Genomic DNA, 53,336 nt, shown 5'->3' with positions numbered 1-53,336 from the left:
AATTGCTCCAGAGATCTGGAAATGCAAAAGAAAACAAGAGCAGACACCGCCTTCTTCAGTTCTCCCTTCAACCGGGCAGTGAGCTACAGTCAGCTTCACTGTCTCTCCCAGGAATTGGGCTCATTTATAGCATAAGTTCCATGGATCGAAGCCTTTCAAATAGAGAGCTCTTAATGGAGACTAACAGTGCTGCATCAAGAAGCAAAAGTTTATGAATCAACAGAATAAGGTGTCATTATCACATGAAAGTCTAGGTTGATGATATATCATTTCTGGTTAATCCTACGTTAATCCTCTGCATGATGCAGCCAAGGTAGGATATCTTCATCAAGAAGAAGAAGAATGGATTTCAGAAGCCATGATCCCAGTAAATCAAGCTTTCCTGAAGATGAACGGCGTGTATTAGGAAACAAAAATTTCCACGTTCCACAGATCTTTGCTGGCCCATACTATAGTTCTTATCCGAAGCACCACTTTGGGAGTCTCCCAATCTGCCATATTCAATGCTTCCTAATGCATTCCACAACTTCTTGGAGTTAGTTCGCTGCATCTGTAATGAACAGGGAAGTAAGCCTACTCGCATCTCAGCTATCCCGGCTGTCAAGTCACCAATTGTCCCCAAAACTTACACCAACAGCAACTTGCACATGAATCAGAGAGGCAAACAAGCTAAACCAAACGAGGTGAAAAAGACACATATGTAGAACAGAACAAGTAGATAAACCCATTAAACTGTTAAGAATAAGCCCAAAACGCAATCAGGCTACTGAATATTAACGTCGCAAGACAGTCATAAAACTAGAAGCCATGGCCTGGGGTGAGTGAATCAAGTGTGTAAAATAAACTGAAATATTGAGGTCTAGATCCTTGGTCTTGCCCCCACCTCGCAAAATTCCTTTCCTTTGCTTATTTAGTGTTCAGTTCTTATGATTATCAAGCATTAGGTGATACATATATGCACATAGAAATTGGGAAAGAGAAATTTCATTTTGCACCAACGGTATATGGCATCTAAATAACAGAACCATAGTTTGTTTTTCACTAAAGCAAGTAGAATTATGTACTTTAGGAGTGAACTCCCCATGCCTTGCAAGTAGCAAGTGAACATACAAATCAACCCCATTTTACAACAATAACAGCCCCCAAAATATGCAAAAGCTCTGATATTCACAAAGTGCAAACTACAATCTGTTTGTCTTTGTACAAGTATCAGGAGCAGAGAACACTACCGAGATGTCTTTAAGGTATTTTAGTTTAACAATCTGATCTACGAAGACGAGAAAGCTTAGTATTGCATTTGCCAATCCACACAGTCATCAAAGTCAAAACTGCTTGCGCAGTCCAACAATGCATTTTGTTGGTGCTCGTATCGACATATGTAATTTAGCCCTACCAGAAGTTCACAAATAGCAGCCTCCGTTTTGGCTCTGTCAGCGAAATAAATAGTCTGCAGCAGCAGGACATTTGTCCGCGTAACAATCTGATGTTGTTCAAAGTTGCGCTCGGTTTGCCACCGGATCATGTTATGCGCCAATGGAGAAAGCCACCTCAGTATCTCATCAAGCCTCTCTTTCCAATCATGGGCAAGAGGGGCATCATATATTGCCAAGTCTTTGACATAAGACTTGAGACTCGTCTTCAAAGACATCCTTAAACTCGTTGGTAACATTTGATATAGATCGTCCCTGGCTTCCTCGCCTACCAAATGTGGGTAGCGAAGCAATTTCTCTATGACAATTATCACATTCGCATAATGTAAGGCCAAAGCAGAGCCTCCAACCGTGGAAGGAGGCGCGAAAAAATGCTAACCGGCCCTTGGGGCTGAATTGGGAGCCATTTAGCACGCTTTGAGCCCGCGGGAGCTCTCTTTTCACCGAGCTCGCGACACTACAACATGCCGAAGCTTGGCTGCTTCGATCGTCAATAACAGTGCCCTCATCTTCATCTAATTTAGAACCTGAACTGCTCAAACTAAGGCATTCCATGAAAAGCCTCCCGGGGCCAATCCCACATACGAAATTAAAATCCTCTGCTCGAAAGATAGGGACTTCAGCCCTGTGCTGCCCTAGCTGAGGCCTAAACTGGCTAATTCCACTCCCTAATTTTGCCTTCTCAGTGGTTCCTGATTGATTAGAACCAGTACCCTTGTTCAAAACCGGCCTTGATCGATTAGAACTCATCCCAAAAAGCCGTTTCTCATCAATTTGACCCGATTTTCCCCCCAATTGAGCTATCAAAACGGCATCACCAAAGACTAAGCAAATTCTGGCATAAATTGTACAAATAGTTCTAGCCAACAACTCGACTACCTTGTCGTATGTCTGGTTCCATAGAGAAACATCTTGAAGATGCTTGACATCTTGCTTTTTCCACACCAACTTCTGCTCAAACACTCTCCGGCTTTCTTCGTGCTGGTTCTGCTGAAACTTCTTGATGCCCTGTTCCAGTTCATTCAAAACCTCCATTTCGCTGTACAAATTGGCGGTAGAATTCGCATACCTCTCCATCTTCCTCACCATCGAGTCCATGTCCTTCACCAGAAACCCGAGCCCCTTCACGTCAATGGCGCCTCTGAGAATATCGCCGTAGACGTGCTCGAACCCTTGTAACGCCGGGACGGAGCATTTCTTCCCCAGCCGGGAGACAACGCCGGCGACCCGGTTGAGGTCGTCGAGTTTCTCGGCGACGGTGAGCTGCAGCAAGTAGGACTCGTCGGAGGAGATGAGATTCTTCACGCCGTCGGAGTTCAAGATCTGGGTCTTGAGCTTGGAGATCTCGCTATGTGTCAGAGATCTGTGGAGATGGAGAGTCTTGGACATCACGTTGGCGACCTCGAAAGAGAGAATCCCAACGGTTTGCTTCTGGTCGTGCTTCGTCTTGCCGGAGGAGTGCTTGAGATTGGTGCTCACATGGCTTCCCATTCTGATAATCCAAGGCTCAGCCACCATTGTAGAATCTTGTTGGGCTTCTAGAGATCTGAGTGTAAAGACCCAATCTTTTGCAGACCTACAGAGGCGTGAATGGTAATCGAGTCTGTGCCGGGAAAAGTTGGAGCAGGGCTTGAATGCGCGTGGTGCGAAGAGGTGAGGCTTCGAAATGAGAGCATTTCAGCGGCGGTGGAAGAGAGAGATGGAGGATGGAAAAGGAGGGAATTGAGTGATTTGGAAGAGGGGGAGTGCTTCGGGGTTATTATTGACTTGTCTCTCCACCATTTTTGTAGCGATGGAATTCAAAGGGAGAGAGAGAGAGATAGACAGAGAGAGAGAGAGAGAGGACGGGGGGGGGGGGGGGGGGGGGGGGGGGGGGGGGGAAGCGTTTGAAAGATGAGGCAGGTCAGGTGTGTGTTTGAATCTATTGCCTCTGCACCACCACTAGCGGCTTCTTTGGCTCCCAAAGATCCTCTTTTGAACTGCATTCTACCAAAACCCTATTCAACATTAAAAATAATTTTAATTTTTTTATTGAAAGTGTAAGTTTAGAAGGCCAACCCAAAAAAAAAAAAACGAAACATAGTATTACCTAGTTGTTGTATACTTGTATTATACACAGCCAGAAGTCCCAAGTGATGGAATCATAGGCCACCTGATTACTTTATGGTATGGAGCCAAAACCCATCTGAACCAACTCTACCTTTAGCCCCCCCTTGAAATGAAAATCTCAATTCATGTGAGAGGTCTTTTCAATGTGAGATTTAGATTGAGGTATTCATTAACTATTGCCATGCTTTGATGTGTTTTTCGCTTTTCCTTTTAGTGGTTTTGGACCACCATGGAATGGAATGATCCATCCTCAGAGATACCGATTGTTTAACTGTCAGCAAACAGCATGGATTATTGTGATTATTCTAAAGTGACCACACTTTACCTCATGGGTATGGATTAGTTTAATATTGCTAATTATGAAAAAAAAAAAAAGAGAAGAAGAAAACAACCAAGTAGAGAAAAGTTAATCTGGAGTCTAGATTTCAAAGTTTAGCTTCGAAGGAAGAGTGGGGATGATTGGCCCTTTGGTTGGATTATATTGAAAAAGAAGACTTAGATGAGGAAATTTAGATGACAAATAATGAGGAGTTTAGTCAGAAAAGTAATCTTAGTGGGAGTTGGTAACTTTTGTCTGTACAAAAAGACGCTACTTTCTTGAGACACATGCAAAGAAGACAAGCACGGAATGACAAAAAGAAACACAAGTGTACAACTAGGACTTTGGCTGTCATCTCTTCTTTGTGGATTTGGTTCATCGACTGTTAACAGTGATCATCATCCATTGCCTGCCATCCATCTTCATACTCACAGCAGTGATTTGTAAACACCGCGGACTCAGGATTTTGATTTAGTGGGGTAAATTTAAATATAAAAAATATAATTTTAAAAATAAAATAATAATGATAATATTAAAATATATATTTTTTTATAATTATTCCTTATATCTTTTCATACTAGAAATTTCAATTATTTAAGAAAATTACATTTATTATTTGAATCCTTAAATTCGTCATAACCACGAAAGACTAGTCCTTGTCATAGAAGAAGTCGATAATAATACAGTGTTTGTTCTAATTACTTAAAGAAAACTATCTAAATATTTTGCTCTTGATTTATTAAGCCTTTACAATTATTTCGAACTTAATTGTAAGCACTATTAGTGCCTCCAACATGAACTTAAAATCTTTTTTTTTTAATTACTGAACCCTTCTTTCACAAAAAAATCACTACATGCTTCTCCATTATTTGTTTTAAAAAAATAACAGTATAAGCAAATGCGATATTTTTACTTATACTATACTCCAACAAATTACCAAATTCATTAAACCAAGTTTAAATAAATCATCTTAATTTTGAGACTAATACAAACCTCTAAATTAAAAAAAAAAAAAAAGAAGATCTAGCCCGCTGGGCATGGGGCTCCCCTTGTTTGTAAACTCAATTTTTACCCCCCCCCCCCCCCCCCCCCCCCAAAAAAAAAAAAAAAGAAAAAAAAATCACTACTTGTCAGCAAAACAAAAAATGTATGGTGGGCGCTAGCCTTGCATGGATAGATTTAGATATTCTTTTTATCAGGCATTGTAGAGATATGACTCAATTTAACTCTTCACATTCATAGCCTTTTTATTAAAATTTTGTTATGAATTTCATATAATGTCAACAAGAAGAGACTAACATGGAATAATCAACCACTGTGTGGATCTTTAGTGGTTGGACAGCTAGAAAAGGATGCCGAATGGAACAGGTACTGGATACAAGTATCAACTTGGTGCGGGTGGAATTTTAGGGTACTGCTTGGCTGCTTGCCCTACAAACAATAAAAGGTCAAGGGGGAGAGGTTAGCGAATGAGGAGGTGCCCTGGGGTTTTGGGTGATCAGAAGTCAAAAGGGCCCTTTAGGTGGAGTTAGCAGTGCGCTGCTTCCATTGACTCATATCCTGACCCGTTGTGTTTGTGTATCATCTGCCTTTACTTCTCATAAAGGCATTGTCATATTTAGGTACACCCCAAAGGACCATTGAGTGCTGCTTCAAATGATGTGACCCTACCTACCTAGCTTGGGGCTTCTTTCTTATTTCTTTCTATAAACTCTGTAAAGAGTGTGAATTTTAAGCTATACTTGAAAAGGGTATCGATATTTGTCCCCTGTTTATGATGCACCATGTTTTTCTTGATTTTGTATCTCATCCCTTCTGTATTATATCATGCTCTCTCACCTCTAAAATATCGATACTCTTTGAATACTCTATAGCTTGCCTTGCCCTTATACATCCAAATATTTCATATATATGATGCAATATGATAAATTAACATTTATATAACACGTTACAGTATTTGCTAATTTTATCGGGATCATAATTTATTCTTTAAATTTTTATTTTTGTACCAAGGAAACAAAAGTGACAATGGCTTTATTTTTCCCAAAAAAGATAAATAAATTCTTTATTTGCATGAGAAGATTAAATAAATTAGGATTATGTATATATAATATTGCGAGTTCTCATAAAAAGTGCTCTCTATATATATACCAAGTGTTTTTTGATAAACTATTAAATCGGTTTTAAAAACTTTTTTCTAGCTCATGCCCATAATATCGTAGTTCTTTCTTGAAAGTGTTAATTAAAAGACAACTAGTTATAAATTTATGAGACTACATAATATATCTAAAATTTATTAATGTGAGACTACATTGTGACACTACTAAGTCATCTGATTTTTGTGAAAGATTGCTAATATCAAATAAATGAACCGATTAAGCCCACCTTAATACAAGGCCCATACGAATATCATTAGCATTAGAAAAATATATATATATATAATAGTTTCATATATATATATATTTCAAAATGTAAAATACTTTTATTTCAAAAATGTAAAGAAAAAAAGTCTATCATAGATGTAATCATAATCACAAATGTATCAAAAATATTATTTAGATATCATTTATCATATTTTTATTAATATTTATGTATTAATATATTGTACATTTTGATCGATGGAACACAAAATATAATATATCAATTTATGTGTCATAAAAATATCATACCTAAAGGTTTAAATTACGTTTTTGCAAATATATAGATATACATGTTAATAAGAAACTTGCATATTGAGAATGGATGTTGCTCCAAAGCCTAGAAGGGCCATGGGATGAAGAGGGGGCCAAGTAGAACCCATAATTAGTCTTTTAGACTCGTTTAATAGATTTTATTTCAATCGATCACGTGACTCCATTTGAATTACTTTCACTCTAAGGTTTTTATATAAAATGCACAATTTTTAATAAATGAAACATGTTATTTATTATGTTCAAATTGTATTACTATTATATAATTATTTAGAATAATGATTGAATTGACTTGAATACTAAAAGACGTATCGAAAACGAAACATCATTCTCTTTTTGTCTCATGAGAATATTTGAGATGTGCTCGGACTCAAAGAATATCTAGACAATCTTAATTTGAAGACTATACAAGAAAAATAGGAACCTATTGCGAATTAAGTGGTGATCGAGCTTCAACACTCACCACATGTATATATACGAGAGAAGAGTAGTACCACATGTATACGAGAGGAGAGTTGGCATTTAGCAGCCAAGGCCAGGCCAGGCCAAGCCAAGAGTGAGTCGGTCAATCAGTCAGTCATTGATCATGTGGACCATTTTAACTCATCCCATGCGTCTTGAAACAACAACAAATGCGCGCATTATATTATTATTCTTTGTTGAGTGGAAGGAATTAAGATGCGTCGAAGGCAAAGAAAGAAGAACCACAAAGAACTTAATTGGTTGGCATTTCAACCAATCCCCCCGCCATTTGCATGTAAGTTTGTATTTGGAGCCACCCCATTGTGGAGAATATATATATATATATAAATCACATATGTGTGTCTATATATATATATAGAGAGAGAGAGAGAGAGAGATGCTGAGACAACGACGCCCACATGGCTTTTCCCCACTTTTAAGCCCAATTTTCTATTTGATGTTCCTTTCGTGGTGAAGTTGATTTTCTTTAATTGATTTCTTTACACTTTTTTGGAGGGGGTTGTTGTTTAGCAATAGGGTATACAATTTTTTTTGAAAAGCACCTCCTACGGTTCATCAATCTTCTATTGTCAATTGACTTTTTACACATGTATAATATTGCACGTTCTAATTAAAGTGTGTAATTAACTTAAAAATATATAGTGTAAAGATATAATCAAAATAATAATGTATTTGAATAACTATATAAAAAAAATATAAAGACAAAAATATGTATTTAACTCTTTTTTTTTTTTCTTCAAACACATCCGATTAGGATTAGATATATATATATGTACGAAGTATAGATTATATTTAACACTGGCTTTACATACTACTTTATATATAGTTACATTAATCAATCTTTCATAAAAGAAATAAGAGTATTGTTTTGCTTTGTTTTAAATATGGATGGCAAAGAGCTTTAAAAGTGAGGCTATTGGAAAGCAAATAAGGTATGGAATTATCAATTAAGGGGTTCTTTTGGGTCTTTGCTTTTTGTTGCTTTTGATGTAAAACGAAGTATATGCTGGACCAACTTATAAAGCAACACGTCTTCTTCTAAGCTTACATGTAAAAACTAATATCTAATCCCTTCTCTTGCGTGCTTAATTCTCATGTATGGCTAGAGTTGGCAAATGGGTCGATGGTCCATGGGCCCACCTCCCAGCCCATCGTAGCTTGGCCCGATGCTATAGCAAACGGGATTGATTGAGCCAATGCTTTGTGGTCCACAGCCTAGCTTGGCCTACTAAAATCTTACAATAATAAATTCTTAGATTTAATTATGCACTCCCACAGCCTAATCCGACCCGCCTTGGCCCGTTTATTAAGGACCACAGGGTCGTGTCGGGCCCCCATTTCTCATTGTTCGGTCTGACCCTGACTCAGCCCACCTCCCTTGTGGGCCAAGTTCGACCCAGCCCACGAAATAGATGGACCAAGCGAGAGGCAAGCTGGGCCAGCCCAACCCACCCATTTTTCAACTTTACGTATGGATTGAATTCGACCTAGCCCACGAAATAGATGGACCAAGCGAGAGGCGAGCTGGGCCAGCCCAACCCACCCATTTTTCAACTTTACGTATGGATTGAATTCAGGTTAATAGTGTTAGCAAAATGACTTAGGATCTCTTTGGCTAGGCTTTTTTTTTTTTTCGAGTTTTTAAGTTGAGTAGTATTTAAGTTGTTTAAAACATTTAAGTTAAATATTATTTAAATTGATAACATGTTTGAATAAATGTATTTTTAAATTATTAGTTAATAGTTATGTGTTTGATTTAAAAGAACTGATAAGTTATTAGAATGTAGTAAAAATACGAAAATAGACATGTTATTAAATAATATAAAAAAAATACATCAAATACTCATTTTTAATAAAATTAATTATAAATTGTTGTGATATATATATGTTAAAATTAATTAAAAAATATATTAATACAATATATATATACACACACATAGAGACAACAACAGTGGGGATGGGCAAACGGACGGTGACAAAGGCAATGACAAACGATAGGGACGATGGAAGAGATGAGGGTGATGGCGAACAGTGGGAGCGACAGAGGAGACGGAGGCGATGATGGATGGTGGGAGAGAACGGCGATGGCTAGAAAAGCTAGGGGCAACAGGAGCAAGTGAGAGGCAAAGAGTTGAAAAAGAAGAGTAATGGTTGAAAATTGCTCAGACAATTAAGGGTAAAATAGTCATTTACTCGATCAACACAGTTTATTTGGTAGTAACGTTTTGCAAAAGCTGGAGAGGGAAAGCTTTTGCAAAACGCTAATGTATGAGTGTTCAAACCAAACACTTATAACAAATAAGTTGGATAGCTTAAAACTACAACATCAACTTATAAGTGGTCAAACCACTTAGCCAAACAAGCCTTTAAACTTGTAAAACTTAACTTGTCTCATCTCAATTGGAGTAGAATCAAAGAGTGTTTAACTAGAGCCGAGAGAATCCTTATTCAGTTTTCAATAGGGTTGCAAGCTCGACAAACTCTAACTCAAGCTCAAGCTTAAGCCTGAAAACTTGTCTCGAGCTCGAGCTTTGTTAACATAAACTGAGCTTAAGCTTGGTGTTGTGCCATGGAAAAATAAGTCAAAAAAGAAAAATAATAATAATAATAGTAATAATAAATTGAAAAAAAGTAAAGAGGCTGGCGACAAAAATTACCGCCAGCTGGCAGCCTTGCGATTGTCTCGTAGCCGCGAGAAGCAGCAGCTGCGAGCTGCCTCGCGGACGCATGCCGCGAGGCTCGCTGCTGCATGCCACGAGGCTCGCTGCTACATGCCGCGAGGCGCAGTCTCACTGCTGCATGCCACGAGGTGGCTCGCGGCTGTTTGCCGCGAGGCCCAGTTGCCTCCCAGCGGCATCGAAACAACCTCCCCATTTTTTTGCCTTTGATCCATTCAGTAACCGCCACATGTCGACAACTACCCTTGAGAATCGTGCCCTATAAATACCCAGTTACAGGGCATTAATGGGGACTTCCATTTTTCAAAAAAATACAAATACTTTGAATGCACTTTTACTATTTTGATGAATAATCATTGGGATTCGAGATTGACTTTGGCATCGGAGGGTCTTCGCGAGGGAAGATTCCCGCGAGCCTTCTAACCCATTTTTTGAGTATCAACAAGGTCAAATCTTTGCAGTAAATCTAGCGGCGAAGCAAAAAGACTTGCGGCTAGATCTCATGGCAAAGGAAAAAGCTTGCGACGAGACCTAGCGGCGAAGGTAAAAAGCTTGCGGCGAGACCTAGCGGCGAAGGCAAGACCTAGCGACGAGAGCTTGTGGCAAGAGCTAACGGCGAGAACTTGTGGCAATAGCTAGCGGCGAGAGCTTGTGGCAATAACTAGCGGCGAGAGCTTATTGCAAGAGCTAATGGCGAGAGCTAGTGGCAAAGTCTTATGGCAAAAACTAGTGACGAATCCTTACGGCAAGCATCTTACCGGCAAACTCCCTTGAGGCAACATCTTTTACGGCAACCTAACCTCACCCGACAACAAGCTCAAGTGGATCTCACATCATAAATTTTAATTGTTGTATTTTGACAACAACACTTGGGCTCACGACCATTAAAAGAAGAGCTTGTGTGGTGATGGCTACAGAGGGAAGGGTGTGTAGTGGCAGCAAAGAGGAATGATGCAACACTTTATTAATATATTTATAAATGAGTTTGTTTTCATGAACCAATCGTGAACTTTTAATTGAACTACTTATGAACTTCTAATCGAGCTAACTTTCCGATTAAAGTTGGGGGAATAGTATTATCATCACAATCCCCTATCCAGATGCACACTTTATTCTATTAAAGATAAAAATATATATATAATCTATTCAATATACTTTTCTATATATACATATAAAAGTAAATAAATAAATATATATCTATATGAATTTATATAATTATTATATATTTTATTAATAAGTAAATAAGTTATTTTGAGAATATGAAACACTCTCAATAAGATAAATTCCAAAATGTTCTTTTCTATCTTAACTAGAAAATAAATTTATGTGAGTACGATTCAAAATGTATTTTTTTATTTATGCATGAATAACATGAGATATACTTTTAACTTCTATCCACTTCAAAACTTATCTAAATTATTTTTAACGTAATAAAAACATATATACCTAGGGATGGAGTAGGTTCGGGGTGCCTGGACCCTACCCCGTGGACGTACGAGGTGGAGTATTGGGTTTAGGGTTGCCAACACTACACGTTAGCTTTTAGTGTAGGGTTGTAAATGGGGTCCAATTAACCCATTTAATCTCATTTGCATTCTTATTTTGATAAGCTTTTAAATAGATCTTGTACTTGTATCTCTTTAAGATATTATATACTATCTCAAACCGTGAAGGGCCATAATCTGGGTGGAGGCCCATATGGGCCCAGTTTGAGCCCATTGTATTTAGTTCTCGTCTGTTGTCACTGTCGAGGCGTGTCGAGGCCAGTCGATTGACTCTAGCTAGGCTATTTCTTAAATGGGAATATATATATGGCGATTGGTTCAACACTCCCTTTTTAAGTGGATATTCATGAACTTGGAATCTTGGATGTCTGATATTAAAGTTTATGGGCATTAATGTTACCCTTGGCCCACGGGCTTTGTGAACTGGGCCAAGTTGAATGGGCTTACATTACTACAGGTAAAAGAACCTTACATTTGAGATTATCATAAATAAAGTCAACAAGAAAAATCATTGAACAAACAAGGTGTATGGTAGCCTGTCAATTGGAATATTGAATTGATTCTTTGCTTTGGCACCTTTTCAGCAACCTTTTATCAACTTTGGAAGGAAACCCAGAGATGCAGGCAACTGAGGCCCACTGTTTGTGAATTAGTCTGGACCACTTTAGAAAGGTAAAAGGAAGGGGAAAGAATAGAATATATGGTCAAACTTTGATGTCACCAACCATATATTTGATTTCTGGTTTTGGGTCTGTATAATGGCATCTTCTACACTATTGCCAGCCGGCTTTTGGATATTTGGTCTGCCTTTTAAGTTTTAATTTTCTTTGGTCGTAGGTCTACATACATAAATTTGGCTTTTTATATAGGTATATATAGATATGTTTATAAAGTCCATATATTCTTTTTTTTATTTTTTTTCTTTTGAGGACTCCGTAGGATATAACATAACATGCATGATTATCCGTAGAGAGATCATTTTCTCATAAAAGACCTTCGAGGCTAGCTCCTCGAAAACCTATTCTGCATGCATAACCCGATCAAGCAATCCTCTTGGACAAGACTTTAGGGAGCCCCGTCTCTAGCATTATTTTACCCCACATTGTTTCATACAACGTAACTCTCTTCAAGCTTTCTTCCTTCAAAAGATGATTCCTCTGAAGTAGTTTCTCACCATGGTTCTTTCAAACTTAACCACATGACAACAACATGCGACCGAGAGAATCATGCTCCAAAGAGTTGAGCCTCCCTCGTGCATATGTGCCACATATTTCGATCGACAACCAAAGGGTATAATTACCCCCTAACCCTTCGTCTTTCAATCTTTTTGGCCTTCATACTTCCTAACTCTTTAATTAACTTGAAAAACTCTTCCACACAACTCCTGGGGAGAACTCTTACACTTCACCAACATCACATTACATCTATATTTTTTTTTTTTCATAACAGTATTTGATTTAAATATTGAAGGGCTCACGCGAGAGAAATCCTTACATACCTTCTAACTTGCTTCTGCCTTATACACCATATCTTTCTTGCATCAACTCTCTTGAACAATAAAGACTCGCTTGGAACACCTCTTTTGCCTGAAACTCTTCTAGGGACTTGTATCAGGACACCCTAGCCACCTAAAGACTCTTTCAGTATGCATTTTCGGGATACCCAAGTCCTTTCGAAGACTCTTACAGCAAATCATCTTTGGGACATTTTTGCTAGGCAACTTCTCAAGACTACTCTACTTTCCCAAACAACAGGTTGAGCCCTGTCATAAGTAATCGAGTCACGAATTTCTTCGAGCACAACCTTCCGTTTCACTTAGCCCTATTGACTTCTTTTTGAGCTTTTATAACAAATAAATTTCAATTGTTATATTTAAGCCTTAGGCCCTATTGACTTCTTTTTGAGCTTCCATAACAAATAAATTTCAATTGTTATATTTAAGCCTTAGCCCTATTAACTTTTTTTGAGCTTCCATAATAAATAAATTTTAATTATTATATTTAAACAACAATAAATGAACGATTAGCAAGAAACTTGTAATTGGTGTGTAATCACTCAAATTATTTGTGCCAAATCACTTATTACTAAACTATAACTTATTTAAATTATTGTACATAGATATTTCTTAAAAATTATTTATATGCTAACGTTAATGTCACAATCATAAGCAAAATAATGAGAAGAGTGAAGACGAAACTCTACAGGACCACCATAGTACATGGATGGAAGGCCAGTCAAAAGCGAGCCATTTATAATGTATGATGATTAACTTCTTTACGAATACAATATGATAAATATATATTATTTTGTAGGTATTCCCAACAGCTGCTGAGTGCTGAGCCTTTTGTTTTCATGTGATTCTTTTCGTTTGGATTTGGTATCTTTCAAATCAAACCACATCCACACGTCGGTCCGTGTATGGGTGGTCTCTGTTCTAAAATTGGCAATTTCAGTTAGATCGGAGATGGAGTGAACCCTTATTTGATATTCAAATTCGGATTAACCGATTTGAGGTCCCAATGAACACCTGTAGATTTATGAACCGTCAAATTGGTTTACAAATTCAACATAAATTCTAATAATCGCCACACGGTAGTACACACCCCAAAGCAAAAACTAGGAGGATTGCTACAGAAAGCGAATAAATCTATTTTGAATGAATATAATGGAAGCAATTATGCGTAAAAGAGGATAGATCGTATTTGGTAAGTCAGAAAAGAAGGATTGATCCTTGGATTATGTATTGTACATCAAAGTTTTCGCAGAGGATGGTAGGAAAATTAGGATTATATCAACATATGTTTCTAAATCAAGTCTCGTCGGAAAGGGAAAAAGGTAAAAACAAAGAGAGGAGAAATACACGGTTAGATCTTAGATGTGCCTGTTGCATTATGCATATCTTATATGATATGAGTGTATAAGCACTAGGCCCTACTCCCGTCGACGGCGCCGGCAAAAACAAAAGGCATCAACGGTGCTGGCTCATAGGAGAACGGCGCCGCCGGATGCTGCCACTTCTTGAACATCACCGCCGGCTTCTCGGCCTCCGTGGCCTGATTCTGATTATTGCAAGATCTGATCTCCGCCGTAGGATCCCGCGCCGTCGGCGACGTGATCAGAGGTGATAAGAGAGGTATCGCCGCGTTCCAGTCTCTCACCGGACTGATCTGTATCGACGCCGGAGCTCGCCTTTGCAGCCGACTCGGCTGCCGCCGGCTGCCGGTCCTCGTTGCCTCCGCCATGTTTCAGATCTATGGATCGCCAGATATATACGTTTAGAGAGCGAGAGAGAGATAAGAGGAATTAATTGCAGATAGACAGAAACTGTGTGAACGAGAAATAAGGGCCAAGTTGGCGTGATATATATAGTAAACATGTGGCGAACACAATTCGGTTGACCAGTCAAAGAAATGGAAGCATGGGCTTCAAACGGCTCGGCTACTTCGGGCGCCGTATTGTTGACAGAGTCCCTCAAACCGACAATCACAAAATATCTGAAAATGTACTATTCTTTAATTTATTTATTTTTCTTTTTCTATTTGTCTAAGTCGGAAGAATTAATCTAATCCACTGGGCACATCTACCGAGCGGGCTATTAAAGAGTACGAAAAAAATAAAAAATATTTTAATCTAAATTATAAATTTACAAATCTTGTCATTATCTTGCCTGCTTATTCTTTTCTCTTTTTTTCTTTTCAGTCGATGCAATCCTTGATCATCACTGTCTTTATCTCGTCATCATCTTGTCAATCGTCGTTGCATCTATAAATAAAGAAAACATATGAACAAAATAATAATAAAATTTACACGAAAATATTTTTATATTTTTAACGTCTTTCAATAACTCCCTTAGTAGATCTTTTGGACAGAGTAGCACTCCTCAAGTTTGAATTAAATTTTCAAATACAAATACAAATATTCTCATTAAAATTATAAATATTACAAATTCAACTAACAGAATTATTTTATGTAAAACCAACCCAATAAGCTTACCCAAGCCGAGCCGCGAGCCCCGCCCACAACGCAACAGCCGTAACAGCTCGGTTAAAAAAGGCGCAGGGTTTCGTAACCGACCCAACGTTTGGCACCGCCGGATTTTGACTAGAGAGGACGGAGATGCTTCAAACGACCGTTAAGCAGAACTCTGACACCCCACGTGGAATCACGAGGCATTCGTGACGGCTGAGATTGAGGTACGTGGTCGTTTGTGGACCTCGAACGAAGCAGGGACAGGTGTCAGGCTGGCGTTGGTGGATTAGCATGTTAATAAACGAACCACAAAAGAGGGGCTTTACAGTCATTTTCATTGTAGATAAATGGAAATCGAGTCAGAGATATGCACATACACTGTTGAGTGGGCCTCGAAAGAAAGAAAGAAAGATGTTCAATTCGTCAAAAGTCGGCAATTTTTAATAAAAAATGTTTATCGGCCAGTCAAAGGCTTCCGTTGTTTGTACGATACTGAATAAATTTTCAAATTTTAATTAATTAATTAATTAATTGGGGTTTTAACGATTTTTAAAATATTTGGTTCAAAGAATTCTAGTGAGTCTTAAAATGAAAATGTTGACAAAGAGGCTAATAAAAATAGATAACCGAGTTAAAATTTAGTCTGAGGATTTGAATTTAAAGTAAGTTGGCGTTGATTCTGAACTAAATTTAAATCTCTAGTCATTGGACTACTTAACTTGGATTCACCAAATCCAATGAACTCATATAACATCTTTCAACTCCACAAACACATCAAGTATTATACTTTTAATAATCTCTTTGGTTTAGAATTCTTCTAGAAACTTCCCAAAGTATGCTCGAATTGTGATTTAAATCTGCTAGACACAAAAACTTATAAAGGTTATATTTGAATAAGGGACATCATATTAGTATTCGTCATTTCAAATTTAAATTTGTCAAATTCGTTACTTTGTTACATAATAATTACTAAAATCATTTCAATTTGGGTCTAAGTCTATCTTTGAAATTAGACACAAGAAACAGATGATTTTGAAAACATAGATATCATTTCAAATAACAAATTTCAAAATAAATAATATTTTGAATGAACAAATTTCAAAAATATATATATATATATTATTTAAAACCCCTTTAACAATTTATAACTTTAAAACTACAAAACAATCATAATTAAATTATTTTGCCTTCATAAAACTCAAATCAACAAAATGCTCAATGTCACGCGGTACTGGCATTCAAATTGTAAATAAATTATAATGAACATAAATTCGAATTTAAGATCATTACTTATTAATAAATGTAAATGATTGGATTCTAACAATTGCATCATCAAATATTCTCCATAGACTCTAGGTTAGAGATTACCTAGGACTAAAGAAGACAATACTTGTTATTATTATTATTATTTAGAGATTCGTTAGACTAAGTTCTCTATTCTACTTTTTATTATATTATAAATAATTTACTCTTTATTCTGATTTTATTTAGAAAATTATACATACTCCAACTACATTCTCTATTCTCTCCTATCACACTCTTTATCCCACTTATTTAAATATTAATAAATTTTAATTTTATTTATTTTACTTCAATTATAATTTTTATTATTATAAAATTTTATTATTTATTTGATAATTTAATGATAAATATGACGGTATTAGATTTTTATAATATTTAATATATTTATAAATAATTTTTTTAATATTTTTAAAAATAATTATTTAACAAAATTATTTAAAATATTTTCATAATTCAAAATTTAATGGTCAAACTGCGTAAAAAAAACATAAAAATAAATACTATCCTTGTGATATAATAATTATTATTTAAAATACAACATTAAATAATCTAATTAAATAATTTTGACATTCATTTTTAAGATCAATTTCAAAACATTACATTAAAATATATATAAAAATTATGTAATACATAAAATGAATTAAATACACATAATCAATAATCAAATACATATATAAACAAATACACACATTAACATTATATTAAAATAATGAGATACACACATACACATAATTAATAATTAAATACACAAAATAATCAAATACAAACAAAATAAATAATCAAGTACACAAAATAATTAAATATTTATATACAAATAAATATATAATCAAATACATAAAGTAATTAAATATATGTATATAAAAAATAATAATTAAATACATAAAATATAATTTATTAAATACTTTAATATATATAAAATAGAATAGGGAGTAAATTTTTGCTCCTTGGAGTCATTTTAACGATAGCCAAATTTTGAGAAGTGACAGAGACATATATGGAGCTGCTTGAAGATGAATTCAAGGACTTTCCTGACGATTCTTGCCATGCGTTGGAGATGGCCTAATGTCGTGCTATCCCCATCCCTATCCTGCTTTAGTCTTCACGCAAAATCGTTGGGCGGATCGAGGGTTTCAGAGACAGAGACGGACGACCTAACGCTTGGATCGCCATGTACACGTTAGAGAAGCGCGGAAGCATCTTCTTCTTGACCCTCACCGGCGGCGACGAGGAGCACCGCCTGAACCCTAGCCTCATAGCATCGATCCGATCAGCTCTGTGCGAAGTGCGTCAGCAGTCCACTCGCGGCTCGGTTCTCATCACCACCGCCAGCGGCAAGTTCTTCTCCAACGGCTTCGACTTGGCGTGGGCACAAGCCGCCGGATCCACCGCTGCAGCCAAGGACCGAGTCTCGCACATGGTACGACTGTTCAAGCCGGTAGTGGCGGACCTGATGTCCCTCCCGATGCCGACGATCGCGGCGGTGACCGGCCATGCCGCTGCAGCCGGGATGATCCTGGCGATGAGCCACGACTACGTCCTCATGAGGAGCGACAGAGGCGTGCTGTACATGAGCGAGTTGGACATAGGCATGACCTTTCCGGACTACTTCACGGCGATGATGAGGTCCAAAATTGGATCGGCGGCAGCTCGGAGGAACGTGATGATGAAGGCGATGAAGCTGCGAGCAGCGGAGGCGGTGGCCATGGGGATCGTGGACTCGGCGTACGATAGCGGGGATGCGACGGTGGATGCTGCCGTGCGCCTGGGGGAGGAGCTGGCCAGTAGAAAATGGGACGGCCAGGTGTATGGAGAAATACGGAAATCTATGCACCCGGAGCTATGTGGCATCCTAGGATTGGCCGATAAGCTCGTTATAATAGCCTCTTCAAAGCTCTGATATTTTCTCTCTCGAGTGCTTGTATTACCACAACGGGGTGGTTCTAGAATTGCATTTGTCATACTATGTCAATAGCTCTACAATGCATATTGTGCTAACCTGTAGGATTCGAGACCTGAACACCAGGAGCAGCATTCTGGTTGGGAACGCTAAGGTCAAGAGACCCCCCAATTGCAAAAACTTTACAGCTGCTTGGCCAACTCACTAGAGCTAACACTCTAATTGCGATTTAAATCTGCTAGACACAAAAGTTACAAAGGTTATATTTGAATAAGGGACATCATATTAGTATTTGTCATTTAAAATTTAAGTTTGTCAAATTCGTTACTTTGTTACATAATTACTAAAATTATCTAAATTTGGGTCTAAGTCTATCTTGAATTTAGACACAAGAAATAGATGGTTTTGAAAACATAGATATCATTTCAAATAACAAATTTCAAAATATAAAATATTTTGAATGACCAAATTTAATATATATATATATATTATTATTTAAAACCCCTTAATAATTTTTAACTTTAAAACTACAAAACAATCATAATTAAATTATTTTGCCTTCCTAAAACTCAAATCAACAAAATACTCAATATCACATGGTACTGGTATTCAAATTGTAAATAAATTATAATGAACATAAATTTGAATTTAAGATCATTACTTATTAATAAATGATTGGATTCTAAATAAATGATTGGATTCTAAAGACAACTCCAAAGGGAGTGTCATTAGAGGTGTCAATTTCATAATTGTCAAAATGACATCCCAAATTTAACTCCAAGGTTGCAAAATAGCAACAATGTTTTTGGAGTACTATTTTTTCACGCTTTGAAGATAGAAAAGAGAGAGGTGCCTTTGAACTGTTCTGTCATTTTTCTTCCAACAATTACAATTCAACAGCTCTATTTCAACCAAAAAGTTCTATAAATACATAGATTTTGTGAAGAGAAAACTTACCAAAATTTGGAAAGTCATATGAAAATCTTGCAAGTTTTCTGCTCTTTAATTTTTCTTTTGACCATGAATGTTGGTGATTGTAAATGGAGGAAAAGGCACGGAAGGAAAGGGGATGACATTGAACCCTCGTTCACTTCCCAATCTCGACAAGCCATTGGGCAGAAAGACTTCGAATAAATAACTTAAAAATAAAGAGAAGCAAACCGAAAATGAAGATATACTAAATTATCACTATTGGAATCAAAAAATAAAAGTGAAATAATAAAAAGTTGAGCGACATGAGAAAATGTTTACTCAACAACAGATAACATTGGAGCAACATCGTAGATAGTTAGAAATTGAAGAAATAGAGTTAAAAGTTAAAAAGAGGCAAGTAAAAGTTTAAGAAAAGTGTAATGAAATTAAAATCCCGAAAACTGACACCATTGACATAGATCCAATTTCCAGAACATTAAAATAACTTGAAAATAGAGATTATAAAAAAATAAGATTTTAATTTTTAATCATTATTTATTATATTATTATTATTTATAAAAAATTATGTATTAAGTTTGATTATTATGAAAATACGAAATTAAAAATACAACTTGAAATTGAGAATGGAATTAAAAGTATTAACTTAAAATTGAGAAAATTATTCTCTGCCACGTCATTCTCACAAATACTCAGTAAAATCTTATTATATTTAAATTTAAAATTTAAAATTTAAAATTTAAAATTTTAACTGTAAAAATATATTTATTAAATTATGACAGTTATGAAAGTTATATCCATTAAAATATAACCATTAAGTTTAATTATATTTTTTAATAAAAAATATTAAAATAATACCTCTATTTTAACACTTATCATTAAAATAAATTTATAATTCAAAAATACCATAACAAACCCTCCAAAATGCCAACTCCCTTTAAAATGTGTTTGATAACATTTTAACTAGTTAAAAAGGAAAATATTTTTCAACTTACATATAAAATAAAAACTATCACCCCTAGATAAATTTTTTCATAAAAAAAGTTAAATAATACTTTAATAATTATACCATAAAATTTAACTTTATAAAAAACATAATATGCCAAACAACAAAAATAACATTCAATTCCTTAAATGAATTATTTTTCCTAAAATTTTCAATCAATCAAACACTCTTATTATTATTCGTAGAATCGCTCTAACAATTGCATCATCAAATATTCTCTATAGACTCTAGGTTAGAGATTACCTTCAGACTAAGAGGACAAGACTTTTTATTATTATTTTTATTATTCAGGGATTCGTTTGACCTTTCGTGCGCTAATGTCATGCTATCCCCATCCCTACCCTGCTTTAGTCTTCACGCAAAATCGTTGGGCGGATCGAGGGTTTCAGAGACGGACGACCTGACGCTTGGATCGCCATGTGCACGTTAGAGAAGCGCGGAAGCATCTTCTTCTTGACCCTCACCGGCGGCGACGAGGAGCACCGCCTAAACCCTAGCCTCATAGTATCGATCCGATCAGCTCTGAGCGAAGTGCGTCAGCAGTCCACTCGCGGCTCGGTTCTCATCACCACCGCCAGCGGCAAGTTCTTCTCCAACGGCTTCGACTTGGCGTGGGCAAAAGCCGCTGGATCCACCGCTGCAGCCAAGGACCGAGTCTTGCACATGGTACAACTGTTCAAGCCGGTAGTGGCGGACCTGATGTCCCTCCCGATGCCGACGATCGCGGCGGTGACCGGCCACGCCGCTGCAGCCGGGATGATCCTGGCGATGAGCCACGACTACGTCCTCATGAGGAGCGACAGAGGCGTGCTGTACATGAGCGAGTTGGACATAGGCATGACCTTTCCGGACTACTTCACGGCGATGATGAGGTCCAAAATTGGATCGGCGGCAGCTCGGAGGAACGTGATGATGAAGGCGATGAGGCTGCGAGCAGCGGAGGCGGTGGCCATGGGGATCGTGGACTCGGCGTACGATAGCGGGGATGCGACGGTGGAGGCTGCCGTGCGCCTGGGGGAGGAGCTGGCCAGTAGAAAATGGGATGGCCAGGTGTATGGAGAAATACGGAAATCTATGCAGCCGGAGCTATGTGGCATCCTAGGATTGGCCGATAAGCTCGTTATAGCCTCTTCAAAGCTCTGATATTTTCTCAAGTGTTTTCAGTAAGATATCTGTATTGTGAAATTTTGATTTTGAGTTTGCTTCGTGTCCTGATATGCTAAGTGCTTGTATTACCACAACAATTATCATTACTTTACTACAAACCTGCCCATCAACTTGAAGCTAAAAAATTACTATGGTTTTGGAAACAAATTTTTGGTTTCAAAACCAAATAACAGGGTAGTTCTAGAATTGCATTTGTCATACTATGTCAATAGCTCTACAATGCATATTGTGCTAACCTGTAGGATTCGAGACCTGAACACCAGGAGCAGCATTCTGGTTGGGAACGCTAAGGTCAAGAGTCCCCCCAAATTGCAAAAACTTTACAGCTGCTTGGCCAACTCACTAGAGCTAACATCATATTAGTGACGCATGACCGGTTCCCAGTTCAGCCATTGCAACCTTAGTTCCAAAGACAGGAAAAGAAAAGTCATTTATTATATACGTAAGAGTCTGTCTAGTCCTTACAGAACATATCAGGAAGAAAATCTAAAAAATGGAAGGGAAACATGGAATACAACAAATACTAGCTTTAGGATTCTAATTATATGCATTTTCTTCAAAATCAAGACTTTACTCGAAAGGTTTCCATACTTTGTTCAGAAGAGAGCATCACTCCGACCGCACAGTTTCCACTTGTAACTCCATTGTGATCTGGAAAAAGAAAACATGGAAAAATGCAGTCTCAAGAATGACTTGAACAAATTCAAAGTCGAATAAGCAAATGAAACAAAGTTTTCTCCAGTGTATTGCTAGACTATTTCACAAGATTTAAAACAGCAATGTCCACCTTCTAAGAATTCATATAGCACATTGCTTGTGCTTGAAGAAAGTAGGAATCTTTATATTTTCTGCCACTTCCAACATGAATCCCACTGCGAATCCAATCCTCTCGATGTATCCAGGCATCACGACCAAAATCAAGAATGCCAAGAATCTGCAAGGAAAAATAAACAGCTGAGCTGTCTTTTTCTAATTTTCCACATGTTACCATCAGGAATCAGAAGCAGATTTAACAGTTATTCAATCCCAAAATTAGTTCAAAGTAAGACCATCCAACCAACTCGTTGTGCATTTCAACCAATTTTAAGCTTGAATAACTTTCAATCTGCTTGTCAATTTCCAACAACCTTAGGTCCCATGAGTTCATCATAACCTTGTCTTCGATGCCATCAACCTAATTTCATTCGGTTTGGTCCAATTTTGCGCTCAAAGTTGGCTCCTTAACTTAGAAAAATTGGCTTATTTTACAATTATCATCAAATTGCACTTAGATTCATTCCTTTGTGAATCCACTTTTTTGGTTCTTCTGGATCCCTTCCAAGGCCCATTAATTTTCCAAATTATCACTAAGCCTCCTTTAGGGTCTATTTCAATTCATTCAAAATTAATCTTCAAATTTCCAAAATTACTAAATTTTTCAGATATTACATCCCCTTTTACTAAAGTCCGGTAGCCTCAGGTTCTCTAAAAAAGACTTTACAATTACACGAGCAAAATAAAAAAAGTGGGCAGAGAGACATGCCTTGCTGTAGGGGCCTAGAGGTGATTCCAACTGTGTGACAACAGTACTTTATTGTGTTCTGAAAAGATTAAGATATAGTAGGCCCAATATATAGACTTAAAATGAAGAAAGATGCATCGCTGCTTTAACATGAAATTAAACCATTAAACCAGAACAACAAAACCATAATTCCTTGCATCTCCCCCCACTCTTTTACCCCACCAAGGAGGAGAATAAGAACCAGAAGAAAAGAAGTTTGACCATAGTCCTCAATCTCAACAACTTCCTATGCTATCAAGTAACCCTCACAACCTGCATTTGTTGGATACCAAGAAGAGGATAGGAATTGATCATTGCTGGAACCTAGCCTACTAAACAGCAAGTGAATCTAAAGCCCCCAATTACAACTGGTGCACCAATAAGAATTGAACCCATAACCATGTGTTAGGAGAAACTGTGGAAATAAGTCTTAAACACTTGGCCATCCAGCTTTGGTGGTTGGTCTTTCATTTACTCATAGTTATCAAAGGCGTAAGGTGCACATTAGTGCCAAAGCACGAGCCTTAGGCACAAGAGGCACACATTTATTGAAAATGATTATAAAATACTTAATACACTATTCTTTTCATATGTACTTACAAGGAGGTAGATCCAAACTCATAAAATCATAAATGACAACCCACCCTACTCTGTAATAACACTAATATTATTGCAAAAAATCAATTAGTTTATTCTAACTAATTATAGAATAAATTAGAAGAAAAGAAAAATTATAGCAGAAAGAAAGAAAGAGAACTAGTTAAGAGGAAAGAAAATTTATAAATTAGAAGAAAGAAATAAATATTACAGCAGAATACATCACAGAAAGTTACAGAAAAGTAATTAGTTTCTTTTAAATTACAAAAAAACAAAATAGAAAAAAGAGAAAAAAAATTAGTTGATCATACAATGAAAATATTTGTTTCTTAGCAATTAGTTTCTTCGAAATTGCAACAGAAATTAGAAGAAAGAGAAAAAAGAATAAAGTAGAACACAGTGAAAAACAATTACAACATAGAATTAATTTCTTCTGAATTGCAAAAGAAATTAGAAGAAATAAACAAAATTGAAGCAAAACGCAGACATAAGTAGTTTTCTAGCACTGCCAAAGGATTCTGGCGAGTGGGAGATCTGGCAGACCTAAGATGACAAATGGACAAGAAATAGGGTTTTAGTACATTTACATATTCAAGGAATGTGCATCATGTGCCATGCGCCTTGCATGAGGTGAGCACCTTGTGCGCCTAGGAAGCACCTCAGGCATGGCACTGAGCTTCAGTAGTGATGAGGTGCACAGTGCTGCACCTCGTACCTCACGTGCACCTTTGACAACTATGCAATTATTTTCCTAATAATAGTACAGTTGGTCCACATTAAGTTTTCAGTGTATGGGTACATAATATCTCTGGTTTCCAATAGCCAAATGTCTTCAGTAGGGACATATTTTAAGTATTAAAATTGTCCAAGAGGAAAATGCTTTTTAAGTAAAACATTAACACAAAACTTTAATGCAATTGATTGCACTAAACTTCTCTGAATTGATTTAACTGTAAAAGGATCCTTGGAAGTAATGAGGCATATTAAACTTGCAAAATAATGACAAGGACTGACTTACTGCTCCACCTTTCCATGTCACACAGGTTGGATTTGTTCTTGATTGCAAAACCTGTACGATTCATATCAATGTAAAATAAAGGTCACCATTTGACAAAAAGACATCATACAATGAGCAAAGGTATAGGCAGAAATGCAAATGCCTTGACATTGGGCACATTCAAGATTCAACTTAAAGAACTAAATAAATATCAAATAAGGAATGTGTTCAAAAACAACAAGGCAAAAAAAAGAACCAGAACCTACTGATGTAAAAATCTTGGTGCATACAAGTGCACATGCATGATCAAAAGTTAGTGATATTGTATCTTCACAAATACAAACCATAAAAACCAAATGCTGCAAATATACAAATATTTTTCCATGACAACTTTCACGTGAGTGATGTAACCAACAAAGTTGTAGTACAGACGTATAATAATTATGTTGCTGCAAATATAAAGATCAAGACGGACAGCATCTGAATCATGATCCATAAAAATCTTTACATATTCACATCAAAAGTTTCAGTTGATTTAATAAGCATTTTTCTTTCCAAGTTGCACAACTGTAAGAAATTAATCAATTGTTACACTGCAAGGGAGGAATTTATAACAAGAAATATCAAATTATCAACTGACCTCCACGGTATCAATTGCTTCATTGGGAGGAATTGCGTGTAGTACTCTGCATGCATAATAGTGAACAATAACTCTTAATGAAGATTATGGGACTTTTCAATCATCCATGGACACTTAAGCACAGCATATGGAGCTATTAGGTTGAAATGACTTCATGTGAGTCCAATTATTAATCTTGATGGCACTGTTAGTCTTGATTCACAAGGCTTGAATATGACATATTATTCATTAAGAGAATTTGATGAGACAAATTTGGCCAAACAAAAATTAACAGATAGGTTAAAATCAGGGAGGACCTCTAAACCTGTTTGCGATGTACAGATACGAACATTCTCAAGTAATATTTCAAAAATATCTTAGTGAGAAAATTTCCTTTTATAACTTTGAACATGTATAATGACAATCGATTTGTAGCTATTAGCCAGCAAAAGATATTCACAGAAGTAGAAAACTATGAACTAAGTAGGCTTCTGTAATCTGCTAGACATTTGGTCAACCAACAATTTGGCCTATACATCTAGGGGTCTCATTCGTACTGATGCGACACTGAAGTTAACTTTTAATTTTCATCCAAAAAACAAAACAAATGATTGAACAAAACGGGTGCCTGATGTAATGTGCTTCAGACTATTCAAAGAATAATATTCAAGCTGGATCTTTAGCAGAGCAAAAGGAAAAAGTTAAACCAACCTCTCCTCCACTGCAGGAATAAGACCACCTGTCAAAGCCACACCGCCAATCTAAAGCAAATAATTGTCATTTCTTCCGTGCTAAAAAGAAATATTCTAAAGTAAATGTCACAATTTAGATAAGCAATAAAGCTAACCAGTTGTATGCTACAAAATAATCTTCTTTGGAGTTCTATACGCCCTGCCAATAGAAAACCAAATAGATAAGTATAATTCAAATCTTCCCATATCAGAGCCAAACTCTTACAGGAAATCAACCTGTTGAAAGAATGCTCTTTGTGATAGCATCTGCAAGACCAATGTTATCTTCTTTCTTTGGTTTAGTTTGAAAAAATGAATAACTGTCCCACATTGGAAACCCACTGTTAACACTGGGATACAGTCCATCTGAGTGCCATGTATCTTCTAGCATATCTTCATAGTCATTAAACCTAGTGACGTAAAATACTTATGTGTCAAATAAATAAATGAATGAAGTAATTCACCACAAAGTAACTTCACGATGTAAAGTTTGAAAGTTACACACCAAGAACGGGGTGGTGGAGGATACACATCTGGAACCAAAAGCATTGGATAGAACAAACCCATAGGGGGAACCTATTTCAGAACTATCAGAAATTAATTGCATTCTGGAAGAAAAGGTATCTGTATTCTTCCTACACTGATAAAGAGCCAGTATTTATCAAGCAACCAAATGCAATAATATTATTGCTCAAGAAGATATACATTCAGTGCTGTTAGCCTTGTCTTATGAGATCCAGCAGGCATCCCATCTTCATATGAATGAACCACAGCAACGGCTTCAACTTCCCCCTCCTGGACAGAAGGAAGCTGGATTAGCAGGGAGTATAATCAAGTATAATGAGGCATCTATCTAAACATGCTCAAGCCATAGCTGTGATATCTAAGGCAACCACAAGCAATTTATAAGGTACAAACGTCCACATGTCCAAGAGTTGCACCTTATTGCGACTACTTGAAAGGATGAGTCATTTTTTGCATTTTGTTGAGGGTATATTCTAACACATTAGTTTCTTCATAACAGTATTTTCATAAGGAATTCCAAGTAAAATAAGTATATACATGGTTTATTTAGCATATAAAAATGAAACAGACAAGTGCATAGATGCATTCTAGTGTCCACATCTCAGGAGTTGCTGTACTTTTGGTACTCCTGTCCAGGTCAGGATGTGACACCCAAGTTAGCACAAAGTACATCATATATGTGTTTAAACAAAACCATTTCAGTCCTGCAAGAAGAGATTGAGCACATGATATGGGAAACAGAGCGCCAACCTGATAAAGCCGTTAATATCCAAAAATCAGTACCCCACAGGTAAAATCATCATTGTGAACTACAAAAAATGAAGATATGCAAAGGGTGATGCATAATCTCAATTTTTGAATGTCAAAAATTGCAATTATGAACAGTGTTCTAAACGGCGCTAGGCACTAATCGGGCGCCAGACCGGGGCCTAGCGCCTAAGGCACCTAGGCGGGGTATAAAAAATTATTTAAATAAAATTTATATTATTCTAAATACACATACATACATATATATTCATATATATATAAATAAATTATATATATAAATCTATCCCTATTTATATATGTATAAAGTTATAAACACACATGTATATATGATATATTTATATATTAATAAAATTATTATATTATATATATATATAATATTGTGCATAGGGGATTAGGCCACAAGAGGCGACGGCAACGTCGCAACAGAGAGAGAGCAGAGTTGAGACTCAAGAGAAAGAAAGAGAGAGAGAGAGAGCAAATCTTCTGCAAGCGGCGATAGTGATTGCAACTACAACTAGAGGGAGCAAGCGGCAGCGATGTGCAACGAGAGAGGCTGAGGCACAAAAAGAAAGTGATGAGAGACAGTCAGCGACGATGGCAACAGAGAGAGTAAGCAATGACGACGGCAACAGAGAGAGAGAATAGGTAAGGGAGAAAAAACCCTAAATCTTCTTAGGCACTACAACAGAGAGAGCAAGCGGTTGAGGCGGTTCATGGGCCTAGGCGGCCGCCGTTGCTGATTAGGCGCCGCTTAGTACCGATTAGCCAAGTTGGCGCCTAAGGGGGCCGATTAAGCCAAAATCGCGACGACCAGGGACCGCCTAGCGCCTCAGCAACGCCTAGGCGGTCGCCTAGGCCAATTTTTAGAACACTGATTATGAAACAGTTCCTACACATAAATTCCACAAATTGTGTTGTGCAATTGATAGGTTGGATGCTCATTCAAAAGGAAGATTGTAAATGAGAAATATTGGAATACTATGCATTTAGCAAACATACTTTCTCTCCCATTAGAAGTAATGGACAAATGTGAAATTTATGTGGAGATAATGGAGAATTAAAGTTGATAAGCCGAGATTAAAGATGACATAAGAAGATTTGAAGACCGGTTGCTGCATAGATAAGAATACTGAGTATTTAGGAGATAAGATAACAAAGTTGATTTAGTTTATCTAGAGATAGCTAGTTTATATTTAAATTTATCATATATGTTGTACATAGAGTAGACTCCAACTTAAGGTAGAAGACTTATATATAGTTGTATATTTATTTCCCTTTGTTACAATTAATAAAGTACTCGATTCCAGCCTTAGAATCGATTTCTTCATGATTTCAAAGCAGGAGGAGGTGTCGTTTCCTCCTGTTATCACACCCTACAACCATTAAGCCACTGTCAAGTTCTCGGCACTACAAACCAAAGTATTTGCCACCAATTTCTTTCTTTGACCCATAGACACCAGAACCTCCTACCAAGATGGCTGGCACAGGCAGCAAGTCCACCGATGCAGGCAAGTCCACCAAGATCATCCCCTGTCCAAATAACAATATTGTAACCACTGATAATAACAACACGTTCACAATTACGGGGGCATAAGCTCAATGGTCAGAACTACCTTCAGTGGTCACAATCAGTGTTGATGTTTATCTGCGACAAGGGAAAAAATGACTACCTAACCAACGCCACAATCAAATCAGGAGAAGAGGAGCCAGGTTACAGGGTTTGGAAGTCAGAAAATAACATGGTGATGTCTTGGCTCATCAACTCAATGACCAACGAAATCGGTGAGAATTTTCTGCTTTATAATTCCGCACAAGAGATTTGGGAGGCGGCTAACAAAGCCTACTCACATGCTAAAAATACCTCAGAGTTATTTGAAATTGAGAGCATGTTAGATGACCTTAGACAAGGTGATTCCCATGTTACTAATAATAACTCTCTAAACAAATATTAGCTTCAATAAGATAAGTGTGATACTATTCAATGGAAGTGTACAGAGGATGTAGCTACATATTGAAGAAAAGAAGAGGTTGTACAAATTTCTTATACGTTTAAACAAGAACCTAGATGGAGTACGTGGAAGAATCCTTGGAACAAAGCCCTTGCCAAACCTTAGAGAGGCTTTTGCTGAAGTCCAAAGGGAGGAGAGCCGTATGAAAGTCATGCTCAAATCTACAAGTCCAACTCTGGAACAATCGGCCCTGGTCACCCGTAGCAGCCAACAAATTCAATTTAAACAAAAGAAGAACCGACCATGGTGTGAGCATTGCCGGAAGAATGGACACACTAAGGACACTTACTGGGAAATTCATGGAAAGCCTCCTGACTGGAAGCCAGCCTATGAAAAAAAGAGTGGAGGGGCACTAGCTTCAACAGAAGAAACTGCAACAACCTTAGCACCAAATCTGTTCAGTAAAGAACAGATGGAATGGCTCCAAAATATGTTTGGGAAAACCCACCAAATCTGTTCAGTAAAGAACAGATGGAATGGCTCCAAAATATGTTTGGGAAAACCCAGATCTCTCAGCCCTCTAACTTGGCATTTGACTCTATAGCTCTTAAAGGTAAATCTCTACATGTTTTGACTGCAAAAAGTGAATTTCCTACCATATGAATTGTTGATTCAGGGGCTTCAAATCATATGACTGTAGAAATTGTACTAACTAATTTTCAACCTTTCAAGCAAGATTGGATGGTGAGGATAGCAAATGGTTCACAGTCAAAGGTTGCTGGAATAGGTTCAGTGGAAATTTATGGAAATCTGATCTTAAAATTAGTTCTTTTAGTGCCAAGTTTAGATTGCAATTTGATATCAGTAAGAAAATTAGCTACTGACTGTCATTGTGTGGTTAAATTCTCACAAAATTCGTGTGAATTTCAAGACCGGAGTTCGGGAAAGACGATTGACAGTGCTGAAACATGTTCCAGCCTCTACATCCTTAAAGGGACTCCTCATTCTAGCAGTAAACTTGTTCAGTCTAGCGATTATTCCTGTTTTAAACCATCAATTTGTTTATCTCATTCCAACAATAATAGTGCTATTATGTTATGACACTATAGATTAGGCCATCCTAATTTTGTTTATCTTCGTAAATTGTTTCCCGCCTTATTTGAGAATAAAGATTCCCATATTCTACAATGTAAAATCTGTCAATTCTCTAAACATATACGAAGTACTTATCCCAACCAACCCTATACTCCATCTTCTCCTTTCTCCCTGATTCATAGTGATGTGTGGGGGACTTCTTGGGTTAGAAGCATTACTGGGGCACGTTGGTTCATATCTTTTATTGATAATCATACTCGGCTTATATGGGTATTCCTTATGAAAGACAAATCTGAAACTGGTTTTATTTTCCAAACCTTTCATACAATGGTGCAAAAGCAATTTCAAGCCAAAATTCAAATTTTAAGAACGGATAATGGCAAAGAATACTTCAATACTATTCTTGGTCATTACCTATCCCAACAAGGCATTATACATTAAAGCTCATGTGTTGATACCCCCCAACAAAATGGGGTCATCGAACGAAAGAACCGACACCTATTAGAAGTGGCAAGATCGTTGTTGTTCTCTACTAATGTCCCTTCCAATTTTTAGGGTGAGGCCGTCCTAACGGCTACCTATCCAATCAATAGAATGCCCTCACACATCCTAAAATATCAAACCCCTAGTTAACTTCTTCTCACTCTCTTTCCTCACTCTTGGATTCTATCCCATGTTCCTCTCAAAATTTTTGGTTGTGCATTTGTTCATGTATGTAACCATCTGAGAAGCAAGCTTGAGCCTCGGTCACTCAAGTGCATTTTCCTCGACTACTCTCCTCATCAAAAGGGGCTATAAATGCTACTCTCCCTTGCTTCAAAAATTCTTTATTTTCATGGATGTCACATTTTTTGAACATCAACCCTATTACCCCAAAACTAATATTCAAGGGGAGAATACTCAAATTTTCTCTTCAGAATATCAGTTTTGGAAAGGTCCTACAGATAGCCAACAGTGTGAGCAGACCACTGAACCTACCTCTATCTCCTCTAACGGCCATTCAGCTCCTCCTATCAAGGAACCTCCTAAGTTTACCACCGAATTTCAAGTTTACTCTAGAAGATAGCCCCGATCTAAGGAGAATGAGGCTCTAACGTGTTCTGGGACTATCCAAGAGGCTGAATCGATTCTTCCGGCAGAAGGAGGAAAGAAAATGACTGGTGAGAATACTGATATTGTGTCTATTGGTGATGAGGATTTACATTGGCCTACTACCTTGAGAAAGGGTGTAAGATCATGTACACAACATCCCATACAAAACTATATCTCTTACAAGGGGCTTTCACCAAAATTCAATGGATTTGTTTCTAATTTGAACAAAGTGCAGGTTCCTAACAACGTTAAAGAGGCGTTCCAACACCCTGGATGGAGAGAAGCTTTTCTTGAGGAAATCAGGGCTTTGGAGAAAAATGAGACATGGGATATCACTGATTTGCCTCTCGAAAAAAGACCAGTGGACTGCAAATGGGTCTTTACACAAGGATGATGGAAAGATTGACAGATTCAAGGCCCAATTAGTTGCAAAAGGCTTCACGCAATCCTATGGTATTGATTACCAAGAGACATTTGTCCCCGTGGCAAAGCTAAATACTATTAGGGTCCTGTTGTCCTTAGCAGCAAATTTGGATTGGCCTTTACATCAGTTAGATGTGAAGAATGCCTTTTTAAATGGAGATCTAGAAGAGGAAATTTACATGGAAATCCCTCATGGATTTGAATCTGACCAAACAAGAAACAAGGTATGCAAGCTAAAAAGATCATTATATGGGCTTAAACAATCCCCAAGAGCCTGGTTTAAGAGATTTACAAGGGTAGTCAAGAAGCATGGATATAACCAATGTCAAACCAACTACACTATTAATCAAGCACTCCTCAGAAGGTAAAATATCAATTCTTATTGTATATGTTGATGATATCATTGTTATAGGGGATGATATTATTGAAATCCAAAGCCTCAAAAAGATACTTGCAAGGGAATTTGAGATCAAAGATCTTGGGGGTCTAAGATATTTCTTAGGTATGGAAATGGCAAGATCCAAAGAAGGAATTTCAGTCTCCCAAAGGAAGTATATTATGGATCTCCTTGATGAAACAGGAATGTTGGGTTGCAAACCAGCAGAGTCTCCTATGGAATCTATAACAAAGCTTGATGTTGGCAAAGAAAGTACTCCAAATGACAAAGGGAGATACCAAAGACTAGTGAGAAAGCTCATATACTTATCTCACACTAGACCTGATATTGGCTTCTCTGTAAGTATTGTAAACCAATTTATGAATGACCCCAAAGAAGAGCACTTGGAAGCAGTTTATCGGATCCTAAGGTATTTGAAATTAACTCCTGGCAAGGGATTAATGTTCAGAAAACAAGAAGACCAAGGAATCAAAGTCTACAGTGACGTCGATTGGGCTGGATCAATCCTTGATAGAAGATCAACTTTTGGGTATTGTTCATTTATATAGGGAAACCTAGTTACTTGGCGCAGTAAGAAGCAATCAGTTGTTTCCAGAAATAGTGCGGAGGTTGAATTTAGAGCTTTGGCACACGGATTTTGTGAAGGAATATGGTTGAAAAGACTACTACGAGAATTGCAAGTGAATATAACCGAGCCAGTACAGATGTTATGTGATAACCAGTCGACCATCAGTATTGCTAAAAATCCAATTCATCACGACCGAACGAAACATGTGGAGATTGATAGACATTTTATCAAAGAAAAATTGGAAGGAGGAGTTTTCAAGCTAAACTATACTCTTACTAACAACCAAGTGGCGGATATTCTCACTAAAACCTTGACAAGAAGAATATTTGATGAATTGAGTTGCAAGCTTGGACTGAACAACATATTCAGCCCAGCTTGGGGGGGAGTGTGGAGATAATGGAGAATTAAAGTTGATAAGCCGAGATTAAAGATGAGATAAGAAGATTTGAAGACCGGTTGCTCCATAGATAAGAATACCGAGTATTTAGGAGATAAGATAACAAAGCTGATTTAATTTATCAAGAGATAGCTAGTTTATATTTAAATTTATCAGATATGTTGTACATAGAGTAGACTCCAACTTAAGGTAGAAGACTTGTATATAGATGTATATTTATTCCCCTTTCTTACGATTAATAAAGTACTCAATTCCAGCCTTAGAATCGATTTCTTCAATTTATAAGAGACTTTGGATAAGCCATGTACAGATTCTCTTCATACAAGCATCATTTTTGCGATAAGTATAAACTTCTTATGTATATCAAACACAACAATTCAACAAATAAGCACACAGAGGACAAAAAATACTATAGTCCAAGTAAAAATACAGCTCAGAATCCAATGAATTAGGGCTTAGTACAATGCATCACTCTCTGGGGCCCATTACACTTTCAGGGTTATTAATGATGAGAATGTAGCATTATAAAATGTCCAACTATTTGCAAACATTCTAAATTTTTGCTAGCCTTAGTATTCAAACAGTGCAGCTGGGTTGGAGGAATTAACAGCCTATCATATGCCTCAGGCAAAACCCCTTTCTATCTATTGTAAACTTGAAAGTCTGTCTATTACACTACATAGACTGTAAATGGGCTACTAACTAGAAGAAGCTCCCACAATTTGAAAAGTCCGTAAAACATATTTCAGCAATGCAGAAACAACAGGGCAAAAGCCAAATATTGTAGGCATCATTGTCATCCAAGTTCAAGAATGGAAAACAAAGAAGATTCCCTTCAACTGATTATAAATTTCTAACATCTATATTCACATAGAAAGGCCAAATCAGAAAATGGAAAGTTCCAAGCAAAAACCACCACACACACTGTAAAGAGAATGAAGGTAATTATGAAGTATATAAATGTGTATCTTGATCTGGAACATTACATCAGTTATCTAGTATTCAGATAGACCCCATGGGCCCATATGCAACCATAAAATCATAGAGGAATGATGATGAATTTCTGAAGTGGATAGGAATCCAATAAAAATGTCTTCACCAGGGAAGGCTCAATAAGTATCATAAGAAGCCAACATGCACTGACCCCATCTTTCACAAAATGAATCCAGCTACTAAAGAATTGACAGGATCCAATGCTAAAAATTATACGTTCTGTTTCTTCTTGGAAACACAGGAAAATGAAGAGAATCAAAAAGAAGGGAAGGATGAAAAGTGAAAAGAAGTAAAAGATCAGAATCCTTTTATACTGAAACCTGGTATTAGGTAATAAATTGCTTCCAGCTTTCCAACAAGACCAAAAAAAAAAGAAAGAAGACGAAATTTCCAAAGTTTTGTGTCCCTTTCTTCTTTAGTTCCAAGTTCCATATCCATTCAAAAGGCCAGAATAAAGAGAGAACCTCTTGATAACTATTCTTGTTTTACAGATAGGTTAACAAAAGGATTCCTCATTTGCATTTTTAGAAGAAAATTCCCCATGAGTTGTCAACGGATAAATAACAAACTTTCTTAAACATGGTGTGACAGGTGATTGGGAATGTGAACCCACTTTTATCTGGCAATAAGTCTCTTTAAGTCTATTAAGCATCAATAGATCCACAGGCTTTGTCAAAGCATCGGTCCGAATTGGTGGCCATGTCTGATGATGCCTCTGTGTCCAGAGAAGGCATCTTGCTATATCCTGGGAGAGAAATAATCGATTAATTTAAGAAAAGGTAGAAAAAATAAAAATACCAAAATACACACCAACCCAGACAGGACAAATCGAGAAGAATATGCATTGAATCTATTTATATCTCTAATATCAGAAATGCAAATTCTATTTACTTCTTTTCAAACTAAGTTTACATTAATAAACGTTCATGAGTCATACAGACAACTATACAAATTTTTATTGTAAGTAATATACATTCCAAAGCTTTGCCAAATGAAGCATAGGTCTGAATGAGGCATAGGTCTGAGTTTATTGTTTATTTTTCCCCCCTTCTAATGCAGAGAAATCTATCCAAATGAGGACTGTGGTAGACCAGTATCGATTAAGGTGCACCATGCGGAAATTAAACCCAAGAACTCCAAGTTTACAGCTAATCCCAGAGTTTGACTCCCGCTTCACTAAACCATCTAATGCAGGTTCAAACAGAATTCTAACAAAAGAAACAAGAACTTTTAATTCACAAAGGCAGCAAGAGAAATAATTATTAAACACAAAAGAATCAAGTATCCAGCAATTTCCTTAAGACACGGCAAGTAGGGAAAAGTGACCCAAGTGGGTTTTTGGAACCATATTTCAAACCTCTCCACCAAAGCGTAAAGCAATCTGTGTATTAGGTAGAGCCACTCCATCCTGAAAACAAATATAATAAGTTATGAAAATATTTTACCTACATCAGTTGAAACAAAGAAATTGATATGAATGCATAGGTGGCCAAATTCATAAGTAAATCATAATCAGCTATAATTTGTGCACCACCTGAGGGCCAGAGAATGATGACAATTTCCCTTTGTCACGTTACTTTGAATGATTAGAATGCATATGAGGGGTCAAATATAGCATTTACTGAAAGAATTTAAACACATGCAGAGTATGCAAGAAACAACAGTAGTTATTGGTGTTGCTCATGCAAATTATGGCATCATTGCAAAGACATCATAGCACTGGTGACTGCAATGATCTCTTAGAACTTAGAACTTATGCAATTATGCTAGTAAAGAGACTGAGGTAAAGACAGTGGCTTTTATAGTGTTAAATTCATGCTGATGCAAGTAGAGGCGTGATGCAGATCCCGAAAGAAAGAACATGAGAATAATCTCAAAAACTCAAACCAAATTCAATTCAATGTCAATACTCAAAGTCTTACCTAATAATACATCTCAAAAGGATTTATATAGACTAGAGATCCTAGCTAATTAGGAAATATATCAAAGATCAAATCCTATCCTAACTATCATCCTAAACCTTGGAAATATAAACTTTCCAAAATTAATTAGTTAAGAAATAAACAAAAACATTCAGCAAAAAAACAAAAAACAAAAATATTCTAAAACAAATAACAAAATATATTAATAATTTCTTCTAAAATATTTCCTATCATGTCCCCTTCAAGAGGTTCAGTGGAGGAGAGGGAATGGCAGCATTGACCATGATGATGAGGCTTCAGATTGCATAACCAATGTAAGTTCCTGCGGTGAAACTGGTAATAGTGCCAAGCAACAAATGATTTCAGTAGTGATACACATGATGTTAGTGGTGGTAGTAATGGCACAGATAGCATGTCATTTACACCGAATCAGTATGTGAAAATTTAAAACCTTGAAATACATGATTCTTTTGCTTTCCATCCAAAGGATGTACTCCCTATTTACACTAATTGCATGACTTCTCTGTCCACAGTTGCTTCCAGATGATAAAAGTGGATATAAAAGATGCTACCTGATCAATGTCTGTAGGATCTTATATATGTCTACATACATTGATAGGAAAAAATAACATTAACAACTGCCATGAAGTGGGTGAAGCCTGTTTAAAAGAAAAGAACAAAGAGATGGAGAAAAAATCTATATATCCTTGGGGAAAAAATTACTCAACATCTCAGAATTTCACAAAAGAGAGAGCGCAAAACTGAGCATGATCTTCCGAACCATAAGAAAAGGAAAATGAAAACAGATGTCAAAACCGGTACTCAATCTTGCAGAGGAGATGGATGAAAGGCATTAAAAAACCCAGACAAGCTCGGGTTTAGCAAGATGAATAACATGTCTGCAAAAAGTTGAATAAGCAATATTACCTCAATGCAGATTACAGATGTCACCTGGGCACCTATATTTACAACACATGCTGTTGATAACCCATTTCCAAAAACTGCAGCTAGACCTTCCTGGTCAAAACCATTTCAGAGTTAAGGACATCATCATATACTGACCAAAACAACAACAAAGCAACACATAAACAACTCCATAAACTGCTAAATAGGGTCTAAAACAAATCTCTAATAAACAGGAAAAGTAAAGAACATAGTAACTTATGCATATATAGAAAATAAAAAAACAAAGCAACCAGAAAAGTAAGACCAAGTAGAGTTCAGGATGCAACTCAAACAAATATGATCAAGTGAATATTTAAATTTTGCAGAAAGTTATAATCCATTTTAAGCATGTAAGTTGCTAAATTTGAAAGGGAAAAAATATCACTCAGAGATATTCAAGAAAAGAAAAATATGATATAGTCTTGAGAGAAGAAACTAAAAAACCAATGGCATGATATAGTCCAAGACAAAGATTCAAGCTGAATTAAATAAAATACACAATCATGCTAGCATGAAGACAATGTTCAGGGGGGCAAGTGCTGAGAAATCCTTTCAAAAGACACTAAAATATTAAGATAAGTAGGAGGCAAGTACCAAATTCTTAGCCCAGAACTGCATAATTGATATTGGATAAGGCTTCAAGTAAATGATTAGCATTCAAAAAGGATGGTTAGGATTTAACCCCCACCCCTTTTTTTCTTTTGTGGCGGGGGGCAGGGAGGCTGGTTTCAGACATGGAATATGACCCTTATCAGCCAAATCTTTTGCATAAGTGCTTCCTAGAAACTAAAACAGGGAACACGACCCCTGCTAGGTAATCATAATGCAGGATAGATTGAGATTGTTGTAAAAGGCCATTTAAAAGTGAATTCCTGATAAATTTTAGTCATGGAAAGTTTCTATCATTCACCCTCAAAAGGAAAAAAGGCCTTACAGTTCAAAAATGAATAGAACTGGAATTTAAGCTTTAGCTTCTGGAAAGAAGTAGAACTAGAACTTACCCTTTTCATTATATAATTATATGTTTTGAAAAAAAAAAAAAAAAAACAGATTACTTGATTTTCAGAAAATGGTTGCTGGAGGATCAGCAAGAAAAAATTTTAAGCCTGACAGGTCAGAAAAGGAATGAAATTAACTGAGAATAACTAGGGTTACAGTTTGCACAAAAGAAGCTGGTCAAGAATTGCAATCAACAAGATCATGAAAGCTTTTGTAGTTACTGAATCATACTCAAATCATTGGACAACAGGATTAGGTAACATAATTGAATCCATATGAAGACTGATAAAGAACCCCATAATCCATGCCAACAAAACCATAAAAAATTCCTGATGCATCCTTGGTAACTACAACCTAGTAAACCAATTAATTTTTGCCACTGCAAAACACCAGAAAAAGAGTAAAAAAGTTGCCTCAAATTATCCCTAAAATTAACTAAACAGTGTCCAAGAAACAATCTATAAAAAATTCTAGAGCTTGCTTGCATGCCGCATACCAAATTGCCCAAGCATTAGCCCACTAAAATAATCATTAAGTTCAGAATATTGATTGATCATCTTGACAAATTTTGGTTTGAAGGTAAATTTAGGGTACCCATTTTTCTAAAAGAGACTAGATGTGTATCTATTATTTTCCATGGTTGACTTGCAGCTATTACTAACCCCTCCTTCAGGTATTTTCAGTGGTGACAATACCATAACTGCAAAAAGTTTCAATTTGTTTACATAACTTTTAACATAAATAGAGACCCTCTGTTCAAAATATTGTCAATGAATAGAGTGCAAAGAAAGGCCTATTAATATTTCAATTGACTACAAAAAGAAAATGTTATTGCTATTCCTGTGTGCAAATAAATATGATTATTGCCACATAAATGTGTCTGCCTTTTCAGGTTATACCCATATTTTAAAAATACTGACATAAAGTGTTTCCATATCATGTAGTATCCAAATCCCAAGTCCATGTCACTGCTTTTCACCATTTTTGAGACGATAATTTTAATTATTGATTACTATGGAAAATACAAAGTATAAAATAGAACACAAACAATTGTGTATATATATTGTATCCATAATCTGGCAAGCAAATTTACCTAATATCCGTTCCATTTATCCTATCCTTTATTGATTTCACTTGAGACCCAAACCTACCCACTAGAAAGATTCCAACAAGATATTTTACCAAATCCTGAGTGCGGTTACTATTTAGACCCAAGCCTATTATGCTCTTTCAAATACCCAAGCTGGCAATCTATAATCTTATCCCCTTAACTTTATACTACCCTAAACCTACAACCTTTCTTGGTTTAAACCAACAATGAAAATTGGCACAGGCAGCCATGTTTTAACTTTCATAATCCAATACCACCACCATGACAACAGCAACAACAATCACAGGCCTTAATCCCACTAGGAGAAGATAATCCAACACCACAGAGAGACCAAAAATTTGAATTAGTCAGAAAGCTTAAATTAGTTAGAAAAGGTCAGGATGGTCACCAAGTAAAAATATTAGTTTAATGGCTGTCTCTAAACTACCCAGAAGCCACATTAAAAATGTGATAAGAAATTTCCATACCTGGTGGACCACTGCTGAACTAAAGTTCAAGTCTCGCAAAACAATAGACAGCATCTCCTTTATTTCTGCTCATAAAACATGCTTAAGGTGTTATTTCTTTTAAAGTTTATGAAGATGATGAGATTCTTGAAAGATAAAAGGGGGAAAAAAAGGAACATTAAGTCCATAGATAGAAAAAGGAAAAAAAAAAAACCTAAGAAAAAGCTACATGTTCCCATACTAATCAACAAAGGGAAAAGTAAAGAAGAGATACAATTGAATGCATACCACGATTATCAAATGTTTCTGGCACTACCAGAATAGCAGAAAACATGTTTCTTTCACTGTGAGGTATATGCAGTTTCTCAATCAAAATCCAGTCCCAGATGGCATGCAGATCCTCAAATACCTGCGGTAAAAATCAGAATGTGCTTATGAGGTAGAATACTAAAGAAAGCACAAAATTTTACAAGTCCAAAAGCTAATTATAAGACATCCATTCTTTTCACGATCAAGCAATAACATCTTTTTTTGTCACAAGGGTGGGGCAAACCCAAAATGTATGAAAGGAATTAGCACACACACAAAACAAAATTTAACATTTAATATCTCATATTAAACACTGCAACAAATATCACATTATGTGAAGTGGTTTTCCTCAACTTAGCCATACATGGATAGAAACAAAATAGAGTACTAGCTCCCTTGTTTGTCCTCTCCTTTTTTTGTTAGGTAAAGGAAGTTTGTCCCCTCCTTTTATGTGGGAGAAATTAGGGCCACCATGTAACTCTAATAAATAATCCTTAATACATTACCGTGCTAAAACTATTTGCACATATACATATACCCCCACTAAAACCATCAAGCTATGCTGGTAGTAAGAAGGGATCCTAATCTCATTAGGATTTAAGACTGGAACTCTTTTCAATTAATTTGAACTAGAATTGTTCTAATTCTCTCTTTTAGTGAGAATAATAAAGTCAATTGACCAATTATTCTTAAGACCTATATAAACCATAAGGCGCATGGAATCCTTGTCTTCCGCAATGCCCTGATTGACAACAATGATGGATGCATTGTCAAACCTAATTTAGTTCAATCCAATCACATGTGATTGACCTTGCAACTACAACTCCTTTGATTTACTTGCAACTCATTCTAAGCAACCAATACACCTTAGCCTATATCACATTCTTCCTCTTTACAGGAAATCATATATCTCATGCTGTCCAATCCAATGTCTTCATAATGATTCACCATGACCAATGTATGCATGATCAAATCTCTTGATTACAGAACAACCATATTGCATACGCTAAAACTTAGTAACCATACACAAGACAACCATGGTGCCTCAGGTCAAAGGATCACTTGTACTAATGCAACATGGAACTTGTCATTGGCAGGTGTGAAAACTCCATTGAACAATTACATAAGAGTTTTGTCAAGTTCAGCATACTTATTCTCTAATAAGCACCCAAATGGTTGCATTATTGTCATTACAAAAGTGATCTAAGACTAACCACCCTCTCATAAGTGCAAGCATGACGTGCTAGTCTATTAGGATAATCATTGCCCCCGTGAATACCCTATAGAAACATTCAGGATAAATTACTAAAAACATGTTCATAATATTAACCTCTTTAAGAATAATCTTTTTCCTTTTAAACTTAAAAATCCATAAACTTATTCATGTAAACAAATAATAAATGAGCGACAAACATGAATAGGTACTAGCCTTTTATTAATTGATGTTATATGAAAGATATAACAGCTGTCCAAATTTACAATGTCACTATATTGGATTTAAAGCACAATCTTAGCAACATAAACATAAGTTAATTTACTTCAACAAAACGGTACTCTAATTGAATTAAAGCAGCAAGTTTTGCAAGACTTGTGCAGCCGAAAACACACTAATATTGTCAGGAACCAGGATCAAAGATTCACTTCCTTTCTATCAAGAGAAGCCATGTAGTTCATATTCATAGGGAATCTTATTTCAATGTTTGAATAAGTTAAACAATGGTGCAAAAACACAGTACCTGCTGCATAGGGTAATATTGAGAAATATTAAAATGACCTCTACGAATTGGACGGCGTAAGCAATATGGCTCCATTGGGGATATTCTTAGAGCTTCCTCACCACAGATATACTCCCTGAATTTAAATTCACTCAAATCAGGTTCCTGGCTGGCAGTTCCTTCCTCTTGGGCTGGGGCCTCGCTAATCTCACCTTTGTTTGATGAACCTTCTGCACAAAGATGAACATTATTTATCCAATTCAAATGTTTAAGGAAATGCATAACTCGGGAATTGGCTTCCTTAGTGGTAGGAATAGGAGTTATAAACCTCCCTAACATACTATTGTAACAAATCATGAAGGAGACAGGACCAATCCAATATCAGCATCATTTTAGATTTAAGTAGGCAATAAATGGGCAAAAGAAAACATATCACGGAGTACTATTTTTACGATTTACATCTAGTCCACGAGATCCATGTCTAATAACCCCATGTGGCATTAACAACATGATTTGCTCCAGCCCAGACTTCAGAACAGAGCCCCCAGTCATGTAACCAAACAATGAAACATGCAATGTTTTGTGTGCATGTGAAGAGAGAGAGAGAGAGAGAGAGAGATCTTGTGACTATGCATGCTCAAATCCTTAACATATCTAAGCGTAGAAAATTGTAAGGAGTCGCTTGACTTGTTATGCCTTAATTCTGTGTCGGTCAGTCCAGATAGCTATTGGTGTCATGTCTTATTGCTCAAGCTACAAACAAAGTGATGCAGGAGTGTTGAGTAGCCTGGTTAGATTGTTTGCAATGCACTTAATTACCACTCTTAACTACATAGAGGACCAGAAGGATGGAGCCCAAGATAGCTGCCCTAGAAATAGTACCATATTATAAAAAAAACATGGCTACAACTTATGCATGTTCTTCTATTAAAAGGGGAATATACTCTTTCAATAGCTTGTTCTTATAAGTTAATTATTCTCACCATCCTCTACACAGCAGTTGATATGCACTGGTGCACAAATTTTAACAATCACCCAGTCATGATCAATTCTGTAATATATTAAACACCATTCATGATTGATATGACACTGTATTGACAACACAACATACACAATGTCAACATTAAGTGTACACAAGGGCTTAGAAGGTTCTCCTGTTACATGCACAAAATTCCCTTTTATTCAGTTTGGTGCCTAAGCAGTTAAATTGCTTAATGCTAACTTGCAGCAAAGAAAATAAATAAATAAATTCCACAAGAAAGTAACAGAAACTATGTTTGACTGAATGCATTAGCAATGTTCAATAATAACCACAATTTTATCATGCATTATGGCATCATTGTTGGCAATTGTACTAATTTACATGCAATTGACTGCATCTATCTGTTTATATTTGTTATGATGCCATGAGGGTTTAACAACAACTGTCAAAGGCAGACTGGGAATACAATCCAATTTTGGCAATACAATCAAACAAAGGATAATTTGCTGAAAATGAATGAATAAAACTGAGCGCATAAAATTTAACAAATAACCTAGGAAACCTAAATTTCCATCACTGTTCGCAAGATAGCAACAGATAGAAATAGACAAGCACATGGTGCAGGACAAGGGACAAGGTAGGTTACCAAGTGCTGAAGAATCAGGCCTCTTCTCCAACACATTGGTCCAAGTGAAAGCTGCCTCCTTCCTGTTGCTCTGAAAAGTATTAGTATATCCATCAACACGTCCCATCTGCAAGTTCAATTTATTAGTTTGCACACAATTACACATAGGTAATTTTATTCTTCATCTTTATAGCCACTTACTATCATATGTTTACCAAAAGCTCCACAGACCTAGGAATTTGTATAGCCCTGATATTTTTGAAGCAATTACAAACTGCTCTTCCAGTTCAAATTTTTATATCAAACCAATTCTTCTGTGGAACTGAAAATGAGAGGAAAACATATCCCCCCCCCCCCCCCTTTTTTTGGGGGGGGGGGGGGGGGGAGGAGAGGTGTGCCCCTATAGTATAAGGCCATAGATAGAAAATAAATGGAAATAAAGAATTTATGTGTCTTACTCCACATAGTGGGATAAAGGCTTGGTATGTTGTTTGTCAAATTTAAGCATGGAGGTCAAGAGTTAATATAGCTGACACCATCTAGTGGGATTAAGGCTTGTGTTATTGTTGTGTATATATATTCATGATAGTAGGGATATATTTTACCAAAAAACTGAAAAAAAAAAATTCTTTAAGGTAAGTTTTGTGATGAGATAATATTAAAAGTACTATACTCTGAACTACCCATTCAATGAGATCAGTTGAGAGAAAATTCTAAAGAGACAAATCAGAATAAGAAACCAAGGTAGGAGCCATGAAGTAATGAGCAAAGGAGTGCAAAAACAAGTTGACAAGAAAAGAACGTGAAGGATACCCATACCTATCAATTAGTTATAACACTGTTCAATTATCTGCCATTTGCACTAGAATGCCATATAGTGACACATAAAATTGACATGAGCGCCAAAATGTCAATGTGTGACATACAGTTCTAACCCACTTGAACAAGCAACATTGTTAAGAGAATAGAAATACATCAAGATAACAAACATGAAGTCACTCAGTTGTCATTGAAAAGTTAATCACGGTATTGGGACACTTGTTAAAGCTAAGCAACAGGAGCCATTTTACCTAATGCTTTCTCCCCCTTTGCTTCTTCTTTTGATTCATTTTCCACTTCTGCTAAGGCATTTCAGACAGTAACAAAAATTTTACACTTATATACGTCTGAAGTTCAGTTCCAGACATACACCAACATTAATTGTCTATTAACAGGAAAAACCCAGGATAAAGTTTAAACATGTATGAGTAACAAACTGACAGAACAGTTCATGTACCTTCCGTGGGAATGAATTGTTTACAACCTCTTCATCTAGAAAGGGAATCTTCAAAATTGATGCAATCTGCAACACAAAATGCAAAATAAACCAACTTAACTGGTTGCAATTATGTGGAAAGCTCACGCATGAAACCAAATGAAAAGTACATTCACATACAATATCATATGCCCTCTCACGCTCCATGTGCTGTGCTGTGGTAACCTGAGGATTAAGCAACTGCAGACCCACCAAAGGCAATAACAGTCAAAACCAGTGTACCAAAAAATAAAAAATAAAGCTGAAATTGGAAAACAAAGGATGAAATAAATTGAAGCAACTGGAAGAGAAGGGTTTGTGTTTTAAGAGTAGTAGTACTGTAATACTTAACTTGATCTTGAACAATTCTTTTGGGAGCTTTTGTTGCTCGTGTGGTGTGTCGAGCAATGCAGTGTGGGATGTTGAAAGGAGCATCTTGGTGTGCTAATCCTATCCGAATGTTTGCAGAACCTACAGGGGAATTACAGGCAATAAGGTTATTTAATTTTACACTGTTCGGTTTTGTAAAGAATAACAAAAACATAATAAGTTTATTTTGTTTGAAATATACACAAGGAAAAAGAGCAGAAAAATGAATTTCCACTTGATTTTCCCTTGGATACTTTCCTTCATGCCTACTACACTGAAAAACCAGAAAAGAGAAGCAAACAGAATATTTGTATCCATCGATTCAACTTCATCCCAAAACACCTTATTTAAAAAATAAATAGGAACATAGGCGTATATATAATAAATTAAATTCGAAGACAACTCTCCTAAACAACAAAATTACACAAAACCAGCACACCGATATGGAAAATTTATTCCACCGGTTTCAAAATCCAATTTCATGCAAAAAATGACATCAACATGAAAATAATAGCAATAATGTTCGCAAAGTATTCATTAATTTACGGTTCAAAGAACAACAAAAGCCAAAGCAAAAATTGAAAAAGAAGACGAATTGAGACACTAAGACATCCCGTTTACTTTTTCTTCACTTCCCTTTTGTGCTATCCTCGAGCAACAAACCCTAGAAAAATCACTGCGTACATCTATTAACTATTCCTCCACCATCCAGCATATTAGGGTTAGGGTTTTGAGGGGGACCTGGATTGATGACGACGATATTGGAGCCTCTTTCGGCGAGTAGTTGAGAGGGAACCACCGTCTTCAGGTAATCCTGAGAGTATAGAAACGACGAATTACAGAATGCATTCTGACTGATGGAAAGGTAGAGGGAAGTGATGCTAATGTTACCATGGCGGATGCTGGAAGCCTGAGACCGTTGTTCCGACTGAAACTGGAAGTACAGAGATAACGAGACCGACAGAGAGCGTAGATACGGAGCCGTTTGGCGTGTAAAATTATTTATGAAAATTACATTTTATTTTACCCTTATACTCTCTTTTTTTTTTTAATATAATCAGTCAATTTTTTTTATTATTTTAATTATATTTATAAATATATTTTTTAAAATTAATTTAATTAGTTTTTTTTTTAATAATTCAAACTTTTATTTATTTTAATTAATGTCAATATTTCTACTCAATTTAAATCATACACTTTTAATATGTAAAAAATAATAAAATAAGATAAATCAATTTAAATTTTTTTATACATCAAAATATAAGAGTTAAATTGATTTGAAAAAAATAAGTATATAAGTATAATTAAAATAATAAAAAACAAAAATTATCACATATAAAAAAATTAAAATATAAATATTATATTGACTCAAAAATATAAATATAGAGATAATGTGAAAATATAATATAAAAATATGAATTTGCCCATAAAGATTTATTTAACGTGTAACACATTATTTGCACGCGTATATGTTAAATATAAAGAAAATGTTATTAGTATATCTTTGTGTATATTTTAGACTACATAAAAATGTACTAATGACAAAAAAATCTCTCGTGAGGCACATGTGAGATGAGAGATATTTTGGTCATAATACTTTCTTATGTAGCTATAAAAGTGATTACATTTAGCATGATTCTAAATATAAGTGCAAAACTCGTACTTCTATACACTTGACGATGTGCACTATCAAGGGATTTCCATGACCTCAATTGATTGAAATCCACTATAATAGTTTACCTAAATATTTCTTAAACCAGATTAGTATTGATTGAAATCCAGTATAATAGTTTACCTAAATATTTCTTAAACCAGATTAGTTAGGCGTCGCCGAGGTCATATTATTACAAGTCACACTAACAGTCACCAACATATCTCTTTTAATGCACCATTCTTGACACTGCGTTATGCTCACTGAAGCCAAGCAACTGAAGATGAATGAGTTAAATCCAACCAGTACATTGTAAGGCACACCAGAGGGTACACATTTGAACATCTATGGTCCTGATCAAGTCACACTACATAAATTTAACGACTCATTTGATCAAAATCAAGGAGAATAAGACTCTTACAGCATCAAATACTAGAGGCCTAATGAATGTGGGAAAGAAGCCAATTATCTAATCTAAAACTGCTGCTTCATTGCTTCTAAACTGTCTTCGTTTTGGGGGTCTTCTTTCTGAGCTGCTTCCTTGGGATTGAGTTCCTCATTCCCAGGAAGAAAAGCAATGCACCCAAGAGGGCTACGCACTGCCAAAAAATGAGTCAAGTTATTCCAAGTTCAGTTGTGGAGCATGAACATAAGATAAGAAACAAACCAAATATAAGGTCAAACCTGCAAGAATTCTTGTAGGGCTGCAAAGAAAGCCGGCTCGCCATATTTGTAGTTGTAGAAGTCATACAGGAGTGGAGTGGTGTATGCCAAGTGGTACAGCTAAACCAAATCAAAGAAAAAATACAGAAATTATTAGTCGAGTAAAATGAGAAGTTTGCGTTAATTTGTTGAGAGGTGGCAAAAATTTGGGAAGGCATATCCCCAAAACAAACAAATTTAGATTGTTATAGTCCAGCAACAACACTAATAGTTCTAACCAGTATGTAAGCACCAAGAGAACTGCCAAATACGAATAGGAAGCCGCCAAGCCCTTTTAGAACAATAGAAGCTGCAACAAAATGCCTAACCTGAAGGAACATCCCCAATTAGAAGTCCATTATTCAGTTCAAACAAAAAAAGGAAAAGAAAAGGAAATCCACCATATTCAGTGCAAGATAAAGCATCACCCAAGAGCCTCACATCAATGTTTTGCACCCCATTCCCCAACTTAGTAGCCAGATAATTCTGGACAATAGCTAACTTGGGAGCTAATTCCTTTGTTGCAGGTCCACCATCATCACCAAAATCATCGAACCTGCAAAGATGCATGCATGTTTTTAAATCCAAAGTCATTGATATCAACTCCCAGCTGAAATTCCTGGAGGAGTTGCATACAAAAGCAAGTTCTACACAGCTTTGAATTCAAAGTAACCTCCCCCTCCCGCTTCCCACTAAATCCAAAAATTAAAACCCAAAAGAAAATAAACCATATCACCTTGAATCTGTTCATTGACATCCACATGTGTCGGGGAGAAGTACGAAATGAGAAAGATTAGCAGAAGGCAAGGCTCCACAATCACAAGAAAAAATGTTATTTCGTCATAAAGTGCACCAAGATTTTGTCCATAAAATGAAATTTTCTTCAATATTGCTTCAAAAAATTGATTTATCAACATATCAGTGGATATGTTTACATTCAATTAATAAGGATATATATGCACTGAACAACCTGCAGTTGTGAATGAGCATAGACCTTGGTAGCAAAGATAAGGTTACTCCTTTACAACTGGAAGGTCTCAGGTTTGAGTTGTAAAAATAGCCCATTTTGCAAAAATAAAATAAATAAACAATAATAATAAAATATTGGTAAGGCTGCATAAGAAAACCACCTCCCTTGTCCCTCACGAAGAGAGGAGCATTTTGATCTCCCACTACATCAAATCTCAACACTAATTTAAACTTTGATTTGGTCCAAACCAACGTTTGGTTAAGGCAGGATATGGATAAAGTGGTTCCAGGGGAATTAATGCTAAGGGACTTTGTTTAAGTTCTATCCTCCCATCTACCATAATTTTAGGATCAGCAATATTGCAGATGTGATAAGGTACACATTAAAACTGAACAATTGGTGTGCTTTCTTCTATGACTTAAGAGAGAACTGCAAAAGTAGTTTCAGTAAACTAATTCCAAGGACTTATAGCAGAATTACCCCCCCGGAAATAACTTCCACAGCAATAGGTGTCCACAACATCTTAACAAATTTGATAGCTGGGCAACATGATCCTCTTTCTCAAAGCAAGCAATACTGAGTAATCTGTTAGGAACCATTTAGTGCATCGAGCCTAAAAGTTGCAACCTTGCAATACATATATATGTATACACTGCTAGAAAGGGCACCAAAGGGAAAAAAAAATTGCAGGCCAGGCACTTTCAGGAAGCAAAAGTGCAGCAATAAGGCTCAGATATTTGGAAAAATTGTTCAAATTCACATTCAGTTTTCTGTATGGGAAGCTTCAAATTTGGACAGGTACCAAGGTCAAGATTGATGTTGGGCCAAGTGGAAAATCAAGAGAACCTCAACAAAAATATAAAAAGAATGGAAATTCTTTTCAGGTGGAAGTTGGTAGAATCTGCAATTTTCAATTAACTTCCCTATCTTCAAAGAAACCGGCTGGATTAGCTTTGAACTGAAGAAGAGTAAAGAGGCCTCCAAACATAGAGGGGACATATCAGACAGATTCCCAAGGCAAATCAAATTTCAAGCATCACAACAAAATGGAACCAGATAAAGCAGACAGTGACACTAAAAGCAACGAGCAAAAGAACAAAACTGAAACGAAAAACAAGGGCAATGAAAACTGTACTCAGGAGAAACGGTACCAACCCACAGGAGAAAAGAGAAAGAAAACAACAAAAGAAACTAGATAGCAAACTTTAAAACAATAATAAACATCCCATTTGGCTGCTGTGCTGAGGAAACCCAAAAGCATAAATATATAGAGAGAGATAGATAGATAGATAGTCATTAGATCTGGCGGCAGGATGCAAACGGATTCAGCAGAGACAACACGGCAATGAAGGAAACACGCGTACGTGTATGCATACATATATATGTGTGTGGGGAAAGAAAGGGAGAGGAGAGGGCGATTTACATTTGCCAGGCGGAGAGGATGAAGAGAGAGGCGAAGAGGACCCGTCCGAGGAAGGAGAAGAAGCCCATTGTTGCTGTTGCTGTTGCTGTTGCCTGCCTGCTGCTCCGACGCGCAGAGAGAGAGAGAGGGAGAGGGACAGCGCCCTCCCAGTGGGCTTGGAACACTGGAACCAACTGGGATAACCAAGGCTAGATTTGTTTGAATTTAGTCGTTTCGTCGGGGCTTGCTGTTTGTTTGTTTGGGTCTCGATCAGGTCAATTGAGGAAGAAGCAATCAAATCGGGATTGTAAAATTATTATTACTCGAATACAATAATAAAAATTTATTTATCTAAAAAACTCAAGAAATTGGCAGAGTCTGCAGAGAAATCTCCCTAGAGGAATAGTATCATGGAAAAATACAGTAAAATTATTTAGATATCATGCAATAAAATTATTTAGGAGAAAGTTTTTCAATATTCTTCCTCAAAATAATGACTTTATCAAGTGAATTGTGGCGTATAATATATCTTTTCGGGAGAACTCTCGTTGTTCTTCACAGTGAAACTCGAAAACATCGTTTTGAAGTTTTATAAACGAAGAAACATTTCTTGTTTCATAATTATTTACATCTATTTTTTAAAAAAAAAACTTATTTCTCTATTTTTCATTTTCATTTTTATGCAATCTAGATTTTTTGTTAGTCCCTTAATATGACCACTCAAGAAAGAGGTGAATTAAGTGTTTAAAATTCCTTTTCCTTTTAATAAATATTATTGATTAATTATTTTCTCTAGTAATATATATAACTTATTTTCTTTTAATTAAATTCTTGTTATTTAATTTTAAACAAATTAAGATTTTATAATTATGTATAGGTGACTGCACTCTCACCCTGCAATTAAAACACAATAAAAACAAATCATAATAAAATTTTTATATTTTTTTTATTTTAGTGAGAGGTTTATACTCGTCAGTGTACGAGTGCAGTTGTAGTCCAAATTTAAATTTATATTTTCTGGATGAATCCAGGTCGTCCACTGAGAGATTTATTTATGGCAAAAGAAAAAGAATGTCACACACACGCACACGCATTTGGACAAATTGACAACAAGATTTTTTATGGTTTTGTTTTTAGACAACAGATACTAGAAAATAAAGTAAGGCAAAAATTGAAATAAATATTAAACGTAAAAATATGAATTTGGATAGTGCTTGAGTTAAGACAATTTCAGTACCAACTCGTTGATTCCCAAATTTTAGCATAAAAAATTAGCAACATTAATTTAATTTCAGATATGAGGGTTTGTTATTAAATGCAATTAGAGATGATGATAGTTCTAGGTTAAGCAATCCCCATACATGATATGTGAGATTCTAATTTAAGCAACCACCATAAATTCAATTGCAATTAATACATAAAACAACTAAATTAATCATCTGGGTTTAGGTATGATAGCGTTTCCAGTTCTAGTAACTCTCATACATGGCATGAAAGCTCTAAGTTAGGCTTACGCTCCAATCCAAACCTAGTGATTTTTTAATAATTAATACACACTCATACTGAAATTTAAATTAATGTTACTTATTTAAAGCGCAGCTTTCTTTGGGAATCATTGGCATTGGACACTGTCCTTGCCTTAACCCAAGATTAGATTTAACTACTCATTTTTATTTGAAAGTTAATTGACAGAAATTTAAATGACGTAATTTAAATAACAGAATTTAAATGACAAGAAATTTAAAAGCATAAACTAACCGGCCATTTAGGCGGTGGATAATTAAATGACGAGAATTTAAATGACAAGAAATTTAAAGGCATAAACTAACCGGCCATTTAGGCGGTGAATAATTAAATGACAAGAATTAAAATTACAGAAATTTAAAGGCACAAATTAACCGGCCATTTAGGCGGTGAATAATAAAGTAATAATAAATGACATAAGAATTTAAAACAAGAAAGGAAGGAAGGAAGATCACAAGAGAGAATACTAAAGAAAAGGGGAAAGAACAAGAACAATTATCAAAGAGAGAATTATAAGGAAACAACTAAACTTTTATTCAAGAATAATAATCACACTTACAAATGCAATCAAGTGATCTATTTATAGGCCACAAGATGTAATACAAACCACACAATTTCAATTATTCAACTAGACATAATTATATCTAATAGGCACTCACACACTTAAAGTTAAATGGATTTTAGTTATAATACACACCTAATATTAAATGGATTTTAGCTAAAATACATACCTAATAAAGCACTCATAAAGTTAAATGGATTTTAGCTATAATATCCACCTAATAGTTAAATGGATTTTAGCTAAAAAACACACCTAATAAAGCTCTCACATAAAAAATAAAAATAGATTTCTATAAATTGGTTTTTAATCTTCATTAGGATTAAAAATAATCCTTGGGCCTTCTCCAAATAATATCTTCCATGGGTTGCTCAAATTGGGCCTTAATTCTTCATAGGCTTGAATTCTTCATGGACTTTAATTTTTCATGGGCTTGATTTCTTCATGGGTTTGATTTCTTCATGGACTTGAATTCTTCATGGACTTTAAGTCTTCATGGGCTTGAATTCTTCATGCCTAAAAAATAAAATAAAAATAATTTAATATTATTAATAAATTATATATTATATATATGTATTACACATGGCACATATATATATTAGATTATATTATATATATATATTACATGCATGCATATAATGATGTATATGTATTATATATAATTTTATATATTATTATTATTATTATTAAATTTTACTTTAAAATTTCATTTCATTCATTTTTCAATTTAAACTTGCATATAACCATAAAATATATATTAATATCTAATTTAAACCATTTTTAAGATCAGAAGAAGGGTATAATTATAACAAAATTTTTATAAAATTAACCACTAATCAATAGGTAAGCTTCAGATTAATAAATTGCAAATCACAAGATATAGTAAGAATAAATAAATGAGGTACAAGATAATTTATAGTGGTTCGGTATCTCCACACACACTTACTTCGCTTTCCCAATGTCTCAACTACTCTTGAAGTTCCACTAATCTCACCAAGGTTTTCACACTAACTCACATTGAAAACTAGATACACTTCTACATTACAATGGGTTATAGGAAAATCATTAATACAAAGGTTTTCTCCCTAACTTACTTTGGGAACTAGATTTATTTAGATTTTAACGGTTCTAGGAAACCTATATAATTCATAATAGTAATTTAAATGTTACAAATAAATTATCTACATTTTGACACAAATAAACAATTAAGAACAAATTATACAATGCAATGATATTTAAATAAATTTGTAACTTCAAATGAAGAAGTTTGAATTTGTCCTAGAAGACTTGAATAATTTTTCTTATCTTACCTTGTGGCTCTTCGATGGATATGCAATAATATTTCGAGAGCCTTAGATTACTTAGATGTTTTGCTTGAGACCGTTTGAGAGCTTTCGAGTATTTTGGATATGCAATGAAAATACTTGGATACTCAAAAAATGAGTTTAGTGGGTATTTATAAGCATTTTGGCCACTAAATAAATGGTTAATATAAAATTTGAAATTTAAAAAATGTTTAGACTTTCTCAAATAATAAGAAAATATGTCTCACATTTAATTCAAAATAAATTTACTTTTTGCATGAAAAATCAAAATTTCAAATTTCAAATTTCAAATATAAGATTTTAAGACATA

At 35.8% G+C, this 53,336-nt stretch overlaps 5 protein-coding genes and 1 pseudogene across 9 annotated transcripts; 2 read left to right on the top strand and 4 right to left on the bottom strand.

The window, feature by feature from the left end:
* Nucleotides 1-1,148: 1,148 nt before the first annotated feature.
* LOC127800490 (protein PSK SIMULATOR 1-like) lies at nt 1,149-3,377 on the bottom strand (annotated as a pseudogene).
* A 10,462-nt stretch (nt 3,378-13,839) lies between these two features.
* Nucleotides 13,840-14,558, bottom strand: LOC127798758 (uncharacterized protein At4g14450, chloroplastic-like). Its single transcript, XM_052332352.1, has one exon. The coding sequence runs from the start codon at nt 14,454-14,456 to the stop codon at nt 14,139-14,141; it is 318 nt and encodes a 105-aa protein (XP_052188312.1). The 5' UTR covers nt 14,457-14,558; the 3' UTR covers nt 13,840-14,138.
* A 2,865-nt stretch (nt 14,559-17,423) lies between these two features.
* On the top strand, nt 17,424-18,454 carry LOC127798755 (enoyl-CoA delta isomerase 2, peroxisomal-like). The gene has a single exon (XM_052332350.1). The coding sequence runs from the start codon at nt 17,654-17,656 to the stop codon at nt 18,380-18,382; it is 729 nt and encodes a 242-aa protein (XP_052188310.1). The 5' UTR covers nt 17,424-17,653; the 3' UTR covers nt 18,383-18,454.
* A 2,164-nt stretch (nt 18,455-20,618) lies between these two features.
* LOC127798757 (enoyl-CoA delta isomerase 2, peroxisomal-like) lies at nt 20,619-21,823 on the top strand. The gene has a single exon (XM_052332351.1). It carries the CDS (start codon nt 20,736-20,738, stop codon nt 21,459-21,461), a length of 726 nt encoding a protein of 241 aa, XP_052188311.1. The 5' UTR covers nt 20,619-20,735; the 3' UTR covers nt 21,462-21,823.
* LOC127798754 (actin-related protein 9) lies at nt 21,573-45,886 on the bottom strand. 5 transcript variants are annotated; one of them, XR_008022490.1, is made up of 22 exons: nt 45,785-45,886; nt 45,635-45,707; nt 44,877-44,995; nt 44,666-44,725; nt 44,507-44,572; nt 43,252-43,357; nt 41,645-41,853; nt 39,888-40,008; nt 39,621-39,685; nt 37,026-37,115; nt 35,534-35,584; nt 34,790-34,921; nt 26,675-26,764; nt 26,475-26,545; nt 26,207-26,379; nt 26,086-26,129; nt 25,950-25,999; nt 25,260-25,305; nt 24,641-24,691; nt 22,273-22,419; nt 22,077-22,136; nt 21,573-21,884 (listed from the first exon to the last, which is right to left on the bottom strand). XR_008022490.1 is itself a non-coding variant. In XM_052332346.1 (21 exons), exons 1-20 carry the CDS (start codon nt 45,785-45,787, stop codon nt 22,276-22,278), a joined length of 1,764 nt encoding a protein of 587 aa, XP_052188306.1. In that variant the 5' UTR covers nt 45,788-45,886; the 3' UTR covers nt 21,896-22,136; nt 22,273-22,275. The 5 variants fall into 5 exon arrangements, 4 of the variants coding, with proteins under 4 accessions (XP_052188306.1, XP_052188308.1, XP_052188309.1 ...); XM_052332346.1 differs by lacking the exon at nt 21,573-21,884 and having other exon boundaries at nt 21,896-22,136; XM_052332347.1 differs by lacking the exons at nt 21,573-21,884; nt 22,077-22,136; nt 25,260-25,305.
* Nucleotides 45,887-46,769: 883 nt separating this feature from the next.
* On the bottom strand, nt 46,770-49,909 carry LOC127799009 (uncharacterized). The gene is made up of 5 exons (XM_052332682.1): nt 49,640-49,909; nt 47,688-47,802; nt 47,486-47,575; nt 47,229-47,327; nt 46,770-47,143 (listed from the first exon to the last, which is right to left on the bottom strand). The coding sequence occupies exons 1-5, from the start codon at nt 49,705-49,707 to the stop codon at nt 47,042-47,044; spliced, it is 474 nt and encodes a 157-aa protein (XP_052188642.1). The 5' UTR covers nt 49,708-49,909; the 3' UTR covers nt 46,770-47,041.
* Between the last annotated feature and the right edge of the window lie 3,427 nt (nt 49,910-53,336).

This window comes from Diospyros lotus, chromosome 4 (assembly GCF_014633365.1).
Source record: "Diospyros lotus cultivar Yz01 chromosome 4, ASM1463336v1, whole genome shotgun sequence".
NCBI classification, from domain to species: domain Eukaryota; kingdom Viridiplantae; phylum Streptophyta; class Magnoliopsida; order Ericales; family Ebenaceae; genus Diospyros; species Diospyros lotus.
This window is presented reverse-complemented; position numbering and strand designations above follow the sequence as displayed.

Bases quoted from the DNA above. Each gene is read 5' to 3' on its own strand.
- LOC127799009 (XM_052332682.1), bottom strand. From the start codon at position 49,707: ATGGGCTTCTTCTCCTTCCTCGGACGGGTCCTCTTCGCCTCTCTCTTC. The intron at 47,576-47,687 runs GTGAGGCTCTTG...ATGTTCCTTCAG, and splicing joins ATGGGGTGCAAAACATTGAT to GTTAGGCATTTTGTTGCAGC. The intron at 47,144-47,228 runs GTTTGACCTTAT...ATTTTTTGGCAG, and splicing joins CCCTACAAGAATTCTTGCAG to TGCGTAGCCCTCTTGGGTGC.
- LOC127798758 (XM_052332352.1), bottom strand. From the start codon at position 14,456: ATGGCGGAGGCAACGAGGACCGGCAGCCGGCGGCAGCCGAGTCGGCTG.
- LOC127798757 (XM_052332351.1), top strand. From the start codon at position 20,736: ATGTGCACGTTAGAGAAGCGCGGAAGCATCTTCTTCTTGACCCTCACC.
- LOC127798754 (XM_052332346.1), bottom strand. The intron at 26,546-26,674 runs GTATATCTTCTT...GTTCTGAAATAG, and splicing joins CAAGGCTAACAGCACTGAAT to GTTCCCCCTATGGGTTTGTT. The intron at 26,130-26,206 runs GTTGATTTCCTG...TTCTATTGGCAG, and splicing joins AAAGAGCATTCTTTCAACAG to GGCGTATAGAACTCCAAAGA.
- LOC127798755 (XM_052332350.1), top strand. From the start codon at position 17,654: ATGTACACGTTAGAGAAGCGCGGAAGCATCTTCTTCTTGACCCTCACC.